General features: G+C 56.3%; 2 protein-coding genes across 2 annotated transcripts in view; both read right to left on the reverse strand.

Annotated features, from left to right (window-relative positions):
* Positions 1 to 2,294: 2,294 nt before the first annotated feature.
* On the reverse strand, positions 2,295 to 23,550 carry EHD1 (EH domain containing 1). The gene is made up of 5 exons (XM_069066313.1): positions 22,952 to 23,550; positions 17,800 to 17,897; positions 6,618 to 7,030; positions 4,925 to 5,089; positions 2,295 to 4,425 (listed from the first exon to the last, which is right to left on the reverse strand). Exons 1-5 carry the CDS (start codon positions 23,353 to 23,355, stop codon positions 3,901 to 3,903), a joined length of 1,605 nt encoding a protein of 534 aa, XP_068922414.1. The 5' UTR covers positions 23,356 to 23,550; the 3' UTR covers positions 2,295 to 3,900.
* Positions 23,551 to 48,885: 25,335 nt separating this feature from the next.
* The window catches only part of ATG2A (autophagy related 2A), a 19,574-nt gene continuing 1,927 nt past the window's right edge, over positions 48,886 to 66,532 (reverse strand). Inside the window, exons 2-41 of the mRNA XM_069066280.1 lie at positions 65,801 to 65,963; positions 65,554 to 65,706; positions 65,236 to 65,338; positions 64,634 to 64,772; positions 64,399 to 64,497; positions 63,863 to 63,959; positions 63,612 to 63,758; positions 63,364 to 63,528; positions 62,756 to 62,999; positions 62,526 to 62,676; positions 62,307 to 62,399; positions 61,994 to 62,149; positions 61,400 to 61,643; positions 61,209 to 61,305; positions 60,935 to 61,097; positions 60,412 to 60,554; positions 60,180 to 60,325; positions 59,892 to 60,052; positions 58,841 to 58,991; positions 58,553 to 58,752; positions 58,373 to 58,453; positions 58,187 to 58,293; positions 57,870 to 57,962; positions 57,086 to 57,156; positions 56,686 to 56,762; positions 56,291 to 56,461; positions 55,860 to 55,986; positions 55,543 to 55,766; positions 55,157 to 55,365; positions 54,182 to 54,317; positions 53,591 to 53,788; positions 52,968 to 53,069; positions 52,721 to 52,805; positions 51,377 to 51,506; positions 51,202 to 51,274; positions 50,761 to 50,843; positions 50,450 to 50,571; positions 50,142 to 50,296; positions 49,712 to 49,864; positions 48,886 to 49,610 (exon numbers count right to left, since the gene is read on the reverse strand). Coding sequence (XP_068922381.1) covers positions 49,374 to 49,610; positions 49,712 to 49,864; positions 50,142 to 50,296; positions 50,450 to 50,571; positions 50,761 to 50,843; positions 51,202 to 51,274; positions 51,377 to 51,506; positions 52,721 to 52,805; positions 52,968 to 53,069; positions 53,591 to 53,788; positions 54,182 to 54,317; positions 55,157 to 55,365; positions 55,543 to 55,766; positions 55,860 to 55,986; positions 56,291 to 56,461; positions 56,686 to 56,762; positions 57,086 to 57,156; positions 57,870 to 57,962; positions 58,187 to 58,293; positions 58,373 to 58,453; positions 58,553 to 58,752; positions 58,841 to 58,991; positions 59,892 to 60,052; positions 60,180 to 60,325; positions 60,412 to 60,554; positions 60,935 to 61,097; positions 61,209 to 61,305; positions 61,400 to 61,643; positions 61,994 to 62,149; positions 62,307 to 62,399; positions 62,526 to 62,676; positions 62,756 to 62,999; positions 63,364 to 63,528; positions 63,612 to 63,758; positions 63,863 to 63,959; positions 64,399 to 64,497; positions 64,634 to 64,772; positions 65,236 to 65,338; positions 65,554 to 65,706; positions 65,801 to 65,963 — 5,649 coding nt within the window. The 3' untranslated portion in view covers positions 48,886 to 49,373. The remainder of the gene's footprint in view (positions 49,611 to 49,711; positions 49,865 to 50,141; positions 50,297 to 50,449; positions 50,572 to 50,760; positions 50,844 to 51,201; positions 51,275 to 51,376; positions 51,507 to 52,720; positions 52,806 to 52,967; positions 53,070 to 53,590; positions 53,789 to 54,181; positions 54,318 to 55,156; positions 55,366 to 55,542; positions 55,767 to 55,859; positions 55,987 to 56,290; positions 56,462 to 56,685; positions 56,763 to 57,085; positions 57,157 to 57,869; positions 57,963 to 58,186; positions 58,294 to 58,372; positions 58,454 to 58,552; positions 58,753 to 58,840; positions 58,992 to 59,891; positions 60,053 to 60,179; positions 60,326 to 60,411; positions 60,555 to 60,934; positions 61,098 to 61,208; positions 61,306 to 61,399; positions 61,644 to 61,993; positions 62,150 to 62,306; positions 62,400 to 62,525; positions 62,677 to 62,755; positions 63,000 to 63,363; positions 63,529 to 63,611; positions 63,759 to 63,862; positions 63,960 to 64,398; positions 64,498 to 64,633; positions 64,773 to 65,235; positions 65,339 to 65,553; positions 65,707 to 65,800; positions 65,964 to 66,532) is intronic.

Genomic DNA, 66,532 nt, shown 5'->3' on the forward strand with positions numbered 1-66,532 from the left:
GTGAGTCCTCCCTCACCTCCCTCCGCCTCCCCCCCTCCCCCCCCCCCCCTGCGCCTCCCCGGCCCTCTCAGGAGGCCTTTAGGAATATCCAATGGGCGGTGGTGTGGGGGACGGCCCCCCCCCATCTCTTCACCTGAACTATTTCTATAGTTAATTGGTCTCCCAGTCTCCAGGCCATCCCCGACACAGCTGCCCATTGGATATTCCTAAAGGCCTCCTGAGATCCTCATTCTGCCTGAGAAGCTCTGCTCCCTCTATCCCCCACCCCATCCGCTGAGCTTCACTTTAACATTCCAAACCCTTCACAATCCAGCTGCCACCAACCTTTCCCAGTGGATCCATCACTTCCCTCCATGTGCTCTCAACTCCAGCCAAACTGGTTCAGTGTTCCCTAACCCGGCTATGTCCCCTCTACACACCTCAGCATGTTGAGTGCCCCCCTGCCCCCACCTCGGGGAGTGCCCCCAGCTCCTTCCCAGGCTACAGGGCCACGTTTTCAGATGCCCCCAAGTGATTATCGCCCTCCCCCCATCATGGGGGATTTCTTTAACTTTGTATCTAGCCTTTATTTACTCTCTGTATACACTATCTGCTGAACAGACTAGAAGCTCCATGAGGGATAACTGATGAATTCTCCCCACACCCGGGGCAAACAAGTGCCTTCTGCATTATGCAGATGGAGATATATACAATACATACCTCTGCATGCCTGTATATGTGAATGTGTCTATGAAACTGCCCATAATCTATTTTGCTTGACCACACAAATTTATTCCAAGGGTATTTTCCCCCTTTCTTTTTCAATTGGAGGAGAGGAGTCATTGGGTGCATTTCTGTTCATTGGAAACTGAACATTTTTTAAATGCACAGTGGTCAGTCGATTCACCCATCTGGTATTTTTATTTTGCCGAGGAAACTGAGGCCCGTAGAATTGTGACACACCTTGCCGAGAGTCCCACAGCTAATGAGCTGCTGAGCCCGGCCTTCCTCACACCATTGGCTTTTGCTTGGAAGGGGCATTTCTTCCAAGTTACTCTTTCTGCAGTGGGGCCAGGTGATGTGGGGAGCAGGTATCTCATGGGAATCCCAAGAGCTGCCGGATGGCCCAACCAGAACCCGGACCCCTGATCATCCTAGCCCTGGCCTCGTGTTTTCTATTGCAGCCCCTTGTGCCCGAGCTCAGGCTGCCGTGGGCCAGCTCTAGGGGCTTAGAAGGATGTAGCCAGCTATCCTGAAGGAGGAGGCACTGGGCCTATGCCTCATAGGAACGGGCCAGTGATTGCCAGCACAGGCCCTTGGACATCCCTGCCTCCAACACAAACAGCGACTTGGATCAGTCTTAAGTAGACCAGACAGAGACAAAGATTTGGAGTCAGGGGGCACCTTCCATATCCAGCCATCCTTCCTCCAGACCTGGCACTCACAATGGCCTTCAAAGCCCGAGTCCTTGTCTCCATCCTTTTCTTCCCACTCAAGTCTAATGTGGTCTTTTTGCCTGCCTTTGCCCAGACTCCCCACCCAAAGAACTGGAACATGATTCAGCAGAAGCAGGTCAATGATCTGGATTCGAATCCTTGTTCTCACCCTTCTGACCCTGGGAAAATCATTTCATCTGTAAAATGGGTCTAACATTCTATACTCCCCAGAGCTCTGGGTTGTTGCCAGAAGTATTTTGGAGTTGGGATCCTAAGACACCACCTGTTTTCATATCTGAGAAATGGGAACAGTAAGTAGCCCTTCCTCAGGCGGTTGTGAACTTCAAGGTGTCACGGAGGCGTGGGCCACTGTTGCTGCTTCAGACCTGCCCTCACAAACACTAATTAATGACCTATCATTAGTGGTCGATTATACAAAAATGTCATATATTTGGGCTAACATCCTGATAAAAATCTGAGTCTGTGGGTGATGGGCCTCTAACAGACCCTCAGGTGCCTAACTTGGAGCCAGACTGTCTGTAAGGATCCAATAAATGATTCCTTGTCCTTTTCTCGCCCCACAGGGTGTGCCTTATCATGTCTCCTCAGGGATCGGGACTCCCCCCAAGCTGAGGCCTCGGGGGAGCCAGGCGGCTACCCTCCCAGCCTTGAGGGAACTGAGGTGGGAGGGAATGAAGAGGCCCATTCCACCCCTCCCTCCCTCCCTCTCTCAGCCAGCCCATCTTGAAGGGTCAAACAGGAGGCCAACTTGTGAAAGAGATTCAGGCCCCCAGCATGTCAAAAAGGAAAAAACTGAGTGGGAGAGGCCAAGAGATGCCCCCAAGGGATGTGCAAATAATCACCAGCAAACAGCTTAGGCACTATTTTTCTTTTTTTAATGCAAGAAAAAAAAATCTTCATTTTTTTCAGGTTTTCCACATGTGAGTATAAATAAGGCCCTTTTAGTAAGAGATGAGCATCCACCCACACAACCCCTTATGGAAAGAGGCGGCCATTCAGCTGGAGGTGACACTGCAGCCATTTTCTGGAAGCTCGAGATCGGGCAGAAGGCAGGGAGGACAAGTGGCTGGGCCAGGCCGGGCAGAGGATTCCCTGAAGTCCAGCCTGGGCACGGGCCACTTTGTCTTTTCTGAGCGAAGGCCTTTGAGCTCAGGGTCTCCCAAGGTGCTCATCTTGTGTGGACAGGCAGTCCCAAAGCACAGGAGAGGGGAGGAGCCTCTGAAGGACAGGAAGCCATCCTGACTAGGCCCGCTCAGCACCTCAGAGACAGCGGGCTCACCTGTTTCCTTAGTCTACCCAACAAACTGGGAGAGTAGGCACAGGACCCTCCCCAAAGCTCTGAAGCCCTGGGCCTCGTTTCCAATGGCACTGGTGTACGGGAAAGCCCTTGGACCACCACAGTGCACACCACTGACAAGCCCCCTCTCAAATACTCAAGGAGAAGACACTTGGGAGGTTCAAGGGTCTCAGGGCCCAGGGAAGGCACCAGCTTCACTCAAGGGGTCTGAGGTTGAAGAACAGGGCCATCAGTGACTCCCAGACTCCACAGGGGGTCTCCACAGCTGTTCTCACAAAGACTGGTGCCTGTGGAAAGGGAGTCAAGAACACAGCTGTTCTCAAAGTGGCTAGAAACTTCCAGGAATTGGAAGTTAAGTATATTAAAAAAACAAAACCTAGTTGGTTTTTTTCGGAAGACGTAACCCAGGGGCTTCTGGGCCTTCCAAGGGGCAGGCATAAGCCCCTGGAGTATCTAAGCTGGTGATACAGGTGAGGTCTCTGGGGAAGAATCAACAGTGCCAGAGTAGGAGGCCAGCGCTGGGCCAAGGTGTGGGCCAAGGCACAAGTACCACGAGAATTCAAGCACAAAGAGGGAGGGGAGGCCTGCTTGTCATCGCTCCAGTCTGTGACCAGTGGGCCCCCCACCCACCAGTGTCTGACCAGTGGTCACAGCCGACCTAGAGGAGACTCAGAACAATGGCCCCAGGAAAGGACTATGGGCCAGAGAGGGGGGAGAAGGAAACTACCTCCGTAGGCCCTGGGGTCTGGCTCTTTGGGTACACTGTACGGCAGCCAGAGTAGGGAGCCTGGCAGGGTCTCTTGTGCTGGGCTCTGTGGGGGATAGGGGTGGGGTGCACACACAGGGGAGGTAGGGTGCAAGAAAGAATACTGCCTCTAACTTCATATATTAAAAATATCCATAGTTCTTGTGCACAAAATTCCAACATTGACAAGTGCTGCCTCTGTCTCCCCACCAGGCTTGGAATAAATGTTTTTTTAAATGGTGGTTTTCCTGTTCGAGAGTTGCGAAAACCCATCTGTTAGCTAGGTCTTTATGGAACAGACATGGTGAAGGAGCGCTGAGATTGGAATCCCCGTCCCCTCCCCCCAAAAGCTCCGCATCTGGCTAAGAAACACTGAGGGGGGAGAGTGGGCACCCCCACCCCAGGAAGGGCTGAGACAAGCATCACTCATGCCTCCGTTTGGAGGGAGGCACCAGATGTGGGGGCAGGTCAGCGGGAAGCTCATGCCCTTCCAACTTGACCTTGATCAGGTGGTTGGCCAGGGCAAACTCCTCATCATCCAGCAGCCCATCTTTGTCCACGTCGGCCAGTTTCCAGATTTTCCCCAGGACTGTGTTGGGCAGCTTGGATTTCACCATCTCTTTCTTGGCATTGGCACCGGTGATCTTGCCATTGACAGGAGACAGGGTGTAGAAGATCTCGTCGTAGGTGGGCTTGTCCTTGCCCACCACCCACTCCACATCATCAATGCCCTCTCCAGCGCCTTCCCCATAGCCATGGCCAAAGGGCCCATTCATGGTGCCATCAAAGGCACCGCCCTTCACAGCCTGTGAGGGCATGAGGGACTCCTCCTGGCGCACCATCACCATCAACCGAGCGATGTCTTTGGACAGCATGTCGTCCACAGTGTCCAAGAGCTTTGGCTTCAGGGCCTGGAATTTACTGAAGTCCTGAGTCTGCAGCAATTCCTGCAGGAAGAACAAGAATGAGGCTTGGCAGGGATTCACTCTAACTGTGGGCCCAATCACGGGCTTTTCCCAGACTAACAACCACCACGGAGCACTCAGCTGATGGGTGAATGAGGGGTAAAAGGGGCGTCGCTTGGGTTCTGCTACGCTGAATCCAAGACCATCTTGGCTGGGACGTGGGCTCCAAGCTGGCTCTGCCACTACCAGACTGTGGGACCACAGGTGCGCCACTCCCTCTACTCATTAGATAAAATCAGTAGACAGAGGGCCAAACAGCCACACGACAGATGGGTCCCTCTTCTGAGGCTGGGTTAGGCCATGCTGACCTGAAGCTCACTCCAATGACAGAAAGAGGCGGGGGAGCCCAGCTGAGGCACAGTGCACCCTCCAGGGGGCGCCATTCCTTCCCAAGCCCTCCGCTTTGCCATCATCAAGCCAGAGTTTGGAGAGGAGCCTGCAGGAGCCACCAGCCCCTGAAGTCCCTCCACAGCAGACCTACCTGCATCTTCCGAAGATTTGGGAAATCCCCCGGAGAGATCTGGTGCTCCCGCTCGATCTTCTGGTAGATGTCCCCCAGGTTGGTGACCAGCTCCTTCTTTTTGCTCTCTTTTCCAAACATGTTGGGCATCTCCTTCTTGAGGGAGCTGATAATATAGGCATGGACCTACAGCACAGGAAAACAGTCAACACCCCCAGGGCCTCTCCTGAGGCCAAACCCAACAGCACTCCTACCCACAGGGGCAGCCCCCCACTTCTCCTGCCAGGCCCCAGGGCATGGCACAGCTACCAAGAGACAATGGGTCAAAGTCACCGAGGCTGGAGAAGAGAAAACATGGAAAATCTCAATGCCAGGGACGAGGAAGACCAGCCGTCCCTCAGACTAAATACATTCCTAACCCTAAAGAGTAAACTGTCAGGTGGCTTTCAAAGCTTCGGAAGGATGGCCTGATAGAGAGGACCAAGGGCCAGGAGGCCCAACCTGGCTACTTCTCAGGTAGTGTCAAGTTTCACCCAAGTCTTAATCTGCCACTTATGCTCTCTGTTATTCAGAAGATAGACTCATTGAGGCGTCAACACACCCTCCTTTCTTCACCTTCTGCCAGCACAGACAACCAGATCTCCCAGGATCAGCCCAGCCCGGAGACTGCTCAGTCTACAAGTACCAGGATCCAGGTCAAACACAGCTACCCTCTGCATAAGCTCTGCTCACCATCCACACCCCCCCCCCCCGCATGGCGAGAAGGGCCAAGAACTCTAGCCTGGGAATCTCTGAAATGGCGTAACCTTCACCCGAGTCAGCAACCCAGAGGGTTTCCCAGCAGCACAGGGTCAGGATGGCCTTGGGCAGGGTCCATGCCAGCCTGAAGGCTGGCACAGAACAGAAACCTCTCCCTTCTGCTGGACTCTATATTGGAGAGGGTCTGTGAAGAGCTTGGGTGATAAACTAGGGGCAGAGAATATCAACTGGCTGTTTTGACCCTGCCTAGAAAGTGATTAGATTCTATCAGAGAGGAAACAAAGCCCATCCTATGACCTGAACCCACCACCTCAAGCCCACTGTTTTTCTACCACCTCTAAGGGAGGGTGGGGGGAACAAGACAAGCAGAGAAGGGCCAGGCCATCACAATCGTGGGCTGCTGTCCATACCACGGGATCCTGAACTCTGACCTCAACAAAGGGGCCTTAAAAGTCCTTCTCCCCAGATGTCTGCAAGCCCAGAGAAGGGGGCAGTTTTCTCTCCGTATCTAGCAAGGAACAAAAAGCCCTCCCAGGTCACAAAGAAGCAAGATGCCCAGCTGGTCCTGCCAGCCCTGAGGCCCTTCCCTCTGACTCCTAGAGACTCTCAGAGCCTCCATTTTAGGGAAAATGCCCAGGCCATGTGTGCATTCCTGTGCCACGCCCTCCCCTGGTAGCTGGTCTTGTTCCTTCAATTCAACTGTCAAGTCTAGAGGACCAGTTCTTCCAGAAAACTCTACTTAATCTTGATTTTACCTGTAGCACATTTAAGACAAGTGGCCCTGTTCTCATTAAAAGCATCACCAACGACAACTGTAGCCAACGTTTCTGACTTTCTGCTTTTGACAACAGGGACCCAGGACCCAGGAGGTTATGCCACTCCAGGGCTCCCTCTGGGCTGGGCACTACAACTAACAAGCCCCACTCCCCACCCCCGGGCCTGCCCCCGAGCCCACCTTGGCCAGTCGGGCTCGCTTGATCAGGTCATTAAGCTTCCTGAGGGCAGCGTTTCGGGGCAGAGACTGAATGTCCTTGAAGAGATCCTGCTCCTCAGCTTCAAACAACTTTCGGTTGTCTGGGATGAGCAGAGGGTGGGACCAGAAGGAGCCGATGTACACCCTCACTACCTCGGGGGTGTTGATAATCTTGCCCAGGGACCACATGAGGGCCCCATAGACCCGCATCAGCTGCTGCGTCTCGATCTGGTCCGCCTTGTTCAGCACCACACGGATCTTGTCTTCGTGGTTCTTCAAGGCCTTGATCACCTCGGAGAACTCATCTGAGATGTCCAGCTTGTGGGCATCAAAGAGCAGGATGATGCGGTCCACTCGCTCAGCAAACCACTCGAGCACAGCTGCAAAGTCATAACCTGGGCAAGGAAATGGGAGAAGAGCGTTGAGTTCAAAACCTGGACGTGGTGTCATCCTGGGGAAAGAGCACTGGCGGGTTCTGGGGTTGCACAACCTGGAAGGACAAAGACAAGGGAGATGGGAACGGCTGAGATCAGAGGCCTAGGGGGCGGCAGGCCCACTGCCAGTACATTGTTGATGGAGCTGTGAATTGGCACAACTATCCTGGAAAGCAGCATGGAGTGAATGTCCCTCCCCTCTGACCCAGAGATCCCACTGCCAGGCTTACGCCTCGAGGAGGCCATTGCTTACATATGTCAAAGATATTTACAGCAGCACTTTTTGTGACAGCAAAGATTTAGTAGCCAAGTAGCCTCTCAGCTGGAAGATGGCTAAACACACGGGGGGATATGAACACAAAGGAGTAAGACTGTGCTGTGAGAAATGACCAATGAGGTGCAAGCAGAGACATGCACACGAAGATTATGACGTGAAAACGGGGCTCCCGTGTAACTGCCTCTGTTTCCAGGCTTTTCCAATATACGGCTCAGGTCTGCTTGTTCGGCTGCCCCCCGTTCCGTGTTCTACAGGACAGCTCTGTGGGAGGAGGTGGGGAAGGAATACTGAGAAATGCGGGTGATGGGGAAAAAAAGGTGCCAACAACTCCTCATGCACAAAGGCCCTTAGTGCTTGAGTGACCTCGGGCAAATAAGTCACTTCACTTCCCTGAGAGGCCTCAGTTTCCTTTTCTGTAAAATGAGGAGACTGGCATCAGACCTAGGAAGCCCCCGGCCAACAGTCCTACCCAGCCCTCGCACCTCCAGGTGATCATCTGTCCAGCTGCCTTCCACCATAAGCCACCAGACACCACGTCAGAACGTGAGAGGACAGACCATAATGTAATTAAGTGACGCTCATGACGGAGCCCAGCTCTCCAATTCATCCTTAAGGAGAAGCACACTGTCCCCTGGCAGGGTAACCTCCAGGGAACCATACACAGCCACCCCTCCCCAGGACACGCCTCTGCCCCCTCCTCTTTCAGGGATGAGCAAAGGGCACATTTCTGCCAATAACATCCCCGAGTGGCTGTCCTCCTGCTAACCCTCAGGGTGATGCCTACCACCAAGCATGTGCGCTGAGTGGCCTCGGAACTCCTGAGCCTCTGAGCCGCCCAAAGAGAAATCTGAGGGGTCTCAATTACACTCCATCCAGCGTAATCACCAGTGACCAGAGAAACAGTGGGTGACGTCTAAAGCACTTTCCAGAGATGGGGCCTATTTGTTCTTGACCTTATCAACAGTTCCTGAGGCTCCCTTTGAAAAACAGGGCCTATCATTTTAATGACAAAAATTATCTTGGTATTTCTGTATCTGGCAGTCTTGTCTTTTAAAAAATTACAAACAAAACCAAAAACGAATTACAAACGATTTCAACAAATGAAGAGGAGGAAAGACCCATCATCAAATAAGGCTAACTGGGCAGAACAATTTAGGTTTTTTAAAGGAAGACTGCTTTTTCCTTTCCCTCCACCAACACCTTCCTGGTGCCTCACTGCGGCACAAAGACGGCTTGTGCTTCTCAAGGCCCTGGACAAAGTGGAAAAGCTCCAAACGTGAGCCCCATGACAAGCCAGCCATCCTCGTGCAGGCTGAGCTCCACGGAGGACCAGCAGCAGGGCGAGGCCATGAATTCAGGAGGCAGGCTACAAGCTGATGGTGAGAACAAAATACCTATGTACCCAATACCCAACCAGCATTTATCAAACAGACACCTACTATGGGCCAGGGACTGAGAGAAGGGATGCCCTCCTCTGGCACCCTGGGGCTGATTTGTATACAGGTGGCATCACCAGGCACTCTGGCCACTGAATTCTGTTTTGCTTAGTCTGTGTTCCCACTTCTCATTCCATCCCACAGGCCTCTATTAACAGACAGCAGGTCTGCCTGTCCAATCTGCCATCCTAAGAGATTAGGAGCAGCGGACACTGAAGCAGAAATGTAGTCAGCCCAGCAGGAAAGCCAAGGAATGGGGGCGAAGGCTGGTGGGGAGCCAGCATGGCTGTGGGCACACCAAGTTCTGCGTTTATACAAAGCTGAGCCCCCGCAGCACCCTAAGAACCAAGTTTAAATGTGAAGGCCAGATGGGACCCCTGCCTCCATGCAACTGTCCTGCTTAGGGCTGAGCAGGCTGGACACAGATCAAGGACGCCAGTGCAGAATGCTGGCGCTGCATCACACGGCTTCTAAGATAAACAGTTAACACGAGACGTGTCTAAACAGCAAGGCTCTGCGGTGGGCCTGAGACCCGCCTCTTCAGCCAGGTCTCCTGGGACGTGGCGGGGGGGGGGGGGGGGGCGGGCGCCACTCACAGGGAAGCCGAGATCCTGATCTGCAGCCCACTCACTCTGGGGCCGGAGCCCGTCTCCACCCTCCCAGTGAGCAGCGGGCTGTGGCAGCAGGCCTCTGCTGGCCCCTGTGCCCAATGGCCTCTCTCCCTCCTGCTACAAGCCTGCTCCCCCTCCCTTCCTTGTATTTATTCTTTCTCTATTTCTTGTTACCCCACGAGAACATGAACTTCCTGAAGACGGAGCCTGTTCTCTTCTTCATCTGGGAGATGTACTGGGAGAGCCAAGCCCTGGGTGCACCTGGCCCGGGACAAGAGAGGGGGCAATACCACCCAAGTGTGGGGGTAACGAAAGGCCGCCAAGGTGAAGAAGGGCCTTCACACGCTGACGCCCTCGGGGCAAAGGCCAGGGGCTGGCCAGGCCTCGGATCAGACAGGGTCTGCTAGGAAACTTCCATCTGGGGAAAGGGCAGCCAAGGAACATGACCCAGCCTTGGAAACCGACCCTTCCCCATCACCTTCAGCCTGGGTACTGAGCACCCCAGCCTCGTGAGAAGCAAAGCAAGGGTCTGAAGGTGCCCCAAGAGCGAAGGCCCCCTGAACCTCCAGACTGCGTCTACCTCGAGGGGCTGAAGAAGCCTCTGGACACAAATAAAGGCAGGAAGGCACCTCAAACTGGCATCTATTGTGAAAGCCCCCGGCCCCATGGCCCCCCACAGCCCCATCTGGCTCCCAGCCCCAGGGAAAGGGCCAGGCCCTTGGCCAGCTCAGCCCCGGGGTCAGTGCTGCAGACTCCTCGCTCCCTCCCCTTTTGCGATTTGCTTTGAGGCCTCCCCAAGGTGGAAGAGCCACATGGCCAGAAAACGGAGTCATTCAAAGCAGAGGGCTCCTGGTGGGCTTGGCTGGCAGCAGCTGGCTTTGGCCTGGGAGCCCGGGCCTTCACTCCATACCTCGGAGGTCAGAAGATGGCTAGACCCCCCTTGCCTCACAGGGTGTGGCCCCCCTCTGTACAGGGGTGTGTGGAACCATATTTTCCTGTCCCAGGTCGGGGAGGAAGGAAAGGGGACGATTCCTGAATGATGATCCCACACTATGTGGCAGGCCACCTCCACTGGGCAGGCTGGCAAAGCAGAGGGCTCCTTCCTGGTTACCCATCATGGCAGGACAGGGCTGTGCTGGTCAGGGCAGGTCAATGCTCCTTCCTGCACGGGGAATGAAGGTGAGCTGGGGACCCAGAAGTGCAGCCTGCAGGGGCTACTTAGCTGTGAAAAGGTGTGCATCAATGCTACGTTGCAGGGGGAGGGGGCGCCTCTGTGCCAGCCTGGCCCTTGGGGGGACAAGCGATTCCTGCACTGAAGAATATCCAGCTCTGAGAGGTGAGACATGTCCGAAGACACAAGACTAGGAAGGGCACAAACCCACGGGAGGCAGTACGGGCAGGGGTGGGGGGACCTGGCATCCAGTGCAGCAGCCCAAGGAATGAATGGATGGGCAAGAAGGGGAACAGCCAAGACAAAGGCTCAGAAGTGGATGTGAGAAGAGAAGGCCAGTGTGGCTGGCCTCCTGGAGTCCCAGATGCTGTGGAATGAGCCTGGAGAGGCAGGCAGGGCCAAGTGCAGGCAGCCAGGGGGTGCCCTGGACAGCACTCAGGACCACCCCATCCCTCATCTGGCAGGCAGCTCCCCACCCCATCCAGGCGGGGAATCCCAAACTGGTTTTTACAGATACTATTCCTCAACGAGGGGCCTCTGAGCTGTGCCCAACAGAAGTACCTGGCTGGTGCAAAGACAGCAGCGGCCAGCATCCGATTTTGAGGACAGGGACGTCTAGGAGCCTGGGCCTCCTGAATGAGGCAGGGTTTCAGGGTCATAGTCCCCAGGAAAGACAACAGGGCGCAGGGACTGGGCAGATGTGGGGTCAGTCTTGGTAGCAGGCTGCTTGGACGACAGACACCATCAAGCGTGGCAGGGCTCCATCAGCCCACAAAGGAAGTTGCGGTTTGCCTGGTTGGATCGAAAACTGTTCCTCATAACCGACATTCGCCAGGACAATGCTGCTGGCTGCGCTTCGTAGCATTAGAGCTGTGGCCGACACCCAATCCTCCCACAGAGGACCCAAGTACAAAGCGGAGGAGAAGGGCTGGCCCCACAGCCTGGCCTGGCCAGAAGACAGCCAGGGCCCATTGGGCCGGCAGAAGAAGCGGGAGGAGGGCCATTCCCATCTCTGCCTCCCCCACACGCCCCTGTGGTCCGTGCCTGGCCCTGGGGCTCCCCTGCCCGGGGCTCCTGTCCCAGCGTGGTCAGGATATGGAACAATAGGTGGTTTCCTGCCATTCAGGGTGAGCAGGCCTGGGCATTTCTCCTGGCGTGTGCCTCTAAGAACACACATGTCCAGCTCACGTCCAGGCCTGGGAACGCTCTTGTGTCCATGAACGAGGGAAGAAAGGAATAGGCGGGAGCCTCCTTCAGGGCAGGGGAGGAGGCCCACCCAGCTTGGGGGTCCTGTGGCTGCTTGGGGCCCAGGCCGCAGCTGAGCCGTTCCTACGGGCAGGGCCGCAGGAGGCTGATGAAGGCGTGTCTGGTCACCTGAAGAGCCACCTCACCACAGTCAGAGCCATTCCATCCTGAGCAGCCCACTCCCTACAGCAAAGCTGCTCCCAGTTGTCCAAGAGCCCTTGGGGTCCCAAATGCCAGTAACTAAGGAACAGAGATGGGCAGGAGAAGGGCCAATGAGGAGGAATGTTTGAGATGAAAAATGGCAGCTGAACTGGAAGAGGGCAGGAGGAAGCAATGGGACAGGGGGCAGAATGCCCTGGAGATGAGCACAAGAGGAGAGGGGTGCCAGCCACATCCTAGGCAGCAGCAGGGTCCAGTTGGAGGCCCGCTGGGGAGGGGAGGGCAGAGACCAAGACCCTTCCAGGCCCGGGAAAGGCTGGAGAGCACCCTCAGGGGACAGCCAGGCAGCCAGCCCTTGGCTCTCCCCTGCCCAAGTCCTCCTCAGAGCTCACAGCAGCCCTGGACAAAGGACTGTCATCTAAGAGACAAGTGCTCATCTCCAAATCTCACAGACACGTCAGATGTTCCAAGGGTCCTCATATGGAGGCTTGCACCTTGGGACTGGGAAGGACAAGATGAAGGGACATTTCTGAACAAAGCCACTGCAAACATGTGTCTGGAAGAAGAAGGGACCGGCACCTGTATTTTAAAGGCAGAGACATGAGCTTCAAGGTCCAGCCTGACTCCTTCCAGTAGAGGTGTGCCATGAAGTGGTCTACACCACCTGAAAAGACACTGCTCTAGCCCATCTAGCCCCGGACAGAACGGCCCTATTCTAGCACCTTCCATCAATCTTGTTCAAGTCAGGTGATAACAGACAGTCCCAGGGCCGTCCTCTGTTCCATAAGCAGCTGGATCAATTCTTTGGGATCCTTCCTGATTGGATCCTACAGGGCCACCTACTACTGAGCACCTGCCCCCATCACTCCTGGCTGTCCTGTGGGCTCAGGGCAGAGCATGGCCAAATCTTCTTCCATCCTTCAAATACCTGGAGAAAGCTCTTGCCTTTGCAACACATTCAACTATGGTGGTGCTAAACCCATTGAACAGACGGGAAAACCCGAGATGATCCCTGTCAGCACTGGAAAGGATCCCACGGATAACTGAGCCCAATCCCATCAGCGCAGCTGGGCCATGCCTTGTGAAGGACAGCATGCATTCTTTCTTAATAACAGGAGCGATGCCTCAAGAAGCCAGGTCCCCAGTTCTTGCCTCCTCTGCCATCACCCATCCCCACAGAGGAGATGCTCGGTTCAAAGAGAAGCCTACCAGCTACAAGGCAAGTCAGCTGGGAGAACCGGAAGTCTGGAGGGGGGGGGGGGGGGGGGGGGGGGGCGGTCACCACTGTCACTTTCAGAATACATGATACCATCAGCACGGCGTCTAACAAGAAGCTGGAGCCTCTCACACACCTTCCAACACTAACCCACCAGCACAGAGGCTTTGTTTACAAGGCATCCTGGCTGCTGGGGGTGGCCTCCACCTTATCTGGTGGAGCAGTACTTCCTGCTGACACCATCAGCCACAGGGAGCTGGAAGATGAGGGGTGGGGGGAAAGCTGACTGATTAGTGGAGTTGGCGCCCACCCCCACCCCCAGTGTAGCCAGGGCTCTGTGGGCCAGACCGGAGATGTTGTTCCCAGGGAACTAGGTAGAAATGCCAGACATAGCTAAGCCACATGCCACGTTCTCATTGGACAGGTCCTGGGGAGGGAAACACCTGCTTCTTCCCTCCCAGGGAGGTACCATTTGGCTAAGTGCAAATACCAGCAGCAGATTAGTCAGGGCCGGGCGCAGATTTGGAAACTGTTCGTCTTGTTCTAGTTTCCTGCCTGGTGATTGGTGAGTCTAACAAAGGACTGTGAGAGACAGGAAGGGACCCTAAGCAGCAGCCCAAAGTGCACTATGTCCTCAGCCACAAGTTTTCACTCAGGACTCTATCTGGGGGCGCTTATCTCGTGTCCTGCTTCTCCCTGGCCTCGGTTTCTCTGTGGATTCTCTGTCATTTTCTAAGTAAGTCTATCACACTGGAAGCAAATGAGGTTTATCTCCTCTTTGCCCAAGTTTATGCTTTACTTGTCTGTCATTGAGGATGCAGGCAGCTCTAGAACTGTGCAAACAACAGCACAGAGGGGAAGCAGTCTTGCTTTATGCCTGCATGTACTGGGAAGGCTTCCAGTGTTTCTGCACTGAGAATAATGCCAGCGTTTAGTTTTTGAGACGCCTCTCACCACATCAGAAAGAGCCTTCCCGTGCCTGTGCACCACAGGTTTGGTTTTTTAGCATCACTACTGTACTCCGCACAAAGGCTTCTTCAACTTCCGCTCATGGCTCCTTCCCATCTTTCAGCAGGGCAGCTGCTGTGTGGCCTGAAGGCATGTGCAGAGCACAGTGCAAACAGCAAAGGTGCACAAACACTTCAGATGCATTACCTTTTGATTTTTAATTAATTTCTGGTTGTTGTACAGTCAGAAACCTTGTACTGTTGCTAAATTTTTCATGACCCTTCATGGGGTTGAGACCCATAGTTTAAGAAGCACTGCTCCATACAAAGCTTTCTCTGCCATGGCTTGGGCTATTTTTTTGGGAGGGAGAAAGACAAGGCAACTGGGTTAAGTGACTTGCGCAAGCTCACACAGCTAGTAAGTGTCACGTGTTTGGGGTGGGATTTGAACTCAGGTCCTCCTGCCTCCAGGGCCAGTGCTCTATTCATTGTGCCACCTAGCTGCCCCTATTTTTTTATTTTTAATATAACTTAATTATATTCATTATTTTTCCAAATGCTGAACCATCAGGGAACTTCCCCCAATCTTTGCCAAGTCCCTCCCTCTACACTAGTAGCTAATAAGTCTGTGGGCCTTTGTCAAACTTTGATCAAGCAAGAACATCAACGAATTCCACAGTAAATGCTTAAACCCAACTGTGTATCTTATGTTTGCAAAGACAGGAAGAGACAAAAGGTCCGAGCACTGTAATTACACTGCCTGAGGCCCCTCCCTTCCTCCTTCTCTGAGGTGGCAGAATCTAGGCACGCAGCCCCACCCCTGAACGTGTGGGTCCCCCCGTCAGGATGCGCCTACACTGGGTGAGCCTTGCCTCCTTTTCCATTCTGTGGTAAGAAGAGGTCACTCACTGGGTAGTAACACAGCTGGAAATGAAGGAAACATAAGAGAGAGAGAATGTAAAAGGAGGTACTCAATATTTGTTTAAATCTAGTAGGGGGCCAGCAGACAGTCCTATGGACAAGAAGAGACAACAAATTCTGCACAGGGCTGGACACTCCAGGCCTGGCCCAGGCAGCTCTGAGGGGCCACCGCTGAGGTCCCCAAGGCTATCAGGGTTTGTAGCCAGGGAGGAAGAAGGCAGAGCATTCCAAGAGATAGAGGGGGAGAGGGAGCAGCGGGAATTCTCAGGGAATGAATGGTGTGGGACCATCTGTTGCAGATTTTCTTGTCAAAGAAAACGGGATAATGTTTCTGTCCACTTGTACCCCCCTGCCCCAGCAGCCTGAGGACTGGGCCCAGCCTCATTTTACTTGGTGCATTCTTTGCCCACAGAGCATGGCAAGCATTTTCACATGGCAGAGCAGCACAGTTTTAAGGTTACAGTGCCGCTCCAGAATGGGCAGGTTCTGAAGACCCCACTGCATGCTCAGGCTTCAAAGGTACTGCCTTGAAGGGGCAGAGGCAGAGGAGATGGGGCCTGGGGCAGCCGCACTTGATTGGATGGGGCTGTCCAAGACCTGCTTTGGGCCCCTCATTCACATGTGCCAGCAGCTGTCAGAGCTAGCCACGACCTCTGAACCCCAAGAGCACACCACACACACAGCTCTCATACCACTCCATGGGCAGGAAAAGGGCTATTGGCATGTTTCTTCTCAAAGGACCTTGACATAAGACAAACTATGGGACCACTGGGTCTCCTGGCTGGGTTAAGCTCCAGCAGCTGCTGGAAGTAAACTGAATGTCCTTCTCCAGGTCCACTCTCGAGGCTCCCAGGGACGCTGCCAAGTGCCCACTGGCCCCCGCAGCCTCTGTCCTCTCCAGCTGCTGGATGTGCACACTGACCTGAAATCAGGGCCTGGTTTCCAGCCCCACTCATTGATAGTCGTGTGACCTTACACAAATCCTGCCCTTGTTTTCGTGTCTGTAAAAAGGGGAAGGTAGGTTCCAGCCTCTAATCCTATGAAAGCAAAGGCCCTTCAGGAGAAGACCAAATTCTGACATCCTGCTCCTCACTAGAGCCCCAGAGGAGCCCAGCAGGCCCTCAGCTCTGAGAGATTCTGCACCAAAACACCTCAGGTTAATGAGAGAATGACAGCCATTAACCTTCAGGCTGCCTCTGTCATTTCCTATTAACTTAGTTTCCTCTGCTTCTCAGGCCCAGACTAGTCCTTCTCTGGCTCCTTGTGGCATCAAGAAGAAAGGGAAGAGAAGGGATTCAAAGGGTCTGATGTACTGCCCTGACAACCACCACCAAGGTGGCCCAAATGGTTTGACCCAGTCCCTGAGATGTGCAAACAGGTAAGCCGAGGGCTTACCTGGAGAGTCAGGTTTGGGCAAGCAAGCACTGAAGCCAGCACCCAATGGACCACTCTGCGCACCCATTCTCCCTGTGAGGCCCTGGAAGGCTGGTGTTATGGAAAAGAAGGAGCCTTACCCCAGTGGGCTCAGCCCCAACCCATCCTTCCCAGGTGCAAACACTAGCCATTTTGGAGCAAGCCCAGTGAAGCTACCACCAAATACAGAAATGCTCATCCTTTGTGGCCTGACCATCTTAGGCCGAGGGAGTGGGTTGTCCCTCCCAACAACTGCTGGAATCACAGGACCTCAGAGACCACAGATCTCTCAGAGGATTTGTTTGAAGCGAAACAGGGAGGGCACTGGACCTGAAATCTGGAACCCTGAGCTCAGGTTCAGGGTCTGTCACTTACCCCCCTCATCTTCCCTCAAAAGGAAAGAAAAAACACCTAACTGTAGGTTTTCAAACCTCAGAGTCTTTCTCCTTTGGCCTGATAAAGATCTAAGGCAGCAACTGGAAGGGGGCCCCAGGTTGGCCTTGTATCAGACGGTGCCCCAGGCAAATCCCTGAACCGGGCAGCCAGCAAGGAAGACAATGATACTGGTAAAGCAAATGGCAAATGTCTATCAAGCACTTTGCAAAACCTTAAACACAAAATCTAAGCCAAAGAGATTCGTATTAATCAACAGCTTCATGCCAGTGAGCTGAAGAAAAAGCAGGAAATAGAGAGAAAACTTGGCTCTCCCACCAAGAGCAGCACTGACCTGCCACACGCATACACATTTCTGCTAACATCCATTTGGCTTCAGGAGATTAATTAAAACGAATTTATTAATTAACACAAGTGGCCAGCAGTAATTCAATAGTAGTGGAGACAAATTACAGCGTGCTCTCAGGCTGCTGCTGGAACTTCCTCATCACCCCCAGTCTCCTCTCTCTGGGAGTCCTGCTCAGCCAGAGACCATAGCAAAGCTGCTATCTGTGGCCAGTCCCCTGACCCACCTTGATGCACACCTCCTCCGAGATCCTCCCCTGCCCCCCAGGGTCCCAGAGGCCCAAACTGCCCTGGGCGGTGGTCACTATGGCCTTACCCTGGCCCTGACCACATAGCTTGAGGCCACCCCTAAGGCAGGATGCTGAAGAGGGGCTTGGCCCTTTGCACAGGGAGGCACAGAAGGCAATCTTCCTCTACTTGGCTCCACAGCATTCTGTCAGGATAACAGACAGGCTCAGAGAGTTAATCAGTCAGCACTGACCACTGAGCTCACCCTGCAGGTAGGACCCCTTGGTGTAGCACTGAGGGGACTCACCCTTCAGGGCAGGGGCTGGGGGGCCCCCACAGACTCTGCCCCCGACGTGCTCACTTCTTACCTCTGCTGATCCGCTGCTTTTCTCCAGAGAGAATACCTGGGGTGTCAATGATGCTGATGCTCTCCAGGACAGGGTTCGGCAGCTGGGCACACATGAACCTCGACAGAACAGAGACAAAACTCACTAATGACCCACAGACTGGCATGAACACCAGAAGCCGGCACATGGCCATGCAAAGGTGATTTGGGGAAGGGAGGCAGCAGCCACCCAGGGCTGCCAGGCGAGCACTTTCTGCTGAGCCATCAGCCGGGCCGGCCGCTCACTGCTAGGCCAGGTCTGGAGTTCAACCTTCAAGCTGCTGACTTGGGAGCGAAAAGAACACCAGCTGATAAGTCACCATTGCAATTCAGAAGGGCCACCCTGGACCTTGGAGCTCTCCACTGACCCAGCCAGTCGAACTTTCCCCTGTGCCATGGACTTTCCCCCAAACACTTCTGGGCTCCCAGGGTCAGGCCTGTCCCTCCCCCTGCCAGAGCTGCTGAGGCAAAGGGGACGGATTGCGACAAGCTCAGGGGGAAAGGCCAGGCATCGGTTCCCTGCTCTGTAGAAAAGAGCTCTTTAAAAAGCAAGGCCTAACTTCAGTCCCAGTAATTACTAATGGTGAGAGACGCTGCCAAGGGCAGTGATCCCCCCAAATACAGGCTGCTCTCGATGGTGCAGCAGAACCACACTGGCCTGGGAATCTGGCGCCCCAAGTCCAAGCGCCAGATACCCCACTTCAAGTTGTGCCTTCTCAGATGAGTCCCTGTGACTACAGAACCCTCTCTGATTCCACTGTCCCAGGATTCCATGGTCTCCCTTATTTCTGAGACCCTCTGAGGGCTGGCCAGGTGCCCACTCTGACCACAAACAGAGCAAAGATAAAGACTCGGTGGACCTTCGCCTCATTGGCATCACCCACCAGTCAGTCATGGCTTATTGCACAACCAGCCACATGCCAGGCCTGCCCGGTGTGGGAAGGAAGATGGCGCCTCTAGGAGAGACAGTGGAGAAGTCATTATCCCCACCTGTCATGGGATCCAACATTCAACTGCTACCAAAAAGTTAACTCTAGTGACTTATAGATATGAGTGCCTGGAGGGTCAGGAAGCAGGGCGGTCTCAGAGCCTCTGGCTCACCCCCAGCATCCTTACTAAGAAGTGGGAGTTGGCAGGTTACACAATCAGGGCTTTTTACAACAGAATCACAACACAGCCCAAGTGTGTCTTTTGCTGTCTTCAGAGCAGCTGGAAGTCAGTCTCACCCTTTAGATGCTTCAAGTCAAGAGAAACAGCTCCTTCTATTACATCCTCCCTAGAGAAGGTGGGCACACAGGCCACCCCAGAGTCAGTCACCAAGCCTAACCTCAACGAGGATGAGCACCAGGTCAAAGCCCTGACTGCAGTCACTGAGCAAGCCTCGGGCCCAGCTCTGCAGCAGCAAGACAAAGGGGCAGAGACCGGGTGTGCCCACGTTCTCCTGACACCTGCCTGGCCCTTGCTTAGCAGAGCCTCCCTCGCCTCCTAGACACCCCCAAAGGGGCCAAATCTCACCTCCCCCCTTAGAGAGCAGGAATCTTGTCAGAACCAGGCCTCCAACTTCCAGCTCATCCTCACTGCCTCCCTGAAGACCTGCACTCACAAAAGAAACCACAGAGAGCTGAGGAATGAATGAGTACCCAGGGGAAGGCCCAGGGGCAGCCACAATCAGGATTTGAGATCTGCCTTTGACAAGTCTCGGCCTAAGGAAACCCAAGACTGGGTCCCCAGGACTGTAGCAACGACTCCCATCATTCCCTGGGATCACTCTAATAACCCTCTACCTTTGTGAGTCACATGTGCTCTACACCTCTAGGCCAAAAGGCCCACGGGGGGCACCAGGTACACAGGTTCATTCACTGAAGCTCACGGGGAGCGGCCCCCAAAGCTGGAACCTTTCAAGAGCAGCTGTCTCTCCCAGTCTGCTTTGGGCTTGGGGCCTCCTTGGTCCACAGGCTTCCAGGACAGCTGTACTCTCCTTGGAGCTGGTTTCTGGTAAAGGAATGTGATCACAGTGGGCAGGGACTTGGGTCAAAAGTCACCTTCCTTTCTCAGCTCTCCACTGACTCAGCCTGGAGTAACCTCCCTCCTCCCCCCAGGAGCCAGCTGTCAGGGTTTGCAAAGTCGGTCCAGGTAGGAGTCAAGTTGGGATGTTTCCTGATATAAGTGATCAGCTTTGCCAGAAGGGGTAAGGGCATCTTCCAGCTAACCCTCCTCTTTCCTGTGGGGGTCATCAGCATCACATGACCCCCCCCCCCCAGCTAAAACAGGGCACCCCCTTCCCCTTCCCCTACGGCTTTAGACAAAGTCCCCAAGCTGAGATGTTAGATCAGAAAAAAACCACCTCACACATGTGGACTACTGAATGCCTCAGTCTTTTTTTGAAATGACACATTTTAAAATATGCCATCTAAAGAGGTCATGGGGGAAAGAATGAGTGAAATCTGAACAAGACACTGCCTTGGCAAGGGGGATGAATGGCTGGTAGATTAATAGGGAGAGAAGGAAAAGAGAAAAAAGAACAAAGTTTACTCCTAAATTTGGCTCAAGAGGTGGGGTTACATCTGCAGGAGGCTGCAGTTAATCATCTGAAAATGGGGGGATCCCAATTAATCCATGTCCCCCGAAGTGACTCTTCAGTGCCCGCTCAGGAGACGAGGGGAGGCACAAACCTCAGCTCATTCCCAGGACAATGGAGCCCTAAAGAACCACCAAGGTCTCAGGAACAAAGGAAGGCAGAACTGGGGGTGGGGAGGAGAGTAGGAAAGCGCACAACTTCTCAGGAAGGCTCCTGGCCTCACAGCACCCGCAAGGCTGCCCCCCAAGGAGACCACTCCTAAGGCTCCTACCCAGACACTCAGCAGACGACGGCAAAGACAGAGGAACCATCATCCCACTGGGCCCTGCCCTACAGGGCTGCCAGGCAGGGAATGAGAATTTTCCTTTCTCCAGATCTCCCCCCTCACAGGTTCCTAAACCACCTTGGGCTGGTGCATCTCCCCATTTTGGTCCCCAGCCCATTCTAGCCCCACCCTGAATTAGAGCAGACAGGTCTATTTTAAAGGTCAAAAGCTCTGTCCCGGCTCACGAGCTGTGCACAGAAGCCACATCGCTGGCTTCATAGGGACATGTTCCCTGGACCTCCTGCACCCCTGAGAGAACGGGGAGACACTGGGAAACAAATGAGAACACGGTGGCGCTTCAAGGGAGAGAGGGTCTAGGGGGCCCTGCAGAGCACCACAAGGACCAAGGGCATTTGGCCAACTGGAGAGGAATCAACGCCGGTGCAAAAATGGGGGCAAGTCAAGGGAAATTCAACACCTTTAGAGAAAAGGGGAGGGGAGGGGCTATCAGCCAGTGGGTAGCTTGAGGAATAGAGCACAAGCAGGGGGCAGGGAGGCTTGTGCCGGAGAAATTCCAACAGCTGCAAGGGTGCAGGGGCCTTTGAAGGGTGAGGAAGGCCTGGAAGCAAAAGGAGAAATCTTTAAAAGATTTGTGAAATGGTATAATTAGGGCAGTAAGGTTTCAGACATTCAGGAGACAGAACTCTCAAAGATCCAAGTTCAATCTGGTCCTTGAAACTTAGCTGTGTGACCCTGGAAGGCGTCTTGCCCCATGTGCCTGCCTCAGTTTCCTCATCTGTAATGCATGGATAATAGCACCTATCCTCCCCTAAAGTGTCATAAGTATCAAACGAGATAATATTTGTAAAGCAGTTAGCTATGGTTATTGGTTGTTGTAAGTTGGGGGGATGTCCCAGACTGACAAAAGCAGGTTACAAAATGAAAGGGGGGTGAATTGGAGCATTCAGGGTCCCTTCTCATTCTAAACCTGATCAAACCTGACTGGAGGGATGGGGCAAGGCACACTCTGAGGAGGGGGGTTGGGGAATAGGAAGGAACCTTTTAAGGAGAGGGGTGGGAACCCTCTGGATGCTCCCATCTCCCCACCACACATGTGAGCTACCCCACCCACTGGGGCAACATCTTTCTCAATCACATAAGACCCTATCCCAACGGGGGGGGGGGGCAGTTGGAAAGAGTCTGCCTGGGTAGAAGGAAGCTCGAAGTTAAGGTGCTGGTTGTGTGAGGGACCAACCCCATGGCTTCATCTAATGTGGCATTCATTGCCCAAAGGGACTGGGAGTCCCTGAGATCCTAAAGGGAATGATCTCACTAAAAGTGCGGGATGTCTGAATAAGAATCTGAGAGGCCTGGGGAAGGGTCCCACAAGTAGAGGAAGCCAGACTGAGTGGGAAGAGAGGCATGGGGGGGGGGCCCACTTGGGATACCTCAGTAAAGTCTTTCCTAACTGGGAAAGGTGTTGCCCCAGTGGCTGGGGTACATCTCAAGATGGATGGTGGGGATGGGAGCACCATGAGGGACAGAAGGGACAAGTCTCCCCAGGTGAAGGGAACTTGCTTGAGAAGAAGTCTCAGGGAACAGAAGAGGAAGGTCGGGTTTTAGGATTTTGGGGGGGGGGGGGCAGCATGTGATTCTCTGAAGATGGTGAAGAAGGGCTGGGGTTCCCTGGGGGGAAGGGGCTGTGTCACTGGGTGGGGTGTGCTCCAGGGGCCTCAGGAGTAGAAAAGAGCTATTAGCCAAGTGGAGGGAGGGGATGTTTGGAGCAGGAGTAAGGCCTTGGTGAGTAAGAGGGGTGCGGGCAAGGCTGGGGGGGGAATTCCATGAATGGGAAGCAGAGAGTGGGGAGGGGAGCGCTATCCTCAGAGCTGGAGGGAGGCATTCTCTGGGGGTGAGGCCTCTTTTTCTAAGGGGGGCCTAGCCAAAGCTGGAGTTCCCTTGGTATGGATGGGACATGGGAGGGAGGGAAGAATCTTGGTCCAGGCTGGAGGCACACTGGGGCAGGGGCTTAGAGCATGGGGGCCCCTAATTCAGGGTGTGGGGCTGGCTGCTCATGGGGCTCTCCCCAGGGAGAGGTGGGGCACAAGGGGACGGTCCTCACTCTGGGGGAGTCCCCATTATGGAAGGAGCATGGAGGGGGCGTTGTTCGGGGTCCAGGCGTGGGACATGAAAGCCCGTCCCGAGGTGGGGGGAGGGTCCCCTCTAGTCCAGGATGAGCACACGCTGCGGCAGTGGGGGGTAGTTCTTGGTGCCCCCCCCAAGGCCCGCACTCACCGGTTAAGGAAGGCGTTGCCGAAGGCATTGAGCTTTCGGAAGGGCCGGCGAGGGTCCACGACGAGCGCGTTGCCCGGCACCACGCCCTCGGCCGTGCCGTGCATGACGGCGATGAAGGAGTCGGTGGTGGGCTCGGGCCCGATGCGCATGCCGGGGAAGTCCTGCTCGATGAGGTGCCGGATGAAGGTGGTCTTGCCCGTGCTGTACTGGCCCACGAGCAGCACCATGGGCTTGTTGTCGAAGTCGGCGTCCTCGAGCGCCGGCGAGTGGAAGTCGTGGAAGCGATAATGCTCCTCGAGCGGCAGCAGCTTCTGCGCGTACAGCTGCCGCAGCCCCTCGGCCACCGTCTGGAAGAGCTCGGGCTCCTTCTTGCGCCGCGCATCCTTGTTCACCCAGCTGAACATGGTGACGAGACCGGCGGCCGACGCTGTGCGGAGAAGCGGGGAAGCGTGAGATGGGACGGCGGAGCAGGAGGAGCCGCGGCAGCGAGGGCAGCCACTGCAGCCCCGACTCTAGCCCCGACTCTAGCCCCTACCGCGCCCCCTCCGCTGCGCGCAGGCGCACAGAAAAAACGGCCCTGCCCGCCCCTGCCACCGAATGGGAGCGCGCCACCTCCGGCTGCGTCTTTTATAGGCAGTCTGGAACAGGGGCGGAGCCGAGGCCGCCCACGTGCTTCGGCGCACGCACGGCCCGGTGAGGGGGCGGGGCCTCCGCCCCGGGCCGCAGCGCCACGTCCTCCCCCGCCTTCCATAGGCTCCGGCCAAGTCTCGCGACATTGCTTGCTCCGGACCGCAGCTGGGGAGACTACAGAGGCAACTGCGTCGAGTTTCTCCCCCACCCCCACCTCCTATTCCTTCTGCGCTTGCGCAGCAGAGGGACAAGCCCTAGGCCAGAGCGAATCGCGGGTGTGGGGCTTGTTTTGTCTGTCTCTGTCTCTTTCTCTCTCTCTCCCCCCCCCCGCCCCCCCCCGCCCCCGCCCCGCCTGGAACTGCCCCTGCCCCATCAGCCGCTCCCCAGCCCCGTCCCCTTACAGTTAGGGAAACTGAGTCCCAGGGGGGGAAGGGACTCAACCACAGTCGCAGGGGAGACCCCAGATCGCGCGCTGGAGGGGGCTCTCGCCGCCCCGTCCCCCAGTTTACAGTTTGGGAAACTAAGGCTCCCGGTTCCCGTGTTCTGCCCTGCCCCCTGCGGCCCCCCTTCTGACAGATTCGGAGCTTTGGGCCCAGAGAGAGGGGAGGGTCACCCCAGCCCCACAGCCCTGTTTGCTCCTCCAAGTCTTCGGCACTAAAGGCAGCGAGCTCAGCAGTCCTGGAGTCCGAAAGCCCTGAGTTCAAGTCCTCCCACACACACCCGCAGTAGGTGCCTGGGCAAGTCACTTCCCAGCCTCAGGAAAACAGAAAGGGGGTGACAATAACAGCCCCCCCCAAGCCTGTGGGGAGGAGCCTTACAAACAAGGGGCACCCCATTCTGAGGTTAGGGCTGCTTCCACAGAGGCAGAGCTTGGGAGGCCCTCCATGTCTGTCCCTCCCTCCTGATCTTTACCTTATGTCCTCTCCTAGGACAGGATGTCCACAAAGGGGGTGGGGGAGGAGTAAGAGGGGGCCCAATGTCCAGGGGAATGGAGGTAGGTGTACAGCAGGTGCTTACTGTGTGTTGAGTGAAAAGGAAGGACAGAAAAGCAGAGAAAGCTGGGCTAGGTGGGGAGGTGGTTTCTGAACCCTCCAGGTCTGTGGCACATATACAGAAGGCGCTTAATAGGTGCTGGTCGAGTGAATGAATGAAAGGAGAGGGTGCCAGTGTGTAAGAGGAGCCAGCTGAGTTTTGAATATTTAGGTCTGGAAATTCCCCTCTCAGGGTGGGAGGGCAGGGGAAGAGGTCTGGAGAAATAACAAATTTCCTGGGTAACCCAAAAGTCCGAGCAAACCTAAAGCACTTCTGCTTTCTGCCCCACTCCTGCCTCAGCCCCTTTGTCTGTCTGACCCGGGGGTTCCCTTACCCTCTCCTGGCTCTTCCATTGTCCGGATAGGCCCACCACCATCCCCAGAATCGCATAGCCCCACATCAGCTGCCTCTGGGGCAGGCAGCAGCGGGGGCTGGGCCCAGGTGGAAGCCCCAGGGATGATGTCAGAGCCCTGGGAACCGGGATTGTTAGGTCAACAGAGGGGGAGCTAGGCGGTGTCTTCCTCTGGGGAGACAGAAGGAAGGGAGAGCAGGGACACCCCAGGCTGCTATAGGAGCCACAGGAAGGACTCCTGGTTCAAGGAAGAGAGGGAGGTCTCCAGAGGGGAGAGAACAGGAAGGGACACACTCATTCTAGGGGGCAATGGGTCAGAGTAAAAGCACTCCAAGGGATGTGATGATTGAATTAGGGGAGCCTGGGGTCTAGTGTCTGGCCTTGCTCCTCTGTTCTGTATCTCGGATTTTTCCCAAATCATCTGCCTGGTGCTTGTCTCCCCAGGGTCTGTGAGCTGCCGCAGGGCAGGGACTGTCTTTGCTTTTCTTTTCGGCCCCAGCACTTAGCACTGTGCTATTCACTTAATCCCTTTCCTCTAAAAAAAGAAAAGAATGCCCAGAGCCAAGAGCTGCAGTCCTCACAAATCTACCTCCAACCTCTCTAAAAATTTTCTCACATTGGTGCTGGACTTGCACCAGAAGACCCATGTTCAAATCTGGCCTATGATGCCTCCTAGCATTGTGACCTTGGGCAAGTCACTTAACTCTGCTTCAGTCTCCTCATCTGTAAAATGAGGAGAATAACAGAACCTTCCTTCCAGGGTTCTTGTAATTGTAAAATGCTCGGCACGTTGTGAGATCTGTGTTAACTAGGAGGTAAGAGGCAGATGTAAGGGAATGGCGGATGCCATCTGAAGTCAGACGGCCCCTGTGGACGGGCCTAGGTCACTTTGTGCTGTCCCCAGGGCAGGGATCTGCAGCCAGTGCAGCCTCCACACCCCAGAGAGCGACCTTTGGGACCCCACCCAGAAGAAGGGCTCGCCTAGGGGGCCTCACATCTGGGTATGAACTTGGTGGGACCCAGATTATGAAGGAACAAAGTTCAATGTTGTGCTTTCTCCTCCAAAGACTGAGGGGAGGTAGGTCCCAAAGGCACAGGAGAAATGTCTTGTTGTATCTTTGAAATAAATTGTTGGTCAATTGTCTCGGACTCTGATCTTTTTTGGGGAGAGATCCTGGAGAGGTTTGCCATTTCCTTCTCTAGCTGTTTTACAGGTGAAGAAACTGAGGCAAATGGGTGAAGTGACTGGCCCAGGATCACGCAGTTAGGAAGTGTCTGAGGCCAGATTTGGACTCAGGTCTTCCTGACTGCAGACTTGGTGCTCTGTCCACTGCACTAAAAGTCACCCAGCGTAAGTGTCTAGGTTGAATTGGCTTGCTAGTCACTGGCTAACAGGAAAGAACACAGCCTGGAAGGGCTCATTCTGGTGGCAGGAAAGAAGAACCCCACCAGGGACCCAAGGATCCCATAAATATTTTCTAGGAGACCTGCTAATAGTAACGCAAAAGGATGTTGGCTTGAAAGGGGATCCAGGAAACATGACGAGATAAGAATCGAGCCCCAGCCCTCGCTTCTGGAATGACACCCTCCCGATCTTGGGCAATTTAGGTCATGCGTTCTCTGGTGTTTCTCACATTCCCTTATTGGTGGGTAAGAAAATAGTAGATGAGGGAGAACAGGTTTACAGGGCTTCACCCTCTGCTCAGGTGCAGGCCAGGGATGGAACCCAGCAGCCCAGGTGAGGAGGCTGGCTGATCTCCGCCCTGCATGTCTGACACTCTGGATGCTCTGGGCAATGGCAGCAGGCCTGCTGTGCCCAGCCTGGAAAAGGCAGAAAGGCTCCCACTGCCTGAGGCCCCTGACGTCAGCTTCCCATCTCTTCGCACTGAGCCTCTCCCAGGCAAGCCCACCAAGGCTCCATCCTCCCAATGCCTACCCTACGGTGATACTGTAACCAGCTGTGCTATGCTACCGAGGCATTTCACAGATAACCCGCTCTCCCTTCCCCTAGAGACAGGCAGCGGCCACTACTGAGTGTACCCAAAGGCCAAAAGCAGCCTGTGGCCTCAAGCAATGGGAGACACAACACGTCAATGACTAGGTATATTCAAGGGATGTGAAGAATTAATGAAAGGTCATCTGAAAGAGGAAGCTGTCATTAGCAGCTAGGAGAAACCAGGTGAAGCCTTCTGCAGAAGGGAGGACTAGAGTTGAGTCTGGAAGGCAGCCAAGCAACTAAAAGGCAAAGATGGGGAGGGAGGGCATTCTAGGCATGAGGCTCAGCCAGTGCAAAGGCAGGGTGGTGGGAGATGGAGGATCATGTGGCAGTAGGAGCAAGAACTTGGCCAGTGTAGCTAGATAATAGAACACGTAGAAGGGAGGAGTAAGAAGATTAGGAAAAGAGGAAGGAACTTGGAAGGACTTGGAAATCCATTCAGAGGAGCTGGTATCGATCCTGGAGGCGATGGCGTCTCTTTCCCTCCCTGGGGTCCCACTTTTCCCTCTAGCTTTCTGCCCCCCCCCCACTCATGTGGCCCCATCTCCCTTCTGGGGCCGCTTGACTGAGCAGGGGGCGGGGTGACATGCTCAGGCCTGCACACTACAATAAAATCACCTCACCAGCTGGGCTCAGACGCATGGTGGAGGGGAGAGAACATCGGAAAGGCTCTGGGTGAGAGGTGACCAGGGCCTGAACTTGGGATGTGGCCATATGAGCAGAGCACGGATGTGGTGAGGACAGAAATAACAGAATTTGCCAATTTGGACGTGTGGCTTGAGGGGATGTGAGAAGTTGATGGAAGATGGCGGCACCTTTGACAATAATAAGGAAGTTCAGAAGGGGAAGGGGAGTTTCAAGGGGAAACTAATGAGTTTTAATTTGAACATGTTGAATTTGAGAGGTCTAGAATGCGACTGAAGGCACATGACCCAGCAGAGACATCAGGACTGGACATAGAAATCTGGGTATCGTCTTTAAAGAAATGGTCATTGAACCCATGAGAGCCAATGAAAATCAAGAGAAAAGGGGCCCCAAGACAGAGATGTGGGGGACCTCCCTGGTTAGAGAATAATTAGCAAAGGAGATGGAAAAGGGGGTGCTCAGAGAGGAGGGAGGAGAACCAGGAGAGGTGTGTCTAGAAGACCTGAAGAGGAGAGAGTGTCCAGGAGGAGATGGTTCCTCCATGAACAAACTTCTTTCATTCCAACCCAAGCAAGGGCAATCCTAGGTCCTGCTTGCTTTCCTTCAGTCTTCCTTCTCCTGATCCCATCCAATGGCCCCTAAAAAATTCTTGGGCCAATCCCCATCTTCAATCTCCCCTCTCTCTTCTCATCCCAGTGGAATGCTGGCCCCTTGCAGATGGGGTCATATGCCAGTACTCTCAGGGTAAAACTCATTGTTCTCACCTGCCTCCAAGGACAAGGAAAGGGAGATTTAAGTCTCACCTTGTTTGAAGTTCATGCCATCTGTCCATGCACCCATAACACCTTTGAATCATCACAGGGAGTTCTGGCATCCCTTTCTCCTCTCTTTACATCTTTTTTCCCCAGTGAAGTTTTCTGTATCTGAAGCTCCAGCTATCACCTCCCCATGGGTGAGTCCTCAAATTAGATCACTCCAATCCTCCAGTCCCACATTACAGCCAACAGTTACAAAACTTAAGCATGCCATCTCCCTCAGCCCATTTCTAAGAAGGGAACCACGAGGCTTCTAAATCAGGCTTGAAACCTTACAGTCATCTTTCATCTGTTCCCCTAAAAACCAATCAGGAGTGGAATTTTAGATGCCTGAGTGTGGAGCTCAGAAGAGAGGTGTAGGTTTGGGAGGCATCTGTGGAGAGGTTGTGACTAAAATCGTGGGACTGAAAGAGGCTTCCAAAAGAAAAAATGGGAAGAGGCAGGAACAGAGCTTTGGAAACTTCCTTTCTCCCGGAGCTGGAAAGAGCAAACATTGAATGAGACAAAGGAGGAATGGTGAGAGATATAGGAGAAGAACAAAGGCACAACCATTGTGGACGCCATTTAGAATTAAGGGGGAAAAGTGATTAAAATGTCCGTCATTTTGACGTGGGGATTCCAGGGCTAGTCAGTGACCAAAAGAGACTCCATGGGCTCCGCAATTTGGGAGAAACACTTTTTGTGAAAGAATTGAAAACAGAGTAAATGTCCATTGATTCGGGGAATGGCCAAGCCAATTGTGGTAGAGGAATGCAGGAGAATAGGGCTGTGCATAAGAAGTGACAAACATCATGACTTCGGGCAAGCCTGGGAAGACTTCTACGAACTGATTCAGGGCACATCGAGCAGAACCAGAAACGCAAGATCAAAAAATGATTACAGGTGCGGAAACGAAAGCCACACACGACCAAACAACGGAAACGGAATGCTGCAGAGTTAGCACGACCAACTTGGCCCCAAAGAAGAGAAGCAAGGAGCCTCCCCTTCTTCCTTTGCTGAGGTCAAGTCCAGGGTGTGTGTGAAACATCTCAGCAAAAAAGGTTTTGGTGACGTCTCAATCAGCTTTGTTTAATTTTTTTCTCTTCTTCATCTTTTTAAAATACTTTGTCATACAGGATGACTCCCTGTCAAGGGGAAAGCTATGGAAGAGGGACATAGGGGATGTAAAAAAGGAAAGGTATCAACAAAAATCTATTTTTTTAATGTGGACTAGGAGAATGCGGCAGCTCTGAAGCCAAGGGAGAGAGACTAGCCAAGAGGAGGTGATAGTTAAGAGTGTCATGGAGATCAAGGACGGTGAGGACTGAACAAAGGGCCATTGGATCTGGCCATTAAGAATCCTCAGTGATTTCTGAAAGAATAGATCCAGAAATCCAATGCCCTCATCTTATCAATGGTGGGGGCTGGGGAGTAATTGCCTGAGACCACAGAGATAGCTAGTGTTTGAACCTAGTTGTATAGTATTTGTTTCACTAGGGTAACACTAATTCTGGGCAGCTGGGTGGCACGGTAGATAGAGCACTAGGCCTGAAGTTGGAAGACCTGAGTTCAAATCCAGCTTCAGATACTGTGTGACCCTGGGTGAGTCACTTAACCTTATTTGCCTCAGTTTCCTCATCTGTAAAATGAGCTGAAGAAGGAAATGGCAAACCAGTACAGTATCTTTGCCAAGAAATCCCAGATGGGGTCACTGAGTCAGACACAACTGAACAACACTGTGATTGGGCTTCTCTCTCCAAACTTTCCTCTCTTCAGCTCATTCATTCATTTAGTCAACAAGCATTTATTAAATATTCCCTATAGTGACAGACACAAAGCCAGACAATAAAAACAGACCCTGCCCTTCAGAAAGCTAAATTCAATGGGGCTTGGGGATCAGTCAGTTGTAAAGGGACTGAAATGAGATAAATTCCTTCTCCTGGCATTCATTACCTTCCGTAAATCTACACCAACCTGGACCCACATTCTGACCTCATTTTTCATTACTTTTTTTTTTTTGGAGGGGGGAAGGCAGGGCAGTTGGGGTTAAGTGACTTGCCCAAGGTCACACAGCTAGTACATGTTAAGTGTCTGGGGCAGGATTCGAACTCGGGTCCTCCTGACTCTAGGGCCGGTGCTCTATTCACTGGGCCACCCAGCCGCCCCTTTTTGTTACTTCCCAATAGGATTCATCTATTTCATCACTGGTCAATTCAATTCAACAATTGACCGTCTACAGTGTATGAACCCTTGTGTGAGAAGTTCTGGGGATACCAAGTCAAAGGAGACAGTCCCTAACCTCAGAGAGTCTTCCATTTTAACATGTACAGAAGAAAATGTGTACTCAGGAATCAGTATTTGAGCATGGCCTTTCCCAGTCCAAGAAATGGCAACAGCCGGAGCCCAGAGTGGAGCTGTTTGTGCCTGTATGTGGCCTGAGAGGAGGGATGCGGAGAGCGGCTTGCTCAGTTCAAGAAATGGTACTGCCAGGAAAGGGAGAGATCTCCTGCAGAAGCACGTGTGAGAAAGAGACCCAGCCCTGTGGGGTGTCCTAGCCTTGACAGGATGGCTTGCTCTGTTCTAACTCTAACCTTGAGCACTCCTGAAGCTGAGATTTTGAGCACAAGCCTTGTAGAGATAGGACATTTTTTTCAACATTGTATTTCTTGGAGAAGGTAGAGATTGTTGATGTGACTATTGTAGCTGAAGGCCTAAAATTGTGTCACAGGGAGGCAGGAACTCTCAGTCTTGATATCCAGGACTCAATGGGACCATGAAGGTCCAATTGCTTCTTTAGAGGCATCAAAGTATGCTTGCCTTCCTCAGGGAGGCTAGGCCACAGGGTGATAACGTGAATCTAGGTGGGGGGCGGGGACAGGAAAGGGAGACTCATTGGAATGTGGAAGGGTGGGCTGATAGCAACCCAAATCGAGTGTCCTTCTGGGGACACTTCACAGGCTACTGGAGGATTATCTGGTTCTGTTTCTATTAGGGCCCTCTTGAAGTTCTTTGTGTCTTCTGCCCTTTCTGGAGGGAGAAAGACTGTCCCCTACTCAGGGTGCAAGGCTGTGTTGAGAGCTCCTAGGGAGCTCATTTGGGGAAATCTGCACATGAGCATTCCATGGGTGTGCTGGCAGATTTTCCTAGATTAAAGCAACAGGAGAAATAGAAAAAGCTGAGCCTTTCTGAAGTCAGTCCTCGGTTGCAGCTTCTAGGTGGGCTGGGTTTTAGATAGAATGGTAATAACACACTTTTCTTCTCATACTTTAAAGCCCTTGGGTCCGACCCCCTCCCTCCAGCTGCTACATGAAGATTCTTTAAGCCTGGGGCTGGGCAGGCTCCCCATCTCAAGGAGTGCAGTGATTTCCTCTCATCTCTAGGCTAAGATGCCAACTCCATCAATCTACAGCTCACTCTGTACCAGGCACTGGCCATCTCCCCCATTTCACAGTTAAATCCTCCACAAGCTGGCTCTGGCTTTTTTTTCCAGACTGATTACATATTGCTCAGCCTGGTGCATCCTGAATTCCTGCAGAATTGCCCTATTTGCCATCGCTGAAGCAGGACACCCCATCTCCTGAGAAAGGCCTTTCCTAGCTGGTCCGGAGCAGGCCCTCGGGAACGGCTGAGGCAGCAAAGGCAAACCATGTGCTCATCATTAGTCACACAAAGCTGCCTTTGCCTTAGGGACCAGATGGCAGACAAAGCGTGGGTGCGAGGGGCTAGCCCAATGGCTTGAGTTCCTGTATTTGTTACTGTGCCTGCCATGAAGACCCCTACTCTACGTTAAATACCTTTTCTAGGAGGGGCTCTGATACCCACGCTTTGGGGAGACCCTTGACAGGAGCATTGGCAGTGCTTTGTTCTAGAACATTACAGGGCAGTACTCCTGGGAGGAGGAGGAAGAGGAGGAAGGGGAAGAGGTGAAGGAAGAGAATAAGGGCTCCGATGCCTGCCAGGGTCAGGGATGGAGATGTCTGAGAGCAGGGTGGTTAGTCTGGGTCAGGCTAGGGAAGGTGGCCTCCAACTAGGCAAGAGCTGAGGACCCAGGATGAAAAAGCTTGGATGAAAATGGCCTCACCATGGAGAACTTCAGAAACCACTTGATGTCCATGAAATCTCAAATTCTTCCTCTATAGAGCAAAGGAGCAAAATAAGACAAGTCTCCTCCCAGCCCTGACACCCCCTCTTCTGAGTCCCCTCCCAGCCCTGACACCCCCTCTTCTGAGTCCCCTCCCAGCCCTGACACCCCCTGTTCTGAGGCCCCTCCCAGCCCTGACACCCCCTGTTCTGACGCCCCTCCTATCTGCAACATGATGTTTTTTTAAATCATCCTGACACCAGGCATCACTCTGGCATAGTAAGTTTTTTAATTTCATTCTCCTCTTTTCTCAGCTTTCTGAGGAGAAACTGAGGCACCAAGAAAATTCATAACTTACCCAGCCAAGTTGGTGTGCTAGACTGAAGAGAGATGCCCTGGGGCCCCACATGGCCACCCCATGGAGTCTTAGAAAAGCTCCATTGGTTTCTCTGTGGATACACCCCGGAGATGCCTCAGCTCCTACCAAGCCAAGGAGGAAGAGAGCCTTGTCTGGGGAGCCCTGAATGGCTTGCTTGTCTCGCTCCTGAACCGGCTTCAGTTCAGCCAGCGGCAGTGCCATTGACTGGATCACAGGGACCCAGCCTTGTTTTTTCCGTCTCCCCAGTGCCCTGAATGCGTGGTGGGAAAACCCGGCCCCACTGGATTCCAAAATAAAATGTTTCTGTGTTGTTTATAAAAGTCCTTCAGCAAGTGTTTGCAAAGGTCCTTGGCTTTCTCCTCAGTCTCAGAGAGTTTTGAGGAATGACATGATTCAGCCTAGTGAGGCTAGAAAGGGAAAGAGAAATCACTCCTTGTGATGATGGTCCCAGAGGGCAAGGGTGGTCGGGGTGGTGGCTTTCCCAGCTTCCTCATCTACAAAACGGGGATAATAAATCAGGGAATATGTGCCTTGCAGGATGATTGGGTGCCTGGGAGATCAGAGAATCCTGGACTTAGCTGGAAAGGAGCTTAGAGGCCTTAGAGTCCATTTGACAAACCCACAGTCACCCAGTGGGTAAGCGGAAGATTCTCGCTAAGGCCCTCAGACTCCAAAGCTGGCATGTTTGTCCACTCTCCAGCATTGATTCCTCAGACCAACCGCCTCTGCTTACAAAGGAGGAAACTGAGGCCCAAGGTCCAGAAAATGTAAGTAAAGTTCTTTTGAACCCTTAGTGCCCCATATTCAGGCAGGCAGCCTCACACCTCCTGACCGGCTCAAGACAGAAAACACAGGGCATTGTTTCCAGTTTGGGGGTTTCCATGCTGTGGGAAAAAATGGCCTTTGCCTGGCTCGCCCCACTGCTGGCTTTCATAATCATTTTCACTTTCAAACCATTTGGACAAGATGAGGAAGGAAGAGATGATTTCACATTGTTTTAAAAAAAAAGTCTTCCTCTTTCTGGTCCCAAGTGTTTGTACTAGAGATTTTTACCCAGATCTTGACAATGGGTCTGAGGCGTTAATGATGAGGGGCTTAATTAACCCTGGGCAAAACTTATCAACACCAGTAACAGGGCTATACTGAGAGTTTGGTTCCTGGCCAAAGAGACAATGAAAACCACCAAATTTCAAAATTGGAGGGACCTTAGAACAGGAAATGTCAGAACTGGAGGAACCTTAGAACACAGATTGTCAGCACTGGGAACAGACTTTAGAGACCACCTAATCGAACTGCCCTTTTTTTTCAGAGGGAAGTGATTTGCCTAGCCCCAAATAAGTAGAGTAGCTGGGCCTCCAAGGTGCCCCCCCCCCCCCCCAGGGCACTCTGAGCTCCTGAAGAATTCCTCGGTCCAGAAGCACGGCCAAAAATGCCTGTAGCCCAGATCATTCACCGACTGCAGGCCGCTGCCCCTGCGGGGCTTTCTCCAAATAAGGCTGCAGAGCTGGCTCACTTTTTCCCATGGCCGTGATGTGTCCGTATCTCTCTGCTCTTCATGTAGCCCGTGCAGAGCTCCCAATAATGGACCCACTCTGCCAGAAAGAGGGGTCAGAGAATGAACAGGGAGCTCAGCCGCCCTCTGCAGCTGAGGTTATTCAGAGGGTGTGGGAGAGGCCCAGCCAGAGACAGATGCAAGCTCAGCTTCTGCTGGGAGGACCCCAGAAGCCTTTCCCCTTTGCACTGTTCCCAGAAACCCCCTCAGGGGAGGCCAAGAGGAACCAGTGGAACTTGGGACAGGTCCCTGGCTTCTCTGCAGACAGGATGCAGCTGGCTCTGGGGTGAGCCTGGAGGTCAGTCTGGAGAGACCCTAGGCTCATGTCATTGAAAGCATGAGGCTGCTGCTGGTGGAAGTATGAGCAGTCACAGAGCTGTAACTAAGACTACCCACAGGAAATGAAGGAGGAGCAGCTGTCCCAGCCTCCCCCCACCCCCAGCATCCCCTGGAACTAACTATTCCTGTGACTTTGGCACCGAGCAAGCTTGGGTGGTTCTGGGATGCTTCAGCACCCTTAAAGTTTGGGGCCCTGGGCCAAAGCTCTGATGGCTCCACCCTAGTTACTTAAGTGCTTCAAGGGACTTCTTTCAGAACTCATTTCCACATCCAATGACTGGAAAATAATGGAATAGAATATGGTGTCATTGCTTTAACAGATGAATGAGATGCTGTAAAAAAAAACCAAAACCCCAAAACCAAAACCTCTTAGAAGTATGACTCCACAGACATATAGGAAGGCCTCTTTGAAAGGAGGTAAACAAGAGAAGGGCCACCCTATATTTTAGTTTAATTAATATTTTCAATGAATAAAAGTCTCTTCTCCCCCTGCCCCCCACTTGAAGGGAAAAAGGGGGAAAAAAACCTTGTAACAAATATGCACTGATTGCAGCTGCCTAAAAAGAAAACGCATTCAAAGGAAGTAAGATCTTGGATAGACTTGGAAATGGACACAGAGGTCTTTCTTATTTCTTTGTTTGGGTTCATGCTATTAAATGGTGCCCAACCACAGCAGCCACATGGCCAGAGCTGGATCCCTGTAATGTCCAATCTTGGCCTCAGAGGGGAGATGTGCAAATCTACCTCCTTCCCTTCACAGGAGAGGTGGGGACCTATGGGTGCCGTACATGGCACGCTCTGGAGGACAGGGTTGCTACAAAGTTGGGATTTCCTTAAATGCTTTTATTTGTTACAAGAGAAGGCTAATGGACCAAGAACTGGAAACTAAGGGGGTGCCCATCCGTTGGGGAATGGCTGAACAAGCTGTGGTACATGAATGTAATGGAACACTATTGTGCTATAAGAAATGAGGAGCAGGCAGACTTCAGAGAAACCTGTAAAGACTCATGTGAACTTCTGCTGAGTGAGGGGAGCAGAAGCAGGAAACTGCACAAACTAACAGCCACAGTGTGCGGTGACTGATTCTGACAGACTTAGCCCTTCTCGGCAATGCAAGGACTAAAACAATTCCAAAGGACTCACGATGGAAAATGCTGGCCACATCCAGAGAAAGAGCTGCAGACTCGGAAATGCGGAGCCAAGCAGAATATTTTCTTTCTCGTTAAGTTTTTATTTTGTTTTTATTTTTTCTCTCCCATGGTTTTTCCCATTTGTTATAATTCTTCTATGCAACATTACTAATGTGAAAATGTGTTTAATAGGAATGTAAGTGTAGAGCCCATATCAGATTGCGAGCCATCTTGGGGAGGGGTAGAAAATTTAAAACTTGTGGAACTGAATGTTGAAAACTAAAAATAAATAATTTAATTTTAAAAAGAGAGAGAATGGGGCAGCTAAGTGGCTTCATGAATAGAGCACCGGCCCTGGAGTCAGGAGGACCTGGATTCAAATCCCAGCCCAGACACTTGACACTTACTTACTAGCTGTGTGACTTTGGGCAAGTCACTTAACCTCAATGGCCCTGTCTTCTCACCTCAGAGAGAGAGAGAAGGCTAATGGGGGTATTTTATCTGGAAAAGACTGTGATGTCAAAAATCATCTGTAAAGGGTTTATCTGTTTGGTCTCTCTCAGGGCCATAACTCTAGAGCTAGGAAGAACCTCAGAGGCTAGTTAGGCACATCCCTATTTAACAGATGAGGAAAAGTGAGGCCCAGGAAGGACCAGTTCACTTCCACAAGGTGTGACCCTACTTTCCTCCGGACCACTTGGCTATTTGTCCTTGTGAATCTTCATAGGGAGGGGTCATGGGGCCAGAGAGGGCCTCTAATTGCCATTGCCCTCCAGGCTTTCCCCACGAGGACCGCTCCTGAAGGAGTTGATCGCCTCTCGCCAAGTTCAGGGACCCATCTTCAGGCAGTGAGCTCCCCCTCCAGGCCGGGCCAGGAATTGTACACCGGTCTGGTGCTTTCAGGAACTTCCACAGGCTTCAGCATCCCCAAAGAAAAACTCTTTTGTGGGTGGTTTTGGAGGGACAGGATCCAGGATTTCACTGGCGGCCAACGTCCATCGAGGGAGCCTGGCCCTGGCTCAACAACCTGGAGTCCTGTAGAATTCCCCCGGACCCAGGTCACACGTGCTAGACCCGGGACCTGAATCCAGGTCGCCCTGACACTGGTCACCACTCTGGCCAAGCATCTCTCGAGTCAAGGCTGGGCTGACCCTCTGACTCTACATTCCGTCGTTACAGGCTGGGGAGACGGAGATGAAGAAGCAGTGCCTGCCCTCAGGAAGCTGCCAATTATGGAAACAAGGATGCTGCAAGAGAGGGGCGTGGATAGAGGGGGTCACCCTCCTCTGGGACACCTGAGAAGACTTCCCGGAGGAGGTGCCGACTGAGCTAAGGCCTGAAGCAGGAGGGATGGAGATGGACAAGGAAGGTGGCAGAGTCGGTGCCAAGCAGGGGGCACTGCCCAGAACCCAGAAAGAGGAGCAGGGGAGAGATGAGGGCTGAGCCGGATCTGAGAGTAGCCCGGGGACCCCACGAGTGGGGAAGGCCCCAGGGACCTTGGCTGCAGGGCCCTCGAGCCAAGACCTTGGCAGGAAGCAGCCTATTTACGTGACCCAGGGCGGGCTGCCTCCTGCAGAGATAACATCAGAGGTCGCACCCCCAGAGCCTTGGGCTGGGCTGGCTCTTTCCACCCGTCTGGCCAGGAAAAACAAAAACAAAGACACCCCAAGAGGGGAAGAGAAAAACACTGATTCTTAAAAACCTCTGTCTGCTGTCCCTTGGGAGAGGGAAAGGAGGAGTCTGCCCGGAGGGGCAAACCCAGGGTCCTAGGTCAGGGTGATTGTCCCCTGCCTTCCCCCCAAATCCCCTTTGATTTATTAAGACGAGCAGGCCACAAGAACGCACATTTCACGCTGGACCCCAGTCCGATCCCTATTTTCCAGAAGAGGAAACTGAGGCAATTTGGCCAAGGCCAGACACAAGGCCTGTCATAGCCGAGGCCCTCTGGAGCCCTCCCTCCCTCCTCCCCTACTCCCCCACTAGCCCAGATCTCTCTGTCCTGTCTCACTGCAACTGGGGGGGCCCTGATGGATAATGCTAGACCTGGAGTCAGGAGTTCGAATACAGCCTCAGACCCTTAACTAGCTGTGTGGCCTTGGACAAGTCACAACTGCTGTCTGCCTCAGTTTCTTCATCTGTAAAATGGAGGAAATAATAGCCCTTCCCTTCCTGGGGGTGTGAGGATGGAATGAGATGCTATTTGTAAAAGGCTCCATGATGGCTGTGAGGGGCCCCTCCCGTTCCCAGCACCATGAGCTCCCCAGCCTCAGGGCCTCAGTGCCCGGATGGACTCAGCACCATCTGGTCTCAGCCTCTCCTCAGCCAGGATCCCCCCACAGCCCACACGACCAGGGGGTGCCCCCACCCCACAGGCAGCCCCTTTCATTTGGGGAGCCAGCCTTCTCTGGTTACTGTTCTCCAGGCCAAGCTGAAGCAGCTCTCCTCCATAGCACAGGCCTTGGGGGCCTCAACAAGGCTGCCCCATCTCCTCTGAGGCTTCTCTTTCTAAGTAAAACATTTCTTGTTTCAACTGCTAACCCAGCCTGGCTGCCCTTCTGTGGCCAAAGCCCAGCTCATCAATGCCCTCCCTAAGCCATGATGCCCAGAATTGGACCCAGCCCTCCAGAGGGAGGTCAAGGAGGGTGGAGGCCAGAGGGCCTGGGGCTGCCCCAGCTGGCTCCTGGCCTTTGTGTTTCTGGAACCTCGCCCTTGGGCCCTGCCTGGCCACTGCACCTTGTGGGGGGGAAGGTCCCTGCCCTCTCCGAGCTAACGATCTAGCCTCCCCTGCTGAAAAGTTGTCTGTTGTGCCCATTCTCCTTGCAGCCCCTCTGGGGCTGGGCTGTTGCCTTCTGCATTCCACCATCTCACAACCCCTTCCGTCAACCCCCACCCCAAAATCTTTCCTCCCTTTCACTGTCTTATCTGAGCAGCAGGGAGGGGGTGGAGGGGCTAGGATGGGGCCAGGGGGAGGAGAGGGGAAGATGCTGACCTGGGAATGCAGCCCACCCACGTCCTAGCGTCTGGAGCACATCTGGATGTGGGAGCTTCCGTGCAGTGCATGTGTCCCTGAGTGTGAGCACGTCTGTGTTTCTCAGGTGTGGCCTCTGCATGACATAATCTACATGGGTCTTAAACACTAGGGGTGCTCAAGGAGGCTGGGGGCTGGAGGTGAAGCTCCTAGTGTTTGTGAACAATCCAGTGCCAAGAATGGCCCTAGCTTTCCTTTGACCTCCCAAATGACCTGGCAGATCCCAAGCGAACCCCCTTGGCCTCAGTTTCCTCCGCCATACAATGGATATTTATTAATGCAATAAAAATGCATTGACACTCAGTGCTGACTGCTGGAGGAAAGCCCAAGTTTAGATAACCCTCTGCCTTCCTCATCATCAAAATAACATTTCCATAGCACTTTGGGGTTTAAAAATGGCCAAATCCCCTCCCTGACCCAGAAAGAGGACAGGATATAGGAATGGATATTTGTAATACACATGCTGCAACTGAAGTCAACAAGCATTTATTCAATTGATCAACCAATAAGCATTAATTAAGCACCTACTACACGCGGCAGGTGCTATGCTAAGCAATGGGGATGGAAAAAGAGGCAGAAGTCAGTCCCTGCCCTCAGGGAGCTCACCCAAACCAGCCATGTGCAGGATAACTGGGACACAACAGTCAGGAACTGGGAAGCCTGGCAAGGCTTCCTAGAGAAGGTGAAACTTTAGTTGGGACTTAAAGAGAGCCAGGGAGATCAACAGAAGCGGAGGTGGGAGAGCGTTCCAGGCATTGGGGAGGACCAGAGAGAGAAGACTCAGTGCTGGCCCAGAGATGGGGGGTCGTATTCAGGAATAGCTGGGAGGCCTGTCCACGGCATCAGAGAGGACGGGTTGGGGAAAGAGGTGGAAGAAGACTGGGAAGGTAGGAGGGGCAGGGGATGAAGGGCTTTGAATGCCAAACAGCATTTTGTCTTTGATCCTGGGGGCCAAAGGGAGCCGCTCGAGGTTGGGGGGGGGGGGCGGTGACATGGTCAGGCCTGGGCTTTAGGAAAGTCCCTTTGGGAGCTGAATAGAGGATGGGCTGGAGTGGGCAGAGACTTACGCCCAGCAGATCTCTAGGTGAGGGGGGAATGAGGATCCACACCAGGGTGGGGGCAGTGCCGGAGGAGAGAAGGGGCCATGTCCAGCAGATGCTGCAGACGTGGGATTGACCAGGGATGCTGCACCAGGCCTTGCACCATACTGGATGCGGCGGGTAAGGTATTCAGGTGACTCCTCGGCTGGGAGACTGAGGGACAGGGAAGAGGGGGGCCCTCTACAGTAACAGGGAATGTGGGGGAGCAGGCTTGGGGAGCTCTGTTATGGACATTCTGAGTTTGAGATGTCTGCTGGATGACCTCTAGTTAGAGATGTCTGAAAGGCAGCTGGAGATGGAGACTGGGGAGGAGAGGGAGATCTGAGAACTGACTGCAGAGAGGTGGCCATTGAATCCATGGGAACCACTGATGACATTCTCAAGAGAAGCAGTCTGTCAGGAGGAGGGAAGAGGACTGAGGACAGAGGCCAGAGGGAACCCTATGGTCAGAGGGTGGGGCCTGGAGGAGGATCCAACATAGGAGATGGAAGAGTGACCATAGAGGGAGGAAGAGAACCAGGGAGGAGAGAGGGAGAGAGAGACAAAGAGAGAGATGGAGACACAGAAACAGAGACAGAGAGACACACACACATAGACACATACACACTGAGACAGAGAGAGACAGAGACAGAGGGAGAGAGAGACAAAGAGAGAGATAGAGACACAGAAACAGAGACAGAGACACACACACACACAGACACACACTGAGACACAGAGAGAGAGGGAGAGAGACAGAGAGAGAGATGGAGACACAGAAACAGAGACAGAGAGACACAGAGAGACACACACACAGACACATACACACTGAGACAGAGAGAGAGAGGGAGAGAGAGACAGAGACAGAGGGGGAGAGAGACAAAGAGAGAGATGGAGACACAGAAACAGAGACAGAGAGACACAGAGAGACACATACACACTAAGACAGAGACAGAGGGAGAGAGAGACAAAAAGAGATATAGAGACACAGAAACAGAGACAGAGAGACACATACACACTGAGACAGAGAGAGAGAGGGAGAGAGAGACAAAGAGAGAGATAGAGACACAGAAACAGAGACAGAGAGACACAGAGAGACACACACACAGACACATACACACTGAGACAGAGAGAGAGAGAGGGAGAAAGAGACAGAGACAGAGGGGGAGAGAGACAAAGAGAGAGATGGAGACACAGAAACAGACAGAGAGACACAGAGAGACACACACTGAGACAGAGAGAGAAAGAGAGAGAGGGAGAGAGACAGAGACAGAGAGAGAGCAGAGAGAGAGATAGAGACAGACACAGAGAGAGACAGACATACACACTGAGACAGAGAGAGAAAGGGTGAGAGGAAGACACAGAGGGAGAGAGAGACAGAGGGACAGAAACAGACACAGAGGGAGAGACACAGACAGAGAGACAGACACAGACACAGAAACAGAGAGCCAGTGGGGGTCTCAGTGATGGGACTGGACCCCAGGGTCAGTCTCTAGCTCCAAATGCAATGCTCCCAGGGTACTGGACTTTAACAAATCATTAAAGAGAAAGGGGAGGGGGGGCCACAGTGAGAGCCCCAAATGAGAGCATGGAAACAAAGGGCTTGGGATGACTGGGGCCGAAACCCAGGCACCGCCATTGCTGTGGTCAGATCCTACAGTGGTCAGACCCTGGATTGTGCAGCTGCAGGAACCCAAGGTCTCCCAGGTCCCAGAAGCTCAGTTTGTCTGTCCTCTGTACTACAGACAACCCTGGAGCTTTCCGGGCTCCCTCACACTCACCCCCAGGTTCAAATCCTGGCTGGGCCACACACTAACCATGTTGACCTTATACAAACTGATCCACTCAGTCGTTTTCTCTGTATAATGATGACCGCTGACACAGGACCTCTAGACCTCTCAAAATGTCCCCTACATACCTGGACCACACCTAGCCCACCAGAGATCAGGAAAGGACAGTCCCCAGAAACAGCCCAGTCCCAAAGCCCATCCCAGGCTCAGATTTCCAGGACCTCCAGGAAGCCTTCCCTGATTGACTCACCACAACTCTGTTCCCTACCCTCCTTTCAATAATTCCCTTAGATGATAGGCCCTGAACAGCTTCTTGTCTGTCCCTTTGGTGTGCCTGGGACTGTCTGGGGACTCTGGACAGCTGGGACTTTGGCTTTCCTGCCTCAGTTGCCCCATCATGGCTGATGCACCAACCACACCAAGTGTTCAGCTGGCGTGCATACACACCATGGTTGACAGAGGGGACAACAGGCAGGATGTGGACAGGGCCCCTGGGTGCCAGCAGGGAGGGGCACAACTGCAGTACCCAGAATCAGAGCCTGGCTGAGGCCTTCATTGGCCCTAGCCCAGGCAAACAAAGACAGCTGGGTCCTGAGACTCCTCTCCTGCATTTAAAATGTCCTTTGTTGGAGGCAGCTAGGTGGCCCCACAGTGCACAGAACATGAGGCCTGGAGCCAAGAAGACCTGAGTTCAAATCTATCCTCAGGCATTCACTAGTCAGTCCACTTCTGCTTGCCTCAGTTTCCTCATTTGTAAAATAGTAATAATAATAGCACCTGCCTCCCAGAGTGGCTATGAGGATCAAGAGGTAATAAAGTCCTCAGTACTGAGCGGGCACAGAGCGGGCACCATGTCCATGCCCACTGTGATATGGCTCCATTGTACCCACCACAAGCCTCTCCCCATATTGCCTGCCCCAGGATCAGCTCTGCCCATTCAGTCTGACCCAGTAGGGAAGGCAGGAGGGGAGGGAGGGAGGGAGGGAGAAAGAGAGGGAGGAAGGGAGGAAGGAAGGGAAGAAGGAAGGGAGGGAGAGAGGAGGGAAGGAAGGAAGGAAGCAAGGGAGGAGAGAGGGAGGGAGGGAAGGGAGGAAGGAAAGGAGGGAGGAAGGAAGGAAGGAAGGGAGGGAGAGAGAGAGGAGGGAAGGAAGGAAGGAAGCGAGGGAGGGAGGGAGGAGGGAAGGAAGGGAGGAAAAAGCATTTCTTAAGCCTTTGTGATATGCCAGGCCCGGTGCACACCAAAGGGAAGGGCTTTCCATGCCCGGTAGAGTGTTTGCATCTAGTCCTGGAAGCCGGAGGAAGCCAGGGCTTGGTGGGCAGGGCCACAGCATGCCCACACCTGCTCCCCTGGCTGATGGGTGCAGGCCTTCCTTGCCCCCCCCCACCCCCGATCTCAAGCAGGAGTCTTCCCTGTGGAAGGGAGCTGGAAGAGGCCCTGGGCTGCCCAACCTCAGGGGCTATCCTCAGCCTACACCCCCTCCCTCCCCCACGATGGGCCCTGGCAGGTTATCCCCGTGGGCATTGAGGCGAACATACCTGTGACCTATGGAATTGGCAGCCAGAAGGGAAAATGAGTACTGGCTGTCAATTCATAGGTCAGAGCCCTGCGCACTCTGTCGGGGAGTGGGCTGGAGGCCCTGGCACCCCAGTGGCCCCTCCAGGGCCGCTGCGGGGCCTCCATCCTCACTGGGCAGTGGCTGGTGTGTCCCCAGGGAGGGCCCTGAGGAGCTGAGGAGGGGCCCCATGGCCTCTTCTTCTCAGGTGGGCGGCGGGCGATCTCGGCTGCCCACCCAAGGTAACAGCATCCCCACTGGAAGCAGGAAGCCGTCCCACATGGAGTTGCTGTTACAGGGAGTGAGCGCCATCACGGCTTCCTTCTGAGTGTCTTCTTCTTCCTCCTCTGCCCAGCTGGTGCCCCTCGTGGTGCCCCAGGCCCGGCCTCTTCCAGCCCCTCTCTCCAGGCCCAGGGTCATAGTCTCTTTATTACAGCTCCTTATCAGCTGGCACCCACGCTCGGCATGCCCTCGCCCATGCCAACGCTCCTTACCCCGGGCGAAGTCCGTGCTCCAGCCCCTATCGGCCTCAATAAACTGGGGAGCGGCTCTGATTTACAGCCGGGGCCCCCACCCGCCCCTGGCCTTCTTTGTCCTTTCGGTTTCCTGTTCCCAACCGTTGCCTGGGCCCCACTGCCCTCAGCCTTCCAAATGGAAGGGGCCGCGCCCCCATCCCTCCTCTACCCCCCTCATGCCACCCACCCACCCACCACAGGGGCTGCAGGCTCTGCTCAGCTCCTCAGGCGTGGGGACACAGGCTGGCCATCTCCTGGAACGTCTGGGGGCTGGGGGGGGGGCGGCATATGCACAAAGGGAGGGGTGGCAATAAGTAAGCAAAGGCAGTGGGGGCAGAGGGTCTGGTTACCAGGGAACATCTACAGAGCACTTGAGGGTTCTCATGGCACAGCGGAATGAAAGCTGGCTCTCTGTATCCCAGCTCACCCCCGCTACCTGTGTGACCTTGGGCACTTACCCTCCATGGGCCTTGGCTTCATCATAGGGGCTGGATGAGATGAAGCGGAAGGTCTCCCAGATAAGAATAACTACAGGGGTTGTCTCTGGCTCACAGAGGAGGAAATTGAGACTTAGGGAGATGAGTGACTTGCCCAAGGTCACATAGTTGGCTACAAGTGCTACAGCCTGACTTGGAACCCGGATCAGAAGGCATCAGGGACAGGGATGGAGGAAAAGGGGCTTAGAAAGTTGGCCTACAATCCTGCCCAAATAGCATCAAAAGTCATAAGGACAGCAATAATCTCCTTTATTTTGTCAAGGCCTTTCAAATCCAATAGTTCATTTGATCTTTAGGGGAGGCGGGTAGGGCTTGTCTGCACAGAACGAGCTGGCCTGTAGTCACAGGGTCTGAGTCAGTCAGGGCTCTGGCACCCTGGAGGCCAGTAAAGAGTGCAGTCCCAAGTGAGGTCTCTTCCTCTGTTTCGCCCTAAGGGTCAGGATATGCCAGGGCTAGCCCACAGAGCTCAGAGGATTTGGGTTCAAATCCTGAGTCTACTACTTAGCAGCTGTGTGACCTGGGGCCTGTCCTTTCATCTCCCTGAGCCTCAATTTCCTTTTCTGTAAAAATAAGGAGCTGGACTAGCTGCATATCGCTCCAGATTCATGAGGCTGAATAGACTGGTTTTAGGGTCATTCCTGTGAGGGGGCTGGGACAGGGAGGCAGAGGTGAGAAGGACATCTGCTCTAGACCAAACGTGACCCATTAGGCCAGAGAACCAGGAAGGAAGTGCTTCATGAATGCTGACTGACTGGCTGCCCATCCTTGAGGTTCTGTGCAGGGCATGGTCCCAGGAGGGGCCCACGCAGAAGCTGGCCCCAAATCTCAATAACCTTCTGGGAAGGGCGGGAAGTCATTAAAGCTCCTCCACCCCACAAAGAGTTGGAGAATGAGGCCCAGAAAAGGGCAATGATGACAAACCCAAGTCTAGAACCCAGAATTCTGGCCTCCCAAGCTAGAAACACCATGGAGACACAAGGCAGATGCTGCTGTGGATCCCCTCGGCCCCCGGAGTTCTGGGCCCAGCTCACTTACCTTTGAGTGTACGACCTTGGGCCAGTCACTTTCCCCCTATAAAACAAAGGTTCTGGACTAGATGGTCTGAGGTTCTCCTTTGGGCTCCCTCCCTCTTGAGCAGTAGGGTGGGGAGAAAGGGATGGGGAAGGGAGGTATATTCCCTGGGGAACATAGTTGTGGCCCCCAGCTGACTGCTTCTTTCAACCCCTAGAAATATGGGGCTCAGTTCTGGGCTGCTTCTGTGCCTGGCTTACATAGCACAGCACACAGCCACCCTGAGGCCAGCAGTCTTCCTGGTGGGGGTGGGGATGGGGAGGACACTGGGGATGGCATAGACCATAGGCTGCACCAAGAGGGTCCTCAGACACCACCTTGTTTTACCACTCCCTTACGGACAGGGAGGATCAGTGGTTTGTCCAAGGACACACAGGGATTCTGGGGCAGAGCTCTGCCCAGGGAGCTGACCAGGCACCAAGAGGCTGAACTGGTCAAGAGTCTGGCTCATGGGGATGGATGGCCAATGAGGAGTTGGGACAGGAGGGGCAGGAAGCGACCTGAGCCCTCGAGGGGAAGGGAAGCCTGGGAGCTGGCCGCCCAGGGTCTTACCTCTCAGGCTCCAGGCTCCTGCAGTCCCTTGGGCTGTGCTCCGTGGTGGGGCTGGCCAGAGAGCCCAGGAGGAAGTGAGCCAGGCAGGGTGGGCCTGCTGCCTTTTGAATTCCTGGCCAAGCCTAGTGCCCCTAGGGTTAATGATTAGCTGGCCCGTCAATATGGGATCACAAGTGCAGTTCAAAGGGCAACCTTCGAACTTGTACTGTGCCCAGGGAGGGGGTGGGGTGGGGGCTCCAGGAACCAAAACCTCCTGCCCTGGCCGGCCAGAGCCTTTGGCCAGGCCTGGCAAAGGCCAGCGTGGCCTCTCTCCCAGACCAGGGTCTCACTTCCCTCCAGGGCAATACATGGAGAGTGTATGTGTGTGTGTGTGTGTGTGTGTGTGTGTGTGTGTGTGAGTGAGTGTGTGTGATAGGGGCTGGCCAGAGAGGCAGGGTGGTCCAGTGTTCAGCCCACTCCCAGAAGGTGGAAGGCTCCTGTTCTGAGCCCACCATTTGCTAGCTGTGAGACCCCACAAGCAAATCTTCATCTTTCTGGGCCTCAGTTCCCTCATCTGCAAAAATGCTTAAACTTGGAGGCATTGTGGGAAGGCCAGCTAATCTTATCTTCCTACTTAGCACCCTGCTCTGTCAAGGAGTCCTTGGCTGGGACAAAGGTCCAGGCTGGGAGACCTTTACACAGCCTCCCCGCCCTTGGGGCCTAGGTTTCCTGTGGAGAATGGGGGCAGCAGCTCCATCACTGGTCTGAGCCCCTAGACCCCCACCCCTCTTGGCCCCAGGCTCCCGGGCAGCAGACCCAAGGGGACAATAGGGAGAGCTCTTTGGAGGAGCCAACCAGCCTATCAGCATCTAGGAAGAGCCGCCTGGATTCCAGGCGCCGGCACGTGGTGGTAACCTATGGAGGCAGCCCCTTACTCAGCTCCCACAGGGCGGGTGCTTGATGGCATGACACTGGCCCAGCATCCACACTTCCCCTCAGAGAACAGAAGCTCCCTGAGTGCAGGGACGGCTTCACTTGTGCCTTTGTATGTCAGGGCCAGACTCACAGGATATGTTAAAGGATCCCCTGAGGTTCCCGAGATCTTGCGTGTACAGCAGGGCCGCCAAGGGCCTTCTAGATGTCAGGCAATCACAAAGTAGGTGTGGCCACAGGCTATCCATTTTCCAGGAGGCCACCGCTGGGCCCAGGGGGTGCCAGGGCTGTGCCCTCATGGTGACTGGGAGTCCCCTGAGGGTGGGCACCATGCTTCCCCCAGCACCTAGGACTCCTGACCCACTTCCTGAGCCTGGAACAAGACGCAACTGGTCCCCGACGGTGTAGCCCAACAAGCATTTATTAGGCACCCACTGTGCTGGAAGAACCCAGAATGGAGGGTTTCAGCCTAGAAACTGACCAGCCTCCTGGGCAGGGCCCCCTGGGGGAAGGAGTAATCAGGATGGAGGCTTAAGCAGCTGGCCTCCTCCTCTATCTGGGGCCTGCTCTCAGCCCCCCAGCTAAGGTGGGCAGGCACTCATGGGCCATCAAGGCAAGAAGTCCACAGCGCTACTGCTTGGCCAGCTCTGGTCAGGTATAAGTGGAGAGGTGCCGAGACCACAACATTGGGGTTTTGGGAGAAGGGGCTGAAAACAATGGCAGACCTTGAGGATGCTGAGCCTGTTTCCTGCACCACTGAGGAGGGGGGGGGGGGGGGGGGGGGGGGGGGGGGGGGGCGGGGGGGGGGGGGGGGGGGGGGGGGGGTGGGGGGGGGGGGGGGGGGGGGGGGGGGGGGGTGTGTTCCTAGGTTGAGCCTTGGGGGAAGGAGGAAGTGGCAAGGTCTGGGCAAAGCTGGATTGGGTGACTCAGGCTTCTCCAGCCTTGCCCATCCTCTGCCCCCACCCCCACGGACGGGGAGTGTCCCTTTGTGCTGAGCAGGGAGAGATCTCCAAAGCCCCCACCCCCACCTTGCCTTCACCCCACTGCCTGGAGACCTTCAGCCTTCCTGCCACATCCCCAGTGGGTGGAGAGGGCAGCCCCACCCTGGGAGTGGACCAAGTTAGGGAAGGCTCAGAGCTGGCAAGGGGGCAGAATAGGCAAGGCTGAGGGCATAGGACACCTGGGTTTTAATCCCAGCTCTGCCAGTGCCTGGGTGCATGGGGGCCCCAGGCTGGAGCTGCTCTCAATTACCTCACACAAAGGGCCTCCCTGGGCCAATGGAAGGGGAAGAACCAGCTTGAACGCCTACCTGAGGCCCCAGCTGTGCAGCCCCTCTTAAATTTCCTTCTGCCTCAGAGCTACTCGGCCCTGTGTGATCTTGGGCAAGGCCCCTGGGACTCAGTTTCCTCATCTGTCAGGAGGCCTCGGCCTCTAAATGTATTACCCCCTGAGCTCCCCCAAGGTCAGACCCCCAGCGGGGCCCCAGCCCCCACAAACTGGATTGGCCAGCGCAAGGCAGCTTAGCCTTCTTGGGGGACAGCCCCAAGAGAGACTGAGACTTTTGTGCCGGCCACACCCCTCGGGGTTTGGTCCCCTGGGGCCAAGCAGAGGGAGGCTCCTGCACAGGAGGCACTCCCCCCCCAGGTCCCACTGCCCTTGGGGCCCCTCCCCAGCAGCTCATGGCCTTCTCGCAGCTGGCTCCCCTCTGGACTCTGCCCAGCATATGCAGGAGCTCCCTCCAATGGGGGCTCGGGAGCCAGCAGCTGGAACTGGGAGGGACAGGACTCGAACTCTGAGCTTCCTAACTCCCTGGCCCAGCTGGCCTCCTCCCCAGCCCTGAACATCAGGCTAGAAGGTTCCTGGCGACCCCTGGTGGCGAGATGGCAGACATGAGGATTCCCCGGACCAAGCAGGGTGGGGAGCATCCCGGAAGTGCCCCAGCCTCATCCCAGTGGGAAGGGGTGCCCAGCAATCCAGGCTGGGTCTTGGGAACAAAGAGGGAATGGGGGATGGCGGCGATGGGCACAATTTATTCCACATCATGCAGAAGCCGCAACCCCCACTCCCAGAGGGCTTAGAAAGTGATACACGGAACCACATGTGTGTCCCGGGGCCTGGCCCTCCCCATATCCTAACATGGAAATTCACTTGGCTAGAGGAGGGGACCCCAGGGGTGAAGGGAGTCTGTGGGTCCCGGAGCCAGGCAGCAGCAGCAGCAGGGGCTGGGGCCCAGGATGGTCCCCAGGCCCCTTCTTCCTCCGCAGGGCGGAGGGAACCCCTCAGCCCAGGCCCAAAGGATGGGGACAGGGGGCTTGGCAGGGGTTCTCAAGGAGTCAGTCTCAAAGTGGGCACGTTCTTGCCCCACCCAGGAAGCCACATGGCCAAGGACCCTAATGGCCAGCGAGCAGAGGCCCGCGAGCTCCCAGGATGCAAGTGTCCTCTGAGACAGGGGAAGCCACATCCCAGCGACCGGACCCCACTGTCCCCTTCAGTCCCCTTCAGTCTTGAGCCTCCTCGGACCGCCACTTGAGCGCGTGGTCCTTGTGGGCATCAGGCAGGATCTGGTTGCGCATCCCCCCCAGCAAGTTGGAGGTGGCTTCAGTGGCCAAGATGAGCGGCTTCACTACAGTGGGAGGCAGCTGGCGGATCACCCCCCCGACAGCTCCCGTCAGCCCCTTCTGCTCATGACCTCGAGAAGCGACGTCGCAGATGGTCTGAGCCGTGTCCAGGATGCCCTGTGGGAGAGAGGAGGGCCCGAGATGAGGGGAGGATGGGGACAGAACCGGGGTGGGGAGGGGGAGCTGGGAGGCCTGCTCCAGGAGGGGCAATGGGCTACCTCTCGGACAGTGTCATAGGCCTTGGCCACGCCTTCCCGAAGGTCAGCCGGCTGCTGCCCCCTGCGGAGCTTCCGGGCAGAGCGTTTGTCCTGAAGTGAGCGTGAGACCGGGGCAGCCGGGGACAGGATGTCATATACTGTCTCAGCAGTGGCCTGTGGGAAGGGGATGGGGGCGGCAGAAGCCAAGCTGGTGGGGCTCTCCCTCCTCACTGTGACCCCTCCACCCTCCCAAAGAAGGAACCCTGGTTTCTGGTCCCTCCCCTGTCCTGGGCACTCATTGAGCCAGTCACGCCCACCCCCCACATCCTGTCCTCATCACATTCTTTCTAAGTAAGGGGTTCCCGAGGCTTCTCCTGCCCCCATGATCTCTGAGGCCATCGAGTTCCAGCCCCCCTGCCAGGCCCCTTGGCCCCCTGCCTGGCCGGGTCACCTGGATGGCCTGCACAAGACGGTTGCTGAGCTCCAGGGCGGCTGAGGCTGTCGAGGACCCAAAGGAGGCAGCCCCCCGCTGCAGCCCCCGCATGAGGCGTCCATCCCGCCGGTACTGCTCAATGGGAAGCCACAGCAAGTCCCTGAGGCCATGAACTGGAGCAGGGAGGAGTAGGGTCACTTTTCTACCCAATGCCCCCCCTTCACCCCATGGGGGCAGCCCTGCAATGACAGTTTCTAGGCTGCCCCACAGAAATGGTCATTTAAAGGCCCTCCAAAACAGCCCATCCACGGGTAAGCGGCACTCACAGAGCTGAACCACTGAGTGCATGGGACCCACGCCTCCCAGGAGCCCCGGCAGCTGGTTCTTCCGGATGTCCTGCAGCCACTCATTGAGGGCATAGCCCAGCACCTTGTCCACCCCCAAGAGCCTGTGTGCAGAACAGAAGGGCAGGGGCATCTGAGAAGCCTCCTCCCGGAGCAGTGGGGCTGTCCGGTGCCATGCCGTAGTCTGGCCAGCCAGGGGGCAGGAGGTCTGGCCAGTGCCCAGCTCTCAGCACCAGACGGGCTTCCCAAGTGGGAGAAGATTTCAGGGAGAGGAGGCTGTTGGGAAGGCTCACCCATGTCGACAGCAGAGACGCTTTAGCTTGAGCTCTGAACAATTGAGCTGGGCCAGGCCAATGAGGATCCCGGCGAAGGTGCCCTGGGAGGGAGAGGTGGGCAGGTCGTTGCACAGCCCGGGACTGGGGGGATTCAGGAGACCCCCAGACCCAGAGGGACACCTAGGCACGTAGACACCAGGACTCAGGATGACTGCCTTCTCTCCCCTGCCCACCTGGGCCCCCACCCTGGCCCACTCACGGCCAGTGAGACGGGCTATGTCTACAGGTGACCAGCCACAGTCCTAGAGGCAAGGCCATCCACCCCCTCGTTCTGCGGCAGACGGGGCCCGGGTCCCACGGCTAAGAAGCCATGATTGAATCAAGCACTTCAGGCCACCCTCCAGGCACACAGGCACCCCCAGGCAGCGGGCCCCAGGCCCCAAGGCCCCAGCCACTCACCACTTGGTCCATGGTGACGTGCTTGCCGTGGTAATCCAGCCAAATTGGCACCTCAGAGGTAAATCGGAACTCCCTAAAGAAGCACATGTGGGAGCGGTGAGGGGCTGGAGCAAGCATGGGAGCCCTCAGAACTGCTAGGTCCAGCCTCCCCAGCCACCTCAGCCCCTGCCAGCACCTGAAGTAAATGGGCTGTTCAGCCGAGGCCGCAGATGTGGACAAGGAGCTCTGCTCGCTGACGGTGGTCTCCAGAGAGCTGCTCATGTCTGCTCCCTCTGGCAGCCTGTCTTGGGGGGCACTGCTCCGGGCTAGAGGTAGGAAGAGGGGCAAGGTGGGCTCAGGAGGCCCAGGCTGGGCAGCAGTGCAAAGGTACCTGGGGCCGGCCCTGGCCTTACTGCTTACTACTGACTGGGTTCACCTCGAGCAGGCCCCCGCCCACCCCCCTGGGCCTTAGTTCCTCCTCTGTAGAAGGGAGGCCTGGCTCCAAGCCTAGACAATGGCCACGTGGCTGCACTCCTGCCTCTGGGCCCCATAGCTGCCATCTGAGGGAGTACCAAGCTGGGAGCCTTGGGAGGCAAGGCAGAGGGCAGCCCCAGAGATAAGGTCCTTGGTCCCACGGTGCCCCAGACACTCCTCTTAGACAAAGGCACAGGTGTCTGCCACCTGGAGAAGGAGCTCCCCATTCTGAGGGGTCTCTGGGCCTCAGTTTCCTCTCTTGTCAAATGGAGCTAATCCCAATCTTCCCTGTCTACATATCACAAGGCAGTCTGAAGGAAGTCGTGAGCTGCACTGTCAGAGAAGGGCAACACGGGTGGAAGGCCAATGCTGGCAGCTCAGCTCGGCCCTGCCAGTGGCCAGGCACCGGTAGCAGCCCTCCACCGCTCGGCCCTTCAGGGGCTTCCCAGCTCTGCCCCAGGTCTCCCTCTGGGCCAGCGCTCCACAATACCACAGAGCTTTTCCTCCCGGGTAGGACACGTGGTTAGCTAGGGCAGGATGCAGACTGTCTCGTCGGCATGGAAAGACCTTCATCACCTGCCCCTCACGGACCTTTTCCGCATTATTCTCCTGGCACTTCATGGTCCACCAAACTGCCCACCTTGGTGTTCCTCGTGCTCACCACCCAACCTCCCACCTCCATGCCCTTTACTGCTCACGCTCCACACCTGGACGTTCAGCCTCTGTACCCTGATCTCTCAGAACCCCTGAATCCCTTCAAAACCTTTCCTGAAAAACTGAAGTGACTCCTTTGACTGGAAGCCCTTCTAACTTGGCTGGCGCTTCTCCCCCACCAATGTCCATGCTTCTCTCTTCTGAGGGACAAGCTCAAGGAGGGCAGGGACTCACTTCTGTGGCTTCAGTGCCTGGTACCCGCCTTACTGATGAGGCCCCCACTCCTGTGCACACTCCCTACACTGGCTGGAGAAATGGCCAGCTGCCACTCCCGTTCTAAGCGCCACCTTCCAGCCAGACCAAGCTCAGGGCTGAGAGGTCCTCGACTGCCCCCTTCGCCACAGCCCCTCACCTTCAGCTGCTGTCTCCGTTGGAATGACCGGGTTAATGCCAGCAGCCAGACTGGTGAAGAAATCTTTGAGGAAGAACAGGGCATCCTGCAGAGCATATGGGGCAACCTCTTCAGCCTCCAAGGCTGGAGAATGGCCACGGACGAAGCCTCGAGCTAGTTAGCATCGAACCCCCCCCAACTGCAAACACACACACACACACACACATGCTGGAGACAAGGAGGAAGGGCCGGCCCCAACCAATCCTACCTGGTCAATGTTGAGCCGCAGTGGCATGAGGGAGACTCGGAGGCAGCACTCAGGGCCTCCCAGGCCAGCCTCCGGGGCCACGTGGAGGGCCTTGATGGTGAGCTGGGGGGCCACAGAGAAGAAAGATCACCAGCCCAGCTGGTTCTGGCCCCATGGACTCCCACCCTGGGATGGCTGTGGCCCAGGTGACTATGCCTCCCTGGCCTCGCTTGGAGCCTCTACCTGCCCCATGACTTTGCCCCTTGACCAGAAAGGCATCTGTGGTCGAGTCCCGATTTGGAGCAGCAAAGGGCCTTAATTCACAGCTCCCTCCTCGGGCCAGCCATGCCCCCAGTGAGGGCCTCAGTCCACACCACCCTCCCCACTTCAGAGAAGCGAGAACTTATCCAAGGTTAGCTAGGAAGTAGCAGAAGATATCACGTTGACATAAATCTTACTAAGCTGTGTGACCTTGGGCAAGTCACTTCCCTCCCATCCCTGGGCCTCAGTCTCCCTGTTTACAAACGGGCTGGACTTGACTCAAAGGCCGCGGCTCCTCTGAGCCACCTCGAGCATCAGGAGGCCGTGGCCTGGGAGCCCAGAGGGCTGACTGTCACCCCCCGCTGGGACGCCCCGTGCCATACCATGTTGGAGTGTGCCCGCCGTGGCATCTTCTCACTTGTGTACAGGTAGAGAAACTTGTTGATCTGGGAGGAGGCGAGCCGGTCGCGGATCTCCAGCTCCTGGACGATGAACACCTGACGGGCCAGCGGCTGCTCCCCCAGCTCGGCACCAGGGGCCGGCGCTCTCTCTGTTGGGTAAGTCTCATGCTGGAAGCTCACCTTGGGGGGACAGGGGCGTGACCCAGACACATCAATCACTCAACACGCTAGTGTCTGGGGATGCAGCAAGTAGCAAAAGACAGTCCCCGGCCTCGAGGAGTTTCCAGTCTTCTCTGCTCAGGGCACTGGCCGGGTCCCTGCCCTGGGCCTTCAGGCTCATGAGGCATCTGAGGACTCCTGGGCTCAGCCCCACTCCTTACTGCCTGGGTGACCCTGGGCAGATCATCATCACCCCCCTGTGACTGTTTCCTCATCTGTAAAATGAGGGCTTGGATATAACGCCAAGTCTATGGTCCTGTGACCCCAGCCGGGCCCCAGCCTTCTCAGTACCTCAGTTTCCCTATTTGTAAAGAGAATTCTCAGCTCTGGACCCGGAGGCTCCTCTGCCCTTACCTTGCTGAGCTGGATCTCCATGAGCACATGATGCTGCCGGCCACTCCCACCCTGGGTGCGCCAGGAGTTCTGGGGCCTGTTGAGGCCAGAGCAGCGTGACGGGGACCCCCGGGGGCCTGAGAGGCCAGATTTCGCCCTGCCGGAGAGGAAGCGAAGGCGCATTCACTCATCAGCTACAAAGCACCTACTATGTGTTACATGCAGGGCGCTAAGGCAGAGACCAACTTAGAGAAGTTTTGGCTCCTGCCAGTCTGGGAGAGAGCGAGGACCCACACTCAGCTAATGCCCAGCGTGGCAGGCAGCAGCAGGTGGGAGGCCAGAAGGCAAAGGTGACAGCCGCGGCAGGAGGCCAGGGAGTGACCTCCCCATGAGCCCTGTCACGACATTCACTGAGACTGGCTTCTCCGGGCTCACCCTCAGAGGCATCTCAAGAGTGTTCTCTGGTCCCAGCAAGCAACCACCTCTCTCAGGAGGCAGCAGGACAGATGGAGGGGGCAATGAGAAGACAAGAGAGAGAGGAGAGGAGAGGAGGAGAGGGAGAGACAGGCTGCTCCAAGGACAGGGATGTGCAAAGACATGGGCAAGAGAGTGAGTACTCAGGGTGGTGGGCATGGAAAGTGAACCAGTGTGGCTGGAGCCTGCAGGGAGGTCACAGCTGAGGAAGCTGGAAAGCTCAGTGAGTGCCACAGGTTGCTCTGAGGGTACTGGGAAAGGCTCCCTCTGCCTGCTCCAGACGCTGCAGGCCTGGCTGGGCCTTGCCAGCTGCCCCGGGTTCTTGGTGCCTCCGTGGTGGGAGGCCCCGACCCCCACCAGCTGAATGACCCTGGGCAGGAACTCTTCCTCTCTGAGCCCAACTCTGTGCCCACCTCAAAGGGCTTGGTCAGCCTTGGAGGATAAGCCTCATGCCCCAGCTAGGGTTCCAGAAGGTCTGAACCCTTCCCCCAAACACAAGAAATTGGCACCACCCGCCCTCACCTGTGGCCATGGTAAGGCCCAAAATCCCGGCCCCCGTAGAGATGCCAGACAAGTGAGACCTCTCGCAGCACCAGTCGGCTAGTGGGCACAGGGAAGTGGGCAGGGGCTCGCAGCAGGTCCGTGCTGCCCAGGGGTCGAGAGAAGTGGCCGTCCCGAACCGTGATGGGACCAGGCTGTAGCTTTGTCACTACTGGCTCCCCGTCCCGGGGCTAGGGAGAGATAAATGGGATGAGGGGCAGGAGACCAGGGTGACGGTGCCCTGACTCTGGGGACAAAGCACCCAGCAGGGCCCTCTCTTGCCCCAGTGTGGGGCCCAAACCCCCGCCCTCCCTGTGTGTTGCATTTGTCCCACAATGGTCCTGTCCCCCCTCCCCTAGGGCACGCACAGGGATGCCGAGGCCAGGGGCATCTAGGATGCAGAATTCGTCACTGTCTAGGGCGTCGCCATCCCCATCCTCCTCCTCTTCCTCCTCCTCTTCTGCTTCCTCTTCTTTGGCTCCAAGGCTGCTTTCAGAGGGACCATCAGAGGGTGGAGGGGGCTGAGCCCCACCCCGCTCACCTGGGAACAGGTAAACAGATACCGGAGAGGCCTGCCGCAGGGGCCCAGCACCTGTGGGGACAGAGAGGCAGGATGTGGGCAGGCAGTCTGTGTCCCAGTAGGCACGGTCCTCCCTGCACCCTGGCCCCCTGCCCTAGCCTGTACCTGGTGGCAGGGCCAGATCCCGCAGGCTCCGCTCTGTGTCAATGAGGGCATCTGCCAGGTCCCGCTGGTTGATGAGGGCGGTCTCAGCTGGGGGGCAGGAGGGCAGGGAGGCCGGGCTCTCTGAGAGCTGGGGGGAGTGAAGGGGTGAGCAGAAGGCAGGGGGACAAAGCACCCCCCATGAGCCTGAGGTCAGCCCCAAAGTGGGGGCTCTGGGCCTCAGAATCCTCATCAGTAAATGGAATTAGTCGAGACCTCATGAGGTTCTCAGTCCCCAGGATCTTAAGGCCTGATCCCTTAAGACTGGGAGCGGGGGCCCTCCTTCTCAAAGCCTGGGCTGGGGGCCCCAGGTCTTCTCCCCCATAGATGCTCCCTGCCAGCATCACCAGAGGAGGGGCCCCTGGCAATCCTGAGCCTAAAGCTCCCGCCCTCACCTGCACCTTCTGGCCTGCGATCTCGGTGGGGCTGGGCGGCCGGGCCGGGGGGTGCAGATCCCCGGCGCCCACAACATACTGCAGCAGGTTGGCCAGCAAGGCACAGGAGTCGGCACAGCTGTGCAGGTGCACCACGTTGTTGGAACAGCGGAGCTCAAAGAGAGGCTGGCTCTGCGGAGATGAGGGTGCTAGCTCAGGACACGCTGACTGCCACAGCCGCTGGGAGCCTCCAGGGTGGGGGCAGAGCCTCGGGGGCGGCTGGGAGCGGGCCTGGGGTCCTCCAGGAGCAGCCCCAGGGCCCCCACCCTCCCAAGCCGGCCTCCCCGGTGGACGCTCCCCAAGGGCCTCCACCCGAGGCTGCACACCACCGCTCACCACTGCTCACCACCGCTCACCGGTTTGCCCTCAGTGCTGCCTTTCCAGGTCTTGATCACAAGCTCCAGCAGGTCCACATCCAGGACACAGACATAATCTGCCAGGGAGATGGGGAAAGGCTCAGCCTGGCCCGGCCAGGGCAGCCCCCACCCTCACACTGGGCCATTCTGGGCAGGGAGAGTCCCACCGCTCATCCAGCAAACACTCGGCCCCTGGAGCAGTGACCCTGCTGGGGAAGGAGGGCTGTGCTCCTTCTCTGGCGGGGAGCCCCAGAATGCAGGCCCTGCAAACCTGAGACACAGCTCATTCTGGCCTTGGGGGCTTCCTGAGGGGGTGGGCCTGAGAGGGCACGTTGGGGGGCTGGCTGTCAGGCCACCCTCCTGGCCTCAATCTCCCACCCCTAACTCTCAAGCCTGTCACCTTTCCGCAGATCAAGGGGCTCGCTCCCACACCTGTCAGACAGATAGATGGCGGAGTCATCAAGGATGAACCTGTCGGGGAGGAGGCGGGGATGAATGAAGGAAGCGAAGGTCCAACTCAGCCTCTGATGGCCCCGACACCTCCAGAATTAGACCCAAAGTCTGGCCCTGCCCAGCCTGTCCGAGGATGGCCTGAGCAAACAAGGCCCAAGTAGCCAGGGCTTCTGCCCATTGCAGAGCCCCCCACTTGGCATCCTTGGGGCTGCCTCCAGGCCAAGGCGAGTGGCTGACACGGTACCTGCCTGGTCTGGGTGGGTGGTGCTAGGGAATGACGACCAGAGAAGACAGTCTGGGCACCTTCAGATGCTTCAGAAACACTGGATTGACCTTGATCGCTGGTCTCTCACAAACTAACATATGCACTCAACTTCTCCTAGCAGACCCCCAACCCCACCTCATACCTAGAAGGCCAGAGACTGGCTCTCTCCACTACAGCTGGGCCGGCTCCAGGGCGGAGCCCAGCCCACAGGCACTGATCCCACCTCAGACCCCTGACAGCTCTGTGACTACCTCTCTATGCCCCGGCTTGGCTCTCTCCTCTGTAAAATGAGGGGCCTGGATGCAGTGGTCCCTTCTGCTTCAAGGGTCCTTCCTCTTTTCCCTCACAAATTCTACCATCGTAGACCTTCTCCCTTCTTGTTCCTAAATGGCCAAGGGCTGATTTGGGGAGGGGCATAGAGCCATGGGAGGGGCATAGGAGGAGGCATGGTGGCAGGGGTCCCCACCTGAGCAGGAAGGTGGAGGTGTCCATGATGATGTTGCTGGAGAGGGTGAAAGTCTCTGCGGTGATGAGGACACGCACGGGAAGGTGGAGAGGCCTGTGGGGCAGATACCAGTTATGATGACCACAGCGCAGACCCTGGGGAAAAGATTCTTAACCCCCACTTTGTGGATGGAGATGCAGGGGCCCCAAGAGTGTCCTGGCCACCTGCGCCCTCCCCCCACGGGTGGCCCTGCCGTCCACCCCCTCCCCTCCCCACATGGGCAGCCCTGCTGTCCACCCCCTCTCCACCCCCATGGGCGGCCCAGGGCCTTGGGGTACCTGTAGTCCACGGCACAGGAGAACAGATGCGTGTGCAGGACAGTGATGACCGTGGGCGGCAGGAAGCCAAGGATGGGGTCGTCTAGAACATCCAGGAAGTCCAGGAGCTGCGGACCAGGCAAAGGGGATGAGGAGGGGGGTGGCAGCAGGGGCTCAGGGCAGCCTCCTCACCTGCCCCCCACTCACCTGGCAGTGCCAACTCTGGCTGGGCAGGGCCATGCGGTGGCGAAGGGTGGCTCCGTGCAGCCGCAGGGTCACCAGGAACTCCTGGATGTGAGGAAACATGGTCAGGCTGAGGCGGGCACTGGGGGGCAGCCTCCCAGGTCCACATCTGCCAAAGTGCCCTGGGCCAGGGCAGCACAGTACCTTGACATTCTTCTGGGGGTCCAGGTGAATGCGCACGGCTGTGGAGAGCATGCGTGGCCCCTGGCCCTGACTTTTGCGGCCTGCAGACCCCCGATCCGTCACCCCTTCCTCTGAGGGGTAGATGGTTGGAGCCAGCTGGGCAGGTGGGGTGAAGCTGGGCACCTCGAGCCGGGAAGGCAGTAAGTAGTCGTCTACTACGGCTGGGGGGAGGGGAGAGCCTTAGGGAGGGGCCCCTCTCCATCTCCTCCCTCTCCCTCTTCCCCCAGGCCCAGGGTGCCCCCCTCATACCTTGGTGGTAGAGAGCTGCCTTCTCAGACTCTAGGCAGAGGTAGCCAAGCCCTGGCTGGCCCAAGTACTGGGAGACGCTGAAGATGGTGCCCTGGGTCACGTCGAGGACCAGCTCCCCATGAGAGGCCTCCAGCTTCTTTCCCCCCTCCCCCTGGGAGACACAAACATGGCCCCCAGCTGGTGTGGGGCCCAACAAGCCACCACACCCTCTGTCTGGGCAGGATCCTTCAGCCTACCTGGTCTCAGTTTCCCATTCTGTAAAATGATCTCTATGGTCCTAACTCAACAATGCCATGTGACTTCTCTCCTCTCTGGCCTGACAGCCCCTCAGCCTGCCTGGCTTGAAACCCTCTGAAGAGACCCAGAACTCCAGGTGTGAGACTTGAGGCCCAACAATGCCTGCACTGACAGCCTCAAGGGCGCCCAGTGCTTCCTCAGCTAAGTGCCAACTCCTTTGCTTAGCACTCCAGGCCCTGCCTGAGCTTGCCTCACCCTCCTTTCAAGCCGCTCTCAGACATACACACTTATCTGTAGCCTCTCTTCCTGCTCCAACACCCCCTTTCCCATGAAGCCTCCCCCAATTTCCAAGGTGGGTAAGAGCCTCCTGCAGCCCTGGGCCTGCTTAGCATGTGGCAGAGCACAGATGGCCCTTGAGGGCAGAGGAGCCACTTTTCCCAAAGTGACCTGGGAACGACTGCCCAGCTGAGCCCTTCCTGGCCAGTGAGCCTGCCTGGCCTGACAGTCAGGCCCATCTCCTGAGGCTCTTTCTGTGGCCACCTTCCCAACCTCATAGAGCCCACGGGGCAGGACAGAGACCACTGGCCAGAGAAGAGTCAGAAGACCCGAGTTCAAACCTTACTATCTTATAAGCTGCATGACCCTGGGCTGGATACTTAAACCACGTTGGGCCTCAGTCCCCTCCACTGACCTAATGAGGCCCTTCTGGGCTCCCGGCTGGCAAGTTCTTGTTTGCTGGACCCCGTGGTTTCTTAGGAAAAGGCCACAAGCAGCCAAGGCCCCCTCTTCCCCCCTGGCCCTGCACCTCCCTCACCTTGGTTTCACATAGGACGGTGATGCGCCCCTTCAGTACGGTCACCAGGGTGGAGAAAGTGCTCTGGGCACGGGGATTCCGGGGCTGCGGTGCAGGGGGCTGTGGGACCCCGGACTCATCTACTGAGAAGAAGTGAGTATCTTCCTCTTCAGAGTCTGAGTCTGGGAAGAGCAAGAGGGAGCCATGGTCACCCCGCCATGGCCAGGCCCTAAGCCCCAGGCCCTCCTCAGCCGGCCCTTCCTTCCCGGCACCCTCAGCCCGGGAGGACAGGAGCTGCAGCCCTCATACCCAGCTTAAAGGCAGACTTGCACATCTTGAAGTTGTCCTGCCAGAAGGCAGAGGGCCCAGGGAAGCCAGGGGCAGACACCCCAGCAGCAGGACCCAGAGGAGGGAGCAGGTCGCCTGGCTCCCACATGAGCAGGTCATTGTTGATCCTGGGTGGGGGGAAGAGGGAAGAGCAGCTGGGTGAGAGGAGCCGGGGCTCCCCCCTCCTCTGCTGTGCCCCCAGGTGCCTGCTCACCTGTTGTAGATGCTCTCGTAGACCTCCTTGCTGGGCAGGAAGACGTGGGCACTGGGCAGGGTCAACTCCAGGCTGCATCGGGACAGGGCCAATGTTCGGCTCTGGAATTCCCCCATCTCCTCGGGATCACCGGGAATCACCATCTGGGGTGTTGGAAGATCCCCCAAAGATCAGTGGGGCCTGCATGGTCTCCTTGACGTTGTAGTGTTTGGTGGATAAGGTAAAGGGTGAAGTCCCAATGGGCCAGGCATTAAACGATCTGCCCAGAACCAGGGGAGCTTCCTACCAACCCAACCACCCCAAAGTGGGACGGGCTGCCTTTCTGGCCGCAGACATTCCCTAATCAGATGCCCTCATTCTAGGACAATTCAATCGGACGAGCCTGGGCCAGGTTCTAGTATCTGCTGGGACCTGACCCTGGGCAGTCAGTGGCCCTCCCCACGGCAGGGTGATTGGGGGGCAGGACACCCCCCCTCCCTCCTCAGGTCCCTCCAGGAGCAGCAGGCCAGCAGAGGGACCTCACCTCCTCGGTCTCATACATGGTCCTCTTGGAGGAGAAGGGTGAGGGTTCGGGCTCACGCAGCTCACAGGGGCTCTCAGCCGACGACAGCTCCAGGTCCTCCCCCTTGTCCAGCACCAGCTCCCACTGGGAGCTGGTACACTGGGGGTTCAGGGTCACCACTGCCCTGCCAGGGAGCAGGGCTGTCACTGGGGGGGTGGGAGCCCAGGCTCCCCAGACCCAAGGCCTGTACCCCCTGCCTGCTGTTGCCCCACCTGCTGGGGGAGCCCTAACTTACTTGGGGAGGATGTACTTGCGGCCGGGGCCCCTGGGATCCAGTGTTTTGGAGATTCGAAGGCAGGGGACGGCGGGCTTCTCCCTGTCCTCATAAGTCCCTGTGTTGGGGCAGGGGAAGGAAGAGGGCTGATCGTGGCTATGCCGCATCTGGGCCAAGGCTCAGGGCAAGATTGGGCTCTGAGGCTCTCCTACCATGCAGGTCACTGCAGGTCAGCTCCAAGCGCGTGGGGGCCTGCAGGCTGGGGCCGTGACCCAGCTCTGACTGGAACTCCAGGTCTGTCAGCTCAAGGCGTAGAAGCTCCTCCCGCACGGCCCGGCCCGCCCAAGGGTCGCGCTCAGGACGCAGGTCAGGGATGGGGAACCGCAACCGAAGGGTGGCATGGGGGGCTACGACCCGCAGAGCCGTCTGGCGCTCTACAGCACAAGGAGGCTCTCCCTGGGGGAAGACAGGGCTCAGGGGGGCTTGGGCTTTCCACAAGCTGGAACCATGGGAGCCCAGGATCAAAGCCTGCCTGGCTGTGACCCCCTAAGGGCCCCAGGAGCACAGTTCCTACACTTGTGAGCTATGAAGTGAAACCAAGAAAATCCACCCCCAACTCTCAGGGAAGAAGCCCTTTCTTGGCTCACGGCAGCTGCCTCTGCCTCTCAGAGACCCCCATCTTTTCTGCCTCCCCTGCCCAGCCCCCAGAACTTTGTCTCTCTCTTGGAACATCAACCCCTCCAACGAAGGCAGTGAGTTTGCTGACTGACTTAGTGATGCCCACAGCCACCCCCCGGCTGGCTCACCAGCAGGCCCTGCTCCTGGTCCACTGGGGTGGTGGCAAGATGCAACAGGGCCCCGAGACGGTCCAGGGCCCCCAGCTCCACATCAGACTGGAATTCAGCCAACTCCAGGCACAAGTCAGAGGCACAGCGGCACGCAGCTGCCCGCCGGGGGTGGCTCTGTCAGTGGGCAGAGAGAGGAAGGCATGAGCTTAAAGGGAAGGCGCCTGGGAGAAGGCTGGCCCGAAGCCAGAAGCTGAGCCCTGAATCTGCTACCATCCATGGTCACACAGCTGGGAGGCAGCTAACTGCGGGTCTCCCAAGGCCGCCCCCTTACCTTGGGGATCCGGTGCTGGGTCTGGATGTACCGCAGGTGTGCACAGGGCCGGGCTGAGGCCCCAAAGCCAGAGCCATTGGGGAAGCTCAGGAGCTGAGAGGATAGGAAGGGCAGGATGGAGGTGGGGGGACAGGTGAGGGCCTGGCCTGCTGCCCCCTGCTCCCCACCCAGCAAGGCCAGGACCCTCCCAGGGCCCCCTCCAGCCTCTCCCTCACTCACCTCAGTGTACTCTGGCTCAGTCGCCCCTTCAGGCCACAGACACTCCAGCACCTCCAGTTGGCCAAAGAGCAGGTCTGTGCTAAAAGCCCGGCCCTTGCCCCCAGCTCCCCCGCGCTGCTCCCAGCTCAGCTGCACGGCAGAGCCTGTCAGCCTACAGGGTTCAAGACAGAGGTCTCAGCCCCCCATCATACCACAGCCCACCCCACACAGAACCACCACCTGCCCCATACCTCACGTGGCTTCGGGGGCAGGCCTTCTGGAAGCGAGGTCGGAGCTGGTAGAAGTCCCGGGACCCAAAGGGCCCCTCTTTGGCAGCGTCAAACTCGGCAAAGAAGCGGGTGGCAAGGTCGGGGGGGCAGCCAGAGGGTGCCCCTGGGGGCTGCTGCAGGGCCGTCAGCGTCAGTCCGCCCAGGGTCACCTTGAGCAGCGACTCCGGACGCAGGCTCTCTGGAGGGATGGGGGCTGCTGCCTTGCCTGCAGGAAGGGGATGAGCGATGAGCATTGGGCACCCAAGATCCCCACTGCCCTCCCTCCCTCCGAGCCTATCTGATAAAGGGCTCACCTACCACAAACATTCGAGAGCCCAGGAGAAGACAATGCCTAACCCAGATGGATGGGTGGGTCATGGGACCCCTCTGCACTCTCCACCCCACACCCCTTAGATAACCACCTGCCCTAAAACAGATCCTTCAAGAGGGTGGGCTAGGGACCTCTCCCAGCCTGTCCTGCCTCCTTCCCCACTCCTTTCAGCCATTGGGGGTGATGGGAGCACAGGTTAAGCCCAGGGCTTGGGGTGGGAAGGGGAAGAGAGGAGGAGAGGCCCAGTTCCCTCCCTCACCAGGCAGGCGGCTGAGCCCGTGGAGGGCAGGGTGGGTGTGGGGGCGCCGGGGGGTCCCATCACTGTGCAGGGACGAGCCCAGGTCCACGTCAGAGAGCGAAAGCTCGGAGACAGAGCGGGCTGATGTGACGCTGCTGGTCAGGGCGGCCATGGAGAAGAAGAGATCTGGGCATCGGGGGAGAGGGGGAGAGCGACTCAGAGGGGGCATCACGGGCCCCTCGCAGCCAGGGCAGGGGCCCGCCCCATACCTGTGCTGTCCATGCCCACCAGAGGGTCAGAGGAGAGGGCCGGGCTGCCCCCCTGTAGCTGCTGGCTCAGATCTTGTTCAATAAGCCTCAAATCCTCGGCCCCAAGCGGGCGGCTCTTGCTCGCCTTCTCCGACAGCCCCTCTGTTTCTGGGGGAAGCACAGAGGAGACAACTCAGGCTCCTGCCTGCCAAGCTGCCCACGCCTGGCTCTGCTGTGGCCCAACCCCTCCCTGGCTTGGGCTGGGGCCTCACCGGCTAGGCTGAGGGCACTGAAGAGCTCCTGCAGCTGCAGGAGATGCTGAGGGGCCAGGAGTAAGTGAAGGCAGCCTAACTGCCCCGACACCTCCATCTGAAGAGAGAGACTGGTCAGTGGCGAGCCCTGGGCCCATGAGCCAGAGCAGATCGTCCGGCCGGCGAGACCAGCATCAAGAGGGAAGGGAGAGAAGGGATGCCATGGCCAAGGCCCCACAGACAAAGCTGTCTCTAGGCCTTGGCCCCATCCCTGCAGGCAGAAGCTGACCCATGTGGTCCAGGAATCCCAGGGAAGAAAGGCCCTCAGTTCATTCTCAGCAGCCCCCTCCCTCTCTCTGGGGCCTCCAGACCCCTGCCCTGCTCAGCAGTCCCCTCCAGACCCTTGCCCTGCGCTGCCCTGCTCAGCAGCCCCCTCCCACTCTCTGCGGCCTCCAGACCCCTGCCCTGCGCTGCCCTGGGTACCCTCTCCTGTCCTGCTTTGGCTCCCCCCAGGCAGCCCCTTGGGCCCAGGGCCCAGGGCAGCCCCTGCTCCCTACCCTGGGCCCGGGGAAGGCCTCATTCTGCTTCAGTTTTATGGTCAGCTCCATGTACCCCGAGCAGCTGCCAATCTGCAGGGGGGGGCCAGGGGATTCTTCCTGGAGGAAGAGAGCAGAAGTCAGAGAGGGGAGGTCTCTCCTCTTCCCTCTCCCATGTCCCCTCCCCTCCCTTCTCCCCCCCCCATCTCTCTACCCATAGGCCAGTCCCATGTACCCTCCAGGGACATGCTCCCACCTGAGGAGGGGGACATTCTTCATAGTGAAGCCTGACTCCCGAGAGCTGAAGCAGCTTGTGCAGGAAGGCAGGGGGCTGGTGCACATCCACGGGGGGAGCCTGGCTTGGGTCCCGTACAGCCTCATCACAGTACTCCAGTCTGGGGGGATGAGGGAAGACCCCAGGTCAGGAGGAGCCGAGCATGGCTCAGTGCAGGGCACCATGCTGGGGGTGCCAACAGAGAAGCAGAATGAGCCCCTGGTCCCGAGGAAGGGGAGGACCCTAACGGCCAGGGCAGAGCAGGAGGGGCTTTGTGAACATGTCAGCATCCATCTGAAAAGGCTGGAGAAAAGGGCAGCTAGGTGGCGCAGTGAGTAGAGCACTGGCCCTGGAGTCAGGAGGAACTGGGTTCAGATCCGGCCTCAAACTTAACACAAAAACTAGCTGTGCGACCTTGGGCAAGTCACTTAACCCCAAATGCCCTCCAAAAGGCTGGGGAAGGAGGGAGCTCATTCCAGGCACGGATGACCAGGGCAAAGGTGTGCAGGGGGGAGAGTGCTAACAATTAGCGGTGAGTTGGGAAAGGCGGCCTGGCTCCGGTTCTGCTTCCTGCCCCTCCCCACCTCTGAATGTGGACCTCCACGGCCATGCCGCTGTCTCCGCCACCCGACGCATGCTCCACTCGCACAACAGTATCCAGGAAGGTGACCTTGATCCTCCGAAGCACTGGGGGGTGGGAGAGGCCAGTGTCAGGCCCAACCGCGCTCCAGGAAGACGGGGCTGATCACAGCCTGGACGCTCAGGCCCGGCTCCTAACTCAGAGGCGGCCCAGGGAAGGGATGATGGCACAGCAGGACGGGGCAGGATGGGACCACCCCAGGGCCAAGGGCAGCAGGTGCAAGGCCAGAGGGAGGGAAGGTCATGAGCGGAGACTCACTCACCCGTCTCGATGGTCTGGGCGAACATCTCCAGGCCCTCCAGGGGCTGGGGGGGCTCCGAGGGCTCCGGGGGCCCCTCCCGAAGGCACTCCTGAGCCAGCTGCAGGCTGGTGGTCATGCAGGAGGTCCAGCTCTGGGACTCGACTGTACCCGGCACTGCAGGAAGCAGGGGTCAGTTCCAGGAGCCCCTCGAGCCCACACCTCCCAGGCCCCTTTCCCACTCCTCCTGGGGCCGCAGCCCCAGCCTCACCTTGCCCACTCCGCGGCCGCAGAGTGAGCTGCAGACCGGACACTTGCATGGTGCAGTGGTCAGTGAGGAGGGCGGCCCAGGGGACGACCACGTCAATGGAGCCCACGAAGCCATCGACCAACTCCAAGGGGGAGTCCACGGATTCTAGCAGCTCATTCACAGACTAGGATTAAAGGGGCACGTGGTGGGTCAGGGGCGGCCCCAAGGGCAGAGAGGGAAGGTCACTGGACAAAGTGCCCGTGGGGCCTCAGAGGTCCCTGGGGTCACCCCTGGGCTAGACACAGATGAACGAGGGAAGAGCCGCACTCAGGGTGACCCCACAGAAGGGCCTAGCTTCTGTAAAATGGGGATGAGAACGCCAGGGGCATGTACAGAGCACTGGGCCTCAAATAGGGAGGACCTGTGTTCCAATCTGCCCTCAGACACTTCCTAGCTGTGTGACCCTGCTTGCCTCAGCTTCCTCATCTGTAAAATGAGCTGAGAAGGAAATGGCAAAGCACTTCAGTATCTCTGCCAAGAAAAGCCCAAATGGGCCATGAAGAGTCAGAAGGCCCAAACGACAGCAGTTAATCTGCAACACAGCTAATAAAAATTGTCATCAGAATCTCACAATCTGGTGAGTGAGGTACATACCATTATTATTTCCATTTAACAGATGGGGAAACTGAGGCCAGAGCCTAAGCGCCTTGGCCAAGGTCACCCACTAGTTAGCATCAGCCCAGGATTTGAACT

The sequence above is a fragment of the Petaurus breviceps genome, unplaced genomic scaffold (genome assembly GCF_028583685.1).
Source record: "Petaurus breviceps papuanus isolate PSGF00001 unplaced genomic scaffold, PetGlider_PUasm1.0 90721, whole genome shotgun sequence".
NCBI lineage: Eukaryota > Metazoa > Chordata > Mammalia > Diprotodontia > Petauridae > Petaurus > Petaurus breviceps.

Coding starts and splice junctions, on each gene's coding strand:
- EHD1 (XM_069066313.1), bottom strand. CDS start 23,355: ATGTTCAGCTGGGTGAACAAGGATGCGCGGCGCAAGAAGGAGCCCGAG. Junction 17,898..22,951: donor GGCAACGCCTTCCTTAACCG/GTGAGTGCGGGC, acceptor TGTTCTGTCGAG/GTTCATGTGTGCCCAGCTGC. Junction 5,090..6,617: donor AGCGAGCCCGACTGGCCAAG/GTGGGCTCGGGG, acceptor CCTGTGCTGTAG/GTCCATGCCTATATTATCAG.